The sequence below is a fragment of the Spermophilus citellus genome (assembly GCF_964194105.1).
Source record: "Spermophilus citellus genome assembly, chromosome: 9".
Taxonomy (NCBI): Eukaryota; Metazoa; Chordata; class Mammalia; order Rodentia; family Sciuridae; genus Spermophilus; species Spermophilus citellus.
In genome coordinates this window covers 104,458,584-104,511,005 of record NC_138191.1, presented here as the reverse complement: position 1 = coordinate 104,511,005, position 52,422 = coordinate 104,458,584, and the positions used below count along the sequence as shown (strand labels likewise).

At 37.6% G+C, this 52,422-nt stretch overlaps 2 protein-coding genes across 7 annotated transcripts; one reads left to right on the top strand and one right to left on the bottom strand.

The window, feature by feature from the left end:
* Positions 1-2,145: 2,145 nt before the first annotated feature.
* Positions 2,146-44,876, bottom strand: GPBP1L1 (GC-rich promoter binding protein 1 like 1). 4 transcript variants are annotated; one of them, XM_081307221.1, is made up of 12 exons: positions 44,737-44,876; positions 26,111-27,128; positions 25,426-25,540; positions 22,231-22,402; positions 21,460-21,746; positions 15,167-15,239; positions 13,482-13,675; positions 7,388-7,528; positions 6,776-6,934; positions 4,937-5,061; positions 4,121-4,223; positions 2,146-3,052 (listed from the first exon to the last, which is right to left on the bottom strand). In XM_081307221.1, the coding sequence occupies exons 3-12, from the start codon at positions 25,483-25,485 to the stop codon at positions 2,900-2,902; spliced, it is 1,467 nt and encodes a 488-aa protein (XP_081163347.1). In that variant the 5' UTR covers positions 25,486-25,540; positions 26,111-27,128; positions 44,737-44,876; the 3' UTR covers positions 2,146-2,899. The 4 variants fall into 4 exon arrangements, with proteins under 4 accessions (XP_081163347.1, XP_081163345.1, XP_081163346.1 ...); XM_081307219.1 differs by lacking the exon at positions 44,737-44,876 and adding an exon at positions 44,086-44,715; XM_081307220.1 differs by lacking the exon at positions 44,737-44,876 and adding an exon at positions 28,846-28,971.
* A 920-nt stretch (positions 44,877-45,796) lies between these two features.
* On the top strand, positions 45,797-51,179 carry TMEM69 (transmembrane protein 69). 3 transcript variants are annotated; one of them, XM_081307232.1, is made up of 5 exons: positions 45,797-45,932; positions 47,294-47,377; positions 48,637-48,774; positions 49,165-49,227; positions 50,108-51,179. In XM_081307232.1, the coding sequence occupies exon 5, from the start codon at positions 50,108-50,110 to the stop codon at positions 50,801-50,803; it is 696 nt and encodes a 231-aa protein (XP_081163358.1). In that variant the 5' UTR covers positions 45,797-45,932; positions 47,294-47,377; positions 48,637-48,774; positions 49,165-49,227; the 3' UTR covers positions 50,804-51,179. The 3 variants fall into 3 exon arrangements, with proteins under 3 accessions (XP_081163358.1, XP_081163357.1, XP_081163356.1); XM_081307231.1 differs by lacking the exon at positions 49,165-49,227 and having other exon boundaries at positions 48,640-48,774; XM_081307230.1 differs by lacking the exon at positions 49,165-49,227.
* Positions 51,180-52,422: the final 1,243 nt, after the last annotated feature.

The following is a 52,422-nucleotide window of genomic DNA, read 5'->3' as shown; positions in this document are numbered from 1 at the left end:
ATAGCCTCAGACATGCAAGTTTTTTTTTTTTTTTTTTGCACCGGGGATTGAACTCGGGGGCACTCGACCACTGAACCACATCCCCAGCCCTATTTTGTATTTTATTTATTTTTATTTAGAGAAAGGGTCTCACTGAGTTGCTTAGAGCCTCGCTTTTGCTGAGGCTGGCTTTGAACTGATGATCCTCGCGACCCGGCGTCTCAGCCTCCCAGAGCTGCTAGGATTACACCGCGCCAGGCACAAGTGTATCTTTTTAACGACTGCACTCCAATGTGGATATAATAGAAGTTAATTGCTATTCGTCAGTTCAGGGAACACCTTGGAGAGGTGGTGTTCTGTCAGGAAACCATCTTTTCCCTGAACTGAAAAGCTCTTCCTAGTAAAATGCCTTTCTGGAAGTAACTACAACTTTTGCACAACCAAATCACACCAGAGGCAGCACTCTGCCCCGCCCCCAACTCCCATCCTCAGATTCCCCTTCCACCCCCAGTTGTAGAAGGGAATATCAGCACAGTCCAAGCAATGGAAACTGCCAGAGAATGTAATAAATCAGATGAGAGAATCAAGTCCGGAAAGGAATCCCTTCACTCAAATGCTAAACAGGTTCTTTTCTGCTGGTCAAATTATCCTCCACAACCCGATCCTCCCCATCCCCACATTTCAAAAAAGCCCTTCTTTCTAAACAAGACAGGGACTTAAAGTATTTCCTCCTGCAGATTATGTTTCAAATATGTGATCTCAATTCAATTTTGGAGGGAGAATGGGAAATGGGGGGAAATTTAGATCTCTTAAGTCTTCTAAGATCTCTCACAGTAGGGCTTTTCAAACTTTAATGTACAATTATCCAAGGTTTTTTCTTTTTTTTAATGGTACTGGGGTACCAAAGCCAAAAATCTCAACCTTCTCTTCTCCAAGCATAGAATCTTTGCTACAATATATATTTTTTAGTTCATTTTATATTACTTCATTGATTTTTTAATTAAAATTTTTTTCTAGTTGTAGATGGACAGAATCTTTTATTTTTATGTGGTGCTTAGAATCAAACCCAGTGCCTCACACATGCTAGGCAAGTGCTCTGCTCTGTCACTGAGCTACAGCCCCAGCCCTATTTCACTGATTTTAAGACGCACTTTTTTTTTTTTTTCATATTACAACAGTGATGTCAAGATTCACAATTATAGATGCTAGGACTGGCAGTGTGGCTCTGTGGTAGAAAGCTTCCCTAGCACATGCAAAGCCCTGGGTTTGATCCACAGTAACATACACACACGCACTATTTTACATTCAATGGAACATGATAGCTAATAATTCTTATTGCTAGGGCTGGGGATGTGGCTCAAGCGGTAGCGCGCTCGCCTGACATGCGTGCAGCCCGGGTTCGATCCTCAGCACTACATACCAACAAAGATGTTGTGTCCGCCGAGAACTAAAAAATAAATATTAAAAATTCTCTCTCTCTCTCTCTCTTAAAAAAAATAATTCTTATTGCTCTATTTCAATTGCCTTTACCATATTTTGCATATGGATAATTCTACTTGCAGTAGGCAGTGTAATACACTAATAGATTGTACATCCTGCTGATCTCTCTGCATCTACCCTCTTTTGTCCTCTCTGGCCCAGAGCTTACTTTACAAGTTAATTATCTTTCTAATAGGCAATCAGGTGTGCTCTTGGTCCTCTGTATCTACTAGGGACAAAGTACTGTAGGTACAGCAAAGAGTGCCAGATGCTTATTCTTTTAACTTCTTTTTGTCTATCAAATATTGGCCTAAAATTTCATCTTTTCTAAAATAGCTGTTTATTCTCTTCCCTACAGGCCTAGGCACTCCTTGCAACCCTTGTCTTTCTTAACATCTGGGACATAAAACAGGGCTTGGAAAGTATCTGTTGAATGAAAAAACCAGCCAGCACTGGCTCGAGTCATTTCTGCCCCCCAAGTTCTTTAGTAGGAAAATTGAAGCAAGACCTTTCTTTAAAAAAGCCCAGTGGTAAATACATGGCACTGAAAATGAAATGGTTTCAGGGAAGAAAATTTGGTTTCTGACTTCATTAAACATGTGCATGAAAAAATATCTGCTAGGGTATGTCACTTAGTGGTAGAATGCTTGCTAATTTTAAAGAAAACATACTTCTTACACAAGACAATTTAAACTGATGCAAAATATTTATTCCAAGTTAGTTATTTTATGCAGTAGTTTTTCCCCTCAACAGACTTGTGATAACCACATCTTTTAAATCTGTAAATAATGTTATCAAAATAATCTTAATCTTTGAAATCTCACAAAAATTTATATTTTACAATCCACCCTGAATATCAAGGCTGCAAGAATAACACATTTCCTATATCCAAATATTTTACAGCTGTACCCAAAAAGGAAAAAAGAAAACAAAAACAAACAAACAAACAAAAGCCCACATATGCTTTGTTAAGGGCTAAAGTTACCCGAGCAGCCAAAAATAAAATAAAATATCCAAATTATTAGCATTAATTTAATACAATTATAACTTCAATAGTCACTTTGTCATTGACAATGATTGCTTGAGCACAGGGGTGAGTGCCCCAAGGGCTGGTAGTAGAAGCTGTTGCTGCAGACCAGTGTCTCCTCCTCTCTGCATCTCTGCACTGCCAGCTCCCACCTGTGCATCGCCCCATATGTACTGTGTGTTGTGTATTTAAAAAAATCTTTCCCACCACACAAACATCTATTAAGCAGATAACAGGGAAGAACAACAACAAAAGCTAAACAAGCCAACTGCTCTTTCTTTGGGATATGATTATTTCCCTTGTGCATGAAATATTCAACAACATAAGAAAAGGAAAAGAACAATTTCTTTTGTATATTCCCTAAACACACAAGCTGAGTTTACTGAGTCAGATTAACTGTGAGCCTTTATATGCCTACTTCCAGGCATCATCATCTGATGTTTCACTGCTACTTGTTTCTGTGTCTGAGTCCTCAAACTCTGCTTTACAAGTGCTTCTCCAAGGGGAGAATAGGCTGGAACCGCGGCTCTGTAAGAAGCCATTCTTTCCGAAGCCATTTCTTCTCAGCTGTGGTTAGCATGGGAGAGAAAGGAAAAAAATAATCCATCAATGACCACACTGGCTTGTGGGACATAGGAAAAGGCCAGGCCTCAATTTGATATGAGGGAAAATGGGAGATGGGGGAAAACTTAGATCTTCTAAGACCTCTCACAGTAGGGCTGTTTAAACTTTAATGTACAAATAATTATCCAAGGTTGGCTTTTTTTTTTTTTTTTTGGGGGGGGGAGTACTGGAGTACTAGTGATTGAACCCAGGGGTGCTTTTACAACTGAGCTTCATCTTCATTTTTTGAGACATGGTCTAAGTTGATTAGGGCTTAGCTAAGTTGCTGAGGCTGGCCTTGAAATCATAATCCTGCTGCCTCAGCCTCCCACAGGTGTGTGCCACCACGCCAAGCACCTGTGATTCATTTTGTCCGAGGTAGGATTTGAGATTTCCTATTTCTGAGTTCTGAGTGGTAAGGTCTTACGTCAGCCTGTAAATTTTCCTTCTGTGTCATTTATTCATCTGTCATTTATATGCCACCAGAATGTAAACTCAAGGAGGTTTACAGAAACTTCATTTATCTTGTTCATTGTTGTAAACCTTAGGATCTGGCAGGGTTTTCTTTGTTCTTGTTTTTTAAAATGCTGGGGATCAAATGCAGGGTGTCACCTATATAAGGCAAGAGATCTACCAGTGAGCCAAATCCTTACCCTTTGGCAGAGTTTTATTCAGAGAAAGTGGCCAAGCATTTGTTGAATGAATTCATGTAAGCCTTTTGGTTTCTTAGTTCTCGCCAGAGCAGCAGAAGGAACTCAGGGCTGAATATAGAGAAAGTTCTGGCTTCTTCCTAAACACAGAGCTCAGTCCTTTGGAACATAATCTTGGGGTTCTGATAAGGGGTTAGAGCTATGAGGATGAAGAATGTTACCTTCTGGAATCTGCTAGTCACTGGCCTGTTGGTATACCTACCACTGGAGATCCTTTTTATTCAGGCAGAGTTTGATGCTCCTTTATATTTCTACTATGGTAATTACTTTATACTTTCTTTCCTAGTGTTTAACTGGTCTCCAGGGAGGATTTATGACATACCTGCTCTGTCTTCATGTGGAACTCTTTTAGCTCATCCTCTGTGAGAGGAAGGCAATTCTCATCATTTTCAGGATATTCTTGCCATCCCATTGATTTCAATAACCTGGTGGAGGCAGAAAGACAAAGAAAATAGGACAACAGTAAGCCTAAGTGGGCAATCTACGGCTTTTCACAAGAAAATCTTAAGTTCTTTCAATTTCATGGCACTGTGGCCTCTCTCAGAACCTAATCCTACAATTCCCCTGGAATAGGAGATTTCTTTTAAGAAAGTACTCCCATACTTGGCAGGCTCCACAAGCTATCCAGTCGTGCCCAAGAAAGCTGGCTGCTTTATGTTCAAGGCCCTCATTTAAGCACCAGGGGTTTCAAGCATTCCAAGGCTCCTTTAAGGGGATTTTATGGTAACAGTTCATTTGGGACAGCACCACAGTCCCAGGAAACAGATTCTCATTTCTTTCCTTTTCGGACTGGAGCCATAAACTGAGTCTGAAATTCAATGACAAGAAAACTTTGGCGAGGAGATTGTGAAAAACTTGGCCAAGTCTGTGAGAGAATGCTAAGTAGCCAACAGGCCAACCTATGTTAACACTGAATAAGTTACAATGTTCATGGACTCTTCTCTCTGTATGCCCAATTCAGTTCTATCCAAGATGTCATAAGAATGTTTAAGATCCTCACCAACAAGTCACACATAGCATTCTTTTTTTTTTTTTTTTAAAGAGAGAGAGAATTGCGCCGCACGCATGCCAGGCAAACACACTACCGCTTGAGCCACATCCCCAGCCCAACATTCTTTATGATCTTGTCCTCTCTTACCTATGCTCTGCTTCCAGAGAGTGTGAAAGGACCTCCCCTTCTTCTACTACAGGGAGAGAAAGACCATTCTGAAGACAGCCTTCCTCCCCATTTTCCTTTGGTTCAGGTGTGCTGTTGTCCTCCAACTGCAATAAATAAAAGGAAGGACACACTTGATTTAATGATCCTTTTTTCCCTTTTGGTACCACGGATTGAAGCCAGAGGTGCTTAATCACTGAGCGAAATAAATCCCCAGACCCACCCCCTTTTAAAAATTTTGAGACAAAGTCTCATTAAATTGCTGAAGTTGGTCTCAAAATTTGTAATCCTCCTGCCTCAGCCTCCAGAGTCACTGGGATTACATTCATGCACCACCCACTTGGCTTATGATTCTTGTTGTAAGACAAGCAACCTACAAAATCATGGAGTCAGAACCCAGGAAAGTGCTTTCTGAAGAAAACCTCAGCCCACAGGTTTTTCCCACTTAAAAATGGGACCTGCTATATAAAAAACTGAATTTCAAAGTTTACATGGAATGGCAAAAGATCCGGAATAGCTAATATGATATTAAAAGAAAAGAACAAAGTTGGAGGACTGATGCTACCAGACATTAAGGCTTACTATAATAGCTAGAATAATCAACACAGTGTGGTTTTTGCAAAAGAATAGACAAACAGATCAATGGAACAGAATAGAGTCCAGAAATACATAGTCAACTGATCTTTGAAAAGGGAACAAAGGTGATAAAATGGAGAAGAGACAGTTTTTTTCAATAAAGGTATGGGAACAACTGGGCATCCATATACAAAAAAAAATGAATCTAGTTGAAGACTTTATACCCCTTCACAAAATTAACTCAAAATTACAGATCTAAATTTAAATACAAAACCATACGATATCTAAAAATAATATAGGAGGAAATACAGATGACCTTAAATGTCAATGACTATTCTAGATACAACATCAAAGGCATGATCCATAAAAACAACTGACAACCACATCAAGGGAGGAAATGTTTGCAAAATGGGTATCTGACAGGACTCTTATCCAAGATATACAAAGAACTTTAAAATTCAACAAGAAAACAACCTGATTTAAAAATAGGCAGAAGACCTAAACATAAGATATACATAGCAAATAGGCATATGAAAGGATGAGCCACATCTCATATCACCAGGGAAATGTAAATTAAAACATTCTCCTTCATTATTGGTAGTAATGTAAATGGTATAACTCCTTTGGAAGACAGTTTGGTGGTTTCTTTCAAAACTAAATATGCTACCAGGTACAGTGGACCATGCCTATAAATAATCACAACTACTTGTGAGGCTCAGGCAAGAGGACTGTCAAGTTCAAGGCCAGCCTTGACAATTTAGCAAAAGACAAAAGGGCTGAAGATGTGGCTCAGTTCTAAACTGCCCCGGGATCAACTCGCAGTACTAAAAACAAAAACAAACCACCTTCCTCTGCGAAACCCAAACCAAAAAAACCTCAACACGCTGTTACCTTATGATCTAGCCATCACAATGGCTAAAGGACCTGACAACTAATGGTCACAAAAACTTGCACACAGTTGTTTACAACAGCTTTATTTATAATTACTAGAACTTGGAAGCAATTAAGATACCCTTCAGTAAGTGAACCTAATGGTCAATAAAATAAATCCCAGTTTGAATCTCTGATGAACAATGAATTAAATTCACTTTACCAAAGGCTCTTACTTTTACAGATACTATGTACATTTTAAAATCTTGCCATTTCTTTCACCCTTAAGGAAAAAACAAATGAACAAACAAAAAACCCCCTACATATAACAAAGGAAAATATCTATATTGTCCCAGAGAACTCATATACTCTTACATCCTCCAGCTTGTCACAGTCTCTGTTCTCTGCAAAGTCTCCATTTCGGTCATCCTTCAAAGTCTTCAGGAATTCACTCTTCCTGTCAGTGGTTCGGCGGGTCAACTTGGTCAGACGAGAGGAGCTGATCTCAATTGGAGGGGTAATGCTGGAGGGACTCTAGGCAAATACCACAAATAGGTTTGCTCCTGATAGCAAAGGGCAAGCACTGAGATTCTCTGGATTACTTCTAAATGGCACAGATTTCCAGAATCTGGCAGCCTATTTAATACTCTCATCTTTTAACAAAAAAGGTAATCCTTTTTTTTAATGACTTATTTTTGCAGGTTTTCTATAGTTAAGACTTGCTGGCCTATATAGCATCTTCCTGATCCTTCTACAGACACCAGCAGTATGCTGGTGTAGGTCTATCACAGAACATTCACCCCACTCAGCTACTGTCCACTTTTGTATGCTCATAATGGGAGACAAAAGCAAAAAAAGAAATTCTCAGTTAAGCATAGTTAACAAAAGAAATGGCATTACAGCTACAGAGTCATGGTGGATATCTTAGTGTAAGTAAATAGGAAATGGCAACTTTGGAAAAGGCTGTCCTGCATTATCCTCACTCACCTCTTTGGGAGAGCTGAGAACTGCGCCACCAGCCAGTACCACTGGTTTGGTAACAGAAATTGGATTGGTAAATGATGACTCCCGGCTAGAGGAAAGGGATCCTGATTTGTGTTCCATTCTGCTAGATTTCCATGCATTGGGCTATATGGGAATAAATATATAAGTCAAAACAAGCATACAAATAGGAGCTCAGCTTGTAAAATCTTAAAGGAAAGAGTGAAATGTTATGTGGGAATGCAAGTCCCCAGAGCTTACCTGTCTCAACATGTTTGGGAGGTGTACAAACCCTTTCTGAGATTAGACATTGAAGGATAAAGGAAGATGGAAAGCAGAGGAGCCGTATGGGATGTTAACAGGTATTTATCAAAAGAGCTCTACTTCAATCAGCCTGAGAGGTGCTGGGGTGATCAAAGTTCAATGGTTCACATTACTGTGTTTAAGTGCACAGATAAATTTGACAAGATGTCCCATTTAACCCAATTTTTCAAAAATTTTCTTTTTTAGTTACAGATGGACATAACACTTTTATTATTTTATTATTTCTTTAATGCGGTGCTGAGAATCGAACCCAGGGTCTCACATGTGCTAGGCAAGCATTCTACCATTGAGTCACAACCCCAGACCCTCAATTTTTCTTTTATGACGTTATTAACTTCCACATAACACATCAAAAAAATGCTGTTTTCTAGAAACTTTGAAGGCAAGAAGCTACTTCAAGGCTACCTAGCGCCTCCTCCCCCTTTTGGTACCAGCAATCGAACCCAGGGACACTTAACTATATCCCCAGCCATTAATTTTTTTTTTTAATTTTAAGACAGGGTCTCGTTAAGTTGCTGAGGCTGGTTTTAAACTTGCAATCCTCCTGCCTCAGTCTACTGAGATGCTGGGATTACAGATGTGTATGCATCACTGTACCCAGCAGAGGCCCCTTTTTTTCTTAGTTTTGTGGAGTCTGGCCATGACCCCAACTCTGATGGCAGCACAGTATATCTGGAATGCTCTATTTTTTTGAGTCAATGACACTATCTGAGGAGACCAAGAAAGATGAGGCAAGTCAATGGGGCTGAAGCAAATGGAAAATTTTTACTTATTTTTGCAGACTGAAATATTATAATCAAGAGACTTAAAGTAGAAAGGGTTTGTGTGAAAATTATTCCTTTCTTGGGTACCCTCTTGGTTGAGGGTACAATAGATGACACAGTAACTTTACAAAAGGAATTAATTTTACTGCATATCTACCATGTACCAGGTGCTTGTCATATAGTTTTATTTTGTTCTTAAACACATCAGATACAATCAGTATTATTTTTGTGGGACTGGAGACTGAACTCCAGAGTGCTTTACCACTGAACTACATCCCAAGTGTTTTTTGAGATAGAGTCTCAAGAAGGCTGGCCTCAAACTTGTAACCCTCCTGTTTCAGCCTCCAGAGTCGTTGGGATTACAGGTATGTGCCACTGCCCAAAGTTTAGGTATAATTATTGTTATGTTGACTTTATTTTAGAGAGAACGACACTTAAGACAATAACGTTATGCAATTTGTTCAATGTCACTCAGCTAGTACATGATTTTGCTTTTCCACTATCCAATAAAACCTTTAAAAAGAATATACAATTAGATAAGGGAGACAACGGCCTAACCGAATGAAGATAAAACTTTTTTTTTTTTAGCTCTGGCACTGATGAAAATCAAAAGATGACTGCTTGTGTTAACATTAAAGATGATTTGTGGCTTCCTCAGTTATAAAATGTTACTAGAAGCCTTGTCTTTCTTTTAACGTTGTCACCTCATGGCACAAAAAACACTTTTGTGTTTCTGCCACAGTAGTACAAAAGGTTTACCAGATAGCTTTACATGTAATAGGATGCCTACATCGATGCTTAATTTTATTCCAACTTAATCTTTAGTAACTTAAAACACTATGGCATACTTTGTTCCCTGCAATACTTACTTCTATCTCCATTTTGTAAAACACCTCTTTTATAAATAACTAAAAAATCTCAACCTCACATTACAAAAGACAGCTTTCAAAAATATGTCTTCTTTGAGGAATGACATATTTATTGCTCATTGCCAAATTTTTCTAAACATCTCTCTTTCCCTTTCCCTGATGCTTCATTCTCTAGGTTCTGCTCTTACTTCCTGAATCCCTTTCAGTCTTTTCTATTGATGTAGGCATTCTATAGTTTTCTATGCTCACAACTCTTCTTCTGCTGTTATTTTTTCCTAGGTGAACTTCATTAGAAAAACTAGTTCTGTGGAATAAATCAGTTTAAAATAAAATTATGTAATAATATGTAAAACTGTATCTCTATCCCCAGCTTTTCCCCTAAGCTTTTTACAGGTCTACCTGAAGTCTTGTTCATCACTTCACTCATACTAGCCACACAGAATCACTTGCCTCCTCCCAAATATGGCATGTTCTGCCCCCATTTTGGGGTAATGGTTCCTTTTGCCTAAAATATCCCACCCACTTTATTTGCTCTTTAACAAACTCATACTTTTAAACTTTCATTTACTGAGTAATTAGGATGAGCTAGGAAATGTATTTCAAAATCTTTAAAACTTTAACTTCATTAAAGTTCATTTAACTTTATTCTTTCACTACAATTACGTGACAGATATAATTAACCCTTCAATTTTTTTGTTAAGGAGAATTAGCAAAATTAAATAACTTGCTCAAGATACTAGCCCTGGAGAGCGACACAAAGATTCTTAGTTAAGTTTAACTCTAAATTCTCAACTTCTCTCCTCTTCATCCTTCAAGATGGGAGGTATCCTGGAACAGCACAAACAGCACTGTTGTGAAATTAGATATGGTTTAAAAGTGTTGAATCCCCCCCCCACCTTTTTTTTATCTGGTATAGGGAACGGACCCAGAGGTACTTAACCATGTAGCCACATCCCCAGCCCTGGTATTTTCTATAGAGAAATGAGTTGCTTAGGACCCCACTAAATATCTGAGGCTGGCTTTGAACTCAGATCTTCCTGCCTCAGCCTCCCAAGGTGCTGGGATTATAGGTGTGCACCACTATGCCCAGCTAAGAGACCTCTTATTACTAAGGCCTAGCAAAGATCTTGGAACACAATAAAATGTCAACAAATGACAGTTCTCTTCCCTTTACCATGTATTTGAACACAGCTATAAAGACTTTTGAGGACCCTCCCCAGGCAGAGTATAATTTTAAAAAATCTCTTTCATTTTGTACATCTAGTGACACAATGCTTAATACTGGGGACTGAATACAGGGGTACTCTACCATTGAGCCACATTTCCAGCCTTCTTTTATTTTTTTAAAAAACATATTTTTTAGTTATAGATGGACACAGTGCCTTTGTTTTTATGTGGTGCTAAGGATCAAACCCAGTGCCTCACACATTAGGAAAGTGCTCTCTCTACCCACTGAGCTACAACTCCAGCCCCCGCCCCTTTTAATTTTTGAGACAGGGTTTCGATAAGTTGTCAGGGTTAACCTTGAAGTTGCTCCCGCCTTAGTCTCCTGAGTTGTTGGGATTATAGGTGTCTGTCACCAGGCCCTGATGAGTGTTCAATGTATAAATACTCAATTTTAGTATTAACTATTAGTCATCTCATTTCTTTCTTTCTCTAACATTTCACACTCAGGGTACCCCAAAACCACACTCCTCATGTTTCCTAAAAACTGATTTTTATAGTTATCCCAGTTTTCCAGGTAAGAATGCTCAGTGTACTCTGCTTTCTTTCTCTAATCATTATTCTCTCAGTGTATTCTGCTTTCCCATTATAAGTCACCTCTCTTCTCTGTCAACTGTCATCATCCTGTTCAAGCTTTATCTTTGAAAAGGATAGTAATGACAACCTTTACATAGTTTTCTCTTCATTTGCCCTTGACTCACAACAGGACTAAAGTCATGTTATACTGTGGATCATGATTTTTATCCTCACCAATTGTTCACTCTTAAAATCCTTGAAGACAAAATGACATTGTCTTTCCCATTTTTGTAGTTTCTATAGTCTTAACAGAATGCTTGCAGACATCTCAAATGAAATAACTTATGAAAACTGTTTACAGTTAATATCTATTTTATAAATGGAGAAACCGAAACCAAGAAGTTAAAAAACTTGCTTAAGGTCATACCACAAGAGCAAGATGGAACTTATTTACTTCAAAACTCTATTAACTTCCATTATAGAGTGTTTCTTTATAATATCTGCTCTCCTCACTTGAATTAACATTCCTTCTTTTTTTAACATCAGAGGAATAAGTATCCTAAACCTTTTAGAAGATAATTCATACAGTTTAGATTTTAAAAGTCCACTAAAGGGCTGGGGATGTGGCTCAAGCGGTAGCGCGCTCGCCTGGCATGCGTGCGGCCCGGGTTCGATCCTCAGAACCACATACCAACAAAGATGTTGTGTCCGCCGAGAACTAAAAAAAAAATAAATATTAAAAATTCTCTCTCTCTCTCCTCTCTCACTCTCTCTTTAAAAAAATAAAATAAAATAAAATAAAAAGTCCACTAAAGGTCATGTGTTGAATGATTGCTCCCCAGACCACGATGTTATTGAGAAGTAGTGAAATTTTTAGGCTTGGTGAAAGGAAGTTTAGCTCATTAGGGGTTTCCCCTTAAATGGAATATTGGGACCCAGGCCCTTTCCTGTCTATCTCTCTGGCCACCAAGAGGTGACTAGTCCTCCTGTGCCACACATTTCCATAAGTCATAATTGATGCTAGATTTCTTTGTATTTGTTTCTAAGCATCAAACACAGTGCTTTTGCACAATGGAAAGTGAATTAATGCTCAGTGTTTCTTTTTTTTTAAGAAACACTAACTTTTAATTGCTTCGTTAGGCTAAAATTTATTCAAGCAATTATGTGCTAATAAAGGAAACAGGGATATAAATATGAAGAGGATCTGAAGCCTGTCCTTAAGGAGGTTATACATAAGCAAATACAACAGATAAAATTTTATAGCTACTGTGGTAAGAGACAAGAGCACTATGTTCCCATAGAGATATAACAATTATTTAGATCTTTAGTTGTAATAGAAAAGGTTCATAAAGAGATTGGCATGACCTTAAAGAGAAAGAAGAGAAAAAAAGGGGCAGTAAATGAAGAAGATAGATAGCACTTAGGTTATGAAGAATTAATTGCACATGCGACTGCTAAGTAGTTTGAACACGGAATTATCAGATGAGAAATTGGTAACTACTGTCCATGGGCCTAATCTAGCTTGAAGTGTTTTTGTATGGCTCTTAAGCTAATTATTCTTACATGTTTAAAGGGATACAAAATAAGATGTAATACATAACAAAGACCATATGTAACCAGAATAGACTAAAATATTTATTATCTGGCTCTTCATTTAAAAAAAAAAAAAAAAAAAAAAAGGACCAATCCCTGCTATAAATGGTTTAGAAACACTGAAAGGATTTAGGAAGGGATATGATATATTCAGTTTTTCTTTTCTTTCCTTTCATTTTTTTCTGGGGGGGTGGGGGGGGTTGGGGGGTTGAGAAGGTGGTGGGGAGGATGGAGTCTATGTTGCCCAGGCTGGCCTCCAACTCCTGGGCTCAAGTGATCCTCCTGCCTCAGTCTCCTGAGTAGCTGGGACTATAGGTGCGTGCCACCGCGCCTGGCTGTATTCAACTGTTTTAGGATGATCATTCTGGCAGTTCTGTGGAAGATGAATATAGGAGAGATAAGAAAATAAAAGAGTACACTTCAACACTAAATGTGGGATGACAAGGTCCTAAACAAGAACAGCACAGTGGGAATAACTTAGAGGGGCTTTATAATTACTTGGCTGAAGGGAATGAGTGAGAAGGTTAAGGAGAAGAGGAAAGAAGCAGCCACGGTAGTCAGCAGAATGATCAAATTAATGTTAATGCTATTAGTGGAAAGGCAAACTAGGAGAAACAGGTTTATGAGATGAAGCTAATCCAGCAGGCAGCTGCAGAGTCTGGAGACATAGTACAAGCTACACATATAAGGTACTACTGAATGAATGTCTGATGAATGATGTTTGATAGGAACAAACAAATTTACTAAATGTTTTCTGATTTATTCCCAAACTTATGTTGTACAGGTTCTTACACTGATTCCAAATTATACCTTGGAAGGAGGTGGTGCAGGCTTAGGAACCAAGTTCTTATAGACACTTGGAACCATAGTTGATGATTTGTTCCCATTTGCATGGTGAGATCCTGGTGAGGTGAATGCAGCAGAGAAGGCAGCAGCAGGATCCTCTTTGGAAACTTTTTTGATAACTAGCATCTTGGAGGGTTGCTTGGCACTAGGTGGATTTTCTGTGAAATACAATAATGAAGACATAAAAGAATGTCACGCTTGTTGAATAACACAAAACACAATATTTTGTATCAAAGTCTCACCTTCAACAAATAAGGTGAGAGTAGAGACCAAGGAAGCAAACATTTCCTGTTGTGCACTTAACGGATATTCTTAAAAGCAACACTACTTGGGAATTATAGGACAAATGGTAGCATATGAAGCACTTGGTATTAAATTCAAACACCAGCCAGAAAGCACAAAGATGTTAGCAGTACTTTAGAGATACAATTTGTCTAATGTACAATGCTACCAGTCAGGCAAGGACCATACAAGAATATATCCAAAGGTAGCAGGCTCCTGATAGCAAGGAAATGGAGAAATGAGTTAACTGGGGAAAGAAATCTGCCATGGGATTCTGTGATGAGCAAAAACACGAGCAACATCATTAGCAAAAAGAGGTACAGCTATCACCCTTAATCCTATAATAATGGATTCAAATCCAGGCTTAGGTATGCCAAAGCCTTCCTAAATAATATACCCGGCTATGTACAGAACACATCTCATAAAGGGTCCAGGAGAGTTCAATTTGTAAATGTCAAAGATTATAATCATGTTTTGGGACACACTGATTTTTATTTCAATTTTTTATGTCTTCTTATTCCCAACAAATACAAATAAATATGTGCATTTATGTTTTCCCCTTGCCCTACACCATAGGCATCATTTATAACCCTACCACCACCACCAAAAATCAACAACTGGAATTCAGAGGAACAAAATTGTATATACCCAGGATGTAGTGTTATACAACCTTTTGAAAAATACTTCTTTTTAAGCTGTTAAGGATCAAACCCAAGGCCTCACTCTTGCCATTGAGCTATATCCCTAGCTATCAAAGAATACTTCTGAAGTGTCTATTTAGTAATATGGCAGAATGTTGAAGATTATACTGTTATGTATACTCGTTTATGAAACATTCATAACATAAATACAATAAAAAATATTAACTATTTTAAATGGATTAGCAATGCTAACTTCAAAATTACTTTTTTTTAAGAGAGAATTTTTTAATATATATATATATATATTTTTTTTTTTAGTTTTCGGCAGACACAACATCTTTGTTTTTATGTGGTGCTGAGGATCGAACCCAAACTGCATACATGCCAGGCAAGCACGCTACCTTTTGAGCCACATCCCCAGCCCCTCAAAATTACTTTTTAATGATTTTATATTAGTATCCCTTTACTTAAAATCTCCTTTCAAAATCAGGGATCTAAAAGCTTTCAATTATCTGTATTCTGAGGGAGGCAGAGTCATCTGCCATCCTTTTAGACACTTAAATTAGTGAAGAAATAATAGGTGTTAGTTACCAAGGGCAAATGGATGAAATGAGAAGCAAGAGATAAAGAAACAAGAAAAAGAATTTTGCTCCTCTCCCTGGTTTAAAAAAAAAAAAAAAAAAAAAAAATTCAAGTTGTGCCTTTAAAATGGCAAAATCTACCTACCCCACACTCCAGAAGGGGTCCCAATAGGTCTGCATGGCTGATTCTGTTTGCCAGCTTCTGGATTCAAAGAAGGCTAGGAAAAAAGGAATATGAACAGTTGATATAAAAAGCTTATCATCTGGGGACTTTTGCAAAGTAGCCATCACCATGGACCTACCAAATAATTACAAGTTATTAGCACTTACTAATTTAATGTTGTATTTAAAATTATAACAAAGAGAAAATGTTGAAATGCAAAACCAATAAATGTTATGTTGCATTTAGGCTTTCTTGAGTTCTACTTCCTCTGATGTAAGTGGGATTTCACATATTAACAGACTTAATGTCTTAAGTTCTCACCTTCCTATATGATATATACACCAAATAAGGAGGCAACAGAAAGCTGAACAAACAAGGATGTGGATCATTTTTTGTAGACTTAAGGAAGATAATCTGGTCAGTGAAATGAACAGTATTCAATGCACATCTAAGATTCCTTTAGAGTAAGCCCAACCATGTGCCAGGGACTGTTTTAGAAATAAAAGGCAAAGAAGGGCCTTTGTCAAACCTCACAGAGTTACCATATCACTACAAAGATACACTTGTAGACACGTAAGTACCATAAAAGGTTCCACAGACTGATAAAATTTTCCATTAGGGAAGGACTACTCAGAGAGGAAAGGATAATTCCATTTGAAAGAGAAATGTTGTCAGAAAAGGTTTTGTTATAAGTAATAACTAAGAAGAGTCAGTGAATTCCAAAACTGAAAAATGTGTGATTTAAGAACAGAAAGCTCAATGAATACTCTAAAATAGGAAAGCATGAAAAAGAACAGAATATTGAGAGATCAACAAATAGGTCAGCATGATTAGTGCTAGGGAAGAAAAGGAGGTCTTCTACAGGAAAAGAGATACCTTGCAAGATTGGCAACAGCTGGCTTGTGGAGGATCTTTTAGGGAGATTTAACTTTATTCTATAGTAATGGGGATCCATCCTCCAGCCATGGAATTAACATGATTAAATCATCAATTTACAAAAATCACTGTGGCAACAGCTTGAAAGATGCTGTAAGCATTTAGTTTAAGCATTAAGACCATTAGGAGACCAATTCCATAGTTCAGAAAAGTAATCAAAGCAACAAGAATGGAGGAAGCCATGGAGGGAAGACAGAAAGAATTAAGCGCAATAGACTGGATTGTATGTGGGTAGGAGGATGACACTGGTGTTCAAGCCCAAACTTTACAATCTGGTAACAGGGTAAGAAAACAGCTTTCCAACACAAATGCCTTTAGGACATTAAGCAAACAATAAAAAGACATGCAGAATCTAGTAGAAAGCATCTAAGTCAGACTCTCTAAAGGTGGGGGGGCTCAGCTAGCACATATTTCTCACTAAGTCAAGGTAAGAACCATTAGAATAGAAGAATAAGCAAATACATGTATCCATTTAACATGCCTGACCTAGGGAACATCACAGCTTAGCCTAGCCTACCTAAAAACACTGCTTACAACACTTAAATTAGCCTACTCCTACAAAATCGGGCAAAATCAACACAAAGTGTATTTTATAATAAAGTGTTAAATATCTCATATAACTTACTGAATACTATGTCAAAAGTGAAAAACAGAATGGTTGTATGGATATGCTTTTGTATTACTGTGAAGTTCAAAAGTTGTTAAGTTGAACCATTATAGTTGGGGACCATTTGAATTCAAACCTCATAATTTCTCTTTTAACCCTCATTTAGTCTTGATTCGACAATTAATCACTTTTTTCCTGTGCCGAGTGACGCTTGAACACAGGGCCCCACATAGACCACCACTGAGTTACACCTGCAGGTACTGACCATATATTAATATTTACCACCTTTTTTTTTTTTTTTGACACTGGGGATTGAACTCAGGGACACTCAACCATTGAGCCACATCCCCGGCTCTATTTTGTATTTTATTTAGAGACAAGGTCTCGCTGAGTTGCTTAGTGCCTTGACATTGCTGAGACTGGCTTTGAACTCACCATCCTCCTATCTCTTGAGCCTCTGGGATTACAGGCGTGCGCCACCAAACCTGGTCCACCTTGTTTTGATTGGTATCTTTCTGGTTAATTTGTCTGAAGCTTTTTCTCAAGAAAAGCAGAAGAATATCCTGAGTTTTTACACAATTATGTTTGTAATCTTTTTTTTAAAAAAATATTTTTTAGTTGTAGATGTACACAATACCTTTATTTTATAATTTATTTTTATGTGGAGCTGAGGATCAAACCCAGTGCCTCACACAGGTTAGGTGAGTACTACTGAGCTACAACCCCAGCCCCTACGTCTGTGATCTTTGTAACTGAGAAAGTTTGACAAATACAATCCTTTTTTCATATATTCTTAGTCTACTTACTTATTTTTTAAAATTTATATATATATATTTTTAGTTGTTGATGGACCTTTATTTTACACATTTATTTGTATTCAGTGCTGAGAATCGAACCCAATGCCTCACACATGCTAGGTAAGTGCTCTACCACTTTAGCCACAACCCCAGCCCACTCCATTTATTTTTGTTATAAAACTTTGCTGTTGAAGTATATTTTGATTTTCTTTCTCTTAAGTCACTCAATCTTTATGTCAGGATGTCCAAAGGATTTTTCTTTTCTTTTTTGTTCACATCTAATTAAAGACTACGTTTCAGTATTGGCTGCTATGGCTAGCCTTTTAATTTAAAGCTTTTTCATACAAATTTTCTTGTATTTCAATATATTTTTTGTTGAACTTTTCTTCAGTATTTAAGCTATTCCTTTTGTTTTGGTTTTCTTTAGGGACAGAGATGCTATTATGTTTATGTATATTGGACTTTTTTGTCTTACTTCTGTATTCACTTTTTTCCTCAGTTTTAATTTATCCATTTTTTCTTCATTTAAGATTTTTTTTGGTCTTCTAATTCTTGAAAAATGTGTTTTATTCTTTTGTATTCCTTCTTGTTTGGCCTTTTTTTCCTTAAATCTTTCATTACTTTTTTCCAGAGTTCTAGTACCATGAGCATTTCTGGATTATGTTTACCATTTTCTTAATATCATTTAGTTAATGTTTTAAGATAATAAATTATAGTTCATATCTGTTTTGTGGCGGTAGAAAGGAATTTGACCTTGATCCTTTCATGTTGCTCACTTATATATGATTACATTAGCTTCTGTTGATGGGTCTAGGTAGCTTTTCATGCTCTTGTTTTCAGTGTTCAAAAATATAATGACTTGGGCCTGGGTTCGATCCTCAGCACCACATACAAACAAAGATGTTGTGTCCGCCGAGAACTAAAAAATAAATATTTAATAAAAAAATAAAAAAAATATATATAGTGACTTATTTTTTTAATGCTGGATGTTCTGTCCCCCCCCCACCCACCTTTTATGTGAACTTTCCCTTTCCTTTGTCTATTATGTGTCTTTGTACAGCTCAGTCTGGACTATATTTCCAATAGTTGGAGACTTTGTTGTAAAAGAGAACATCAGCTAGTTGGTATAAACAATGAGAAGACCTGTGCTGGTTCTTGCAATTTACTGCTTCCAATTCCAAACTCATCTCTTCTATCTATTCTGTGAAAAATGTATCTGGCACTCTAAAATATCTGCAGCTGGAGTGTTAACTTTTGTTAATGCAAAGAGCTAAAAGAGTTTTGTTTCCTGTTCCAGTGTGCTTACTCTGTAGCCTCCTGCAGCACAGTTCCTCAAAGCCAAGTTCTGAAGTGCAAGTGAGACTTGAGTCCTGTAGCTTCCCTCAATACTCTAGGAGTAGTTATGAAGCAGAGTAACATCTCCCATGTATGGTTTTCCCAGGTACTCCATAGGGCAAACTTCTAGCACTTTCCCCCCAGAGAAGCATGTCAGCAACTGCTCTGCCATTCAGTGAGCCATAACTGAGTACTTACAAACAGGATCTGAACATTTAATAATAGCAGTAGTTACCATTAAAAAACAAAACAAAAAAACCCAACTATGTGTCATCAGGTATAGTGGCACATCCCTGTAATCCAACCAATTTAGTAGGCTGAGGCAGGAGAATGTCAAGTTTTAGGCAAGCCTGGGCAATTTAGCAAGATTCTGCCTCAATAAAATAAAAAGGACTAGGGATATAGCTGAGTGGCAAAGCATCTCTGGCTAATCCCTAGTACAAAATAAAAACAAAAAAACCCAACTATGTGTCATACATTATTTAACATACACCATAGTACAATGTAATAAGGTATGCATACATTACTATCTCTACTTAATAATTCCAGGACAATTACAACTATTTAACTTGCCCAAGGTAACTATATAAGACTATTTTAAAAATAAAAATAACTAAAAAAAAAAAAAATCTTTATTTATTCATTTATTTTTATGTGGTGCTGAGGATTGAACTCAGTGCTTCACACGTGAGGCAAGCGCTCTACCACTGAGCCACAGCCCCCCCAAAATAACTTTTAATTTAAAATAATAAAGTCAGCTCCAAACAATTCAGTCCCCAAACACCTTAAAACCTGTCAATGGTGCCCCTTCACCACAGGGATTGGAATGGATCACGGGGACATTCTACCACTGAATTATATCCCAACCCTTTTCATTTTTTGATTTTCAGGCAGGATCTTGCTAAATTGCCCAGAGTGACCTCAAACTTGCAATCCTCTTCCTTCAGGCTCCTGAGTAGCTAGGAATACAGACAGGTACCCATAGCAAAAGGCTAATCTGTAATTCATATATTACTTCTCTTTCTTGATATACCCTTTTCTTCTTTGGCTAATCACTCTCAGTCACCCTTATGGCTATTCCACAGGTTCTGCTCTGTGCCTCCTCCCCCTCTAACTAATATATTACTTTCTGTACTACTGGATATCTGGGTCATTCTGGATAAATACTCAAGAGTGTGTGAGGGAAACATAGATTTCCAAAGACTAAAGTTTTGAAGGACAGGAATTAATATATAACATTTACATCAAGGACCCTAGGACTTTTCTAGACTTGGGGAAGAGAGATTAATATCCAAATTTGATAGGGCTGGGTTTGTAGCTCAGTGGCAGAGTGTGTGCCTAGCATGTGTGAGGCACTGGGTTCGATCTTCAGCACCACATATAAATACATAAAAAATAAATTAAGTAAAGGTCTATTGACAACAACAACAAAAATCCAAACCCGACTCCTCTTTAGTTGATTTTTAAAATTCATCTCAGTGTTGAAGATTGAACACAAGGCCTCGTGCTTGACAAACAGTACTCTCCTGTCATTGAGCTATAGTTCCAACTCCTTTAGTTGACTTTATTAATATGCTGTTTAAGTGGCTATAAACAGAAGTTTCTGGTTACAACTGTAATCCCAGCTACTAAAGACACTAAGGCAGGAAGATTTCAAGTCTGAGGCAAGCCTCAGCAACTCAGTGAAACCCAGTGTGCATGCCTGTAAATTCAGTGGCTCAAGAGGCTGAGACATAAGGATCACAAGTTCAAATCCAGCCTCAGCAATGGTGAGGCACTAAGCAACTCAGTAAGACCCTGTCTCTAGATAAAATGTAAAACAGGGCTGGGGATGTGGTTCTGTGGTTGCGTGCCCCCTCCCGCCCAAACAACAAAAACCTTGTCACAACATAAAAAATAAAAAGGGTTGGAGATGTAGTTCAGTGGTAGAATGCCCCAAAATAACTAGAGTTGCACTATTTAAATAACTATAGAGTTGCTACATGTAGTCATTAAGTACTAAAATGTACTATGCTGAGATGTGCTATAAGTACAGGAAACACAGTGAAGACAGAATATAAAAATAATGTACATTATCTCACTAATAATTTAAGCATAGAGTATATGTTAAAGTAATAATATTCAGGATATATTTGGTCAAATAAAATATTTTGTTAATTTTAAAACTGAACTCTAAAAATTCCACTTTTCATTAGATACAATTCAATAAAACAGCATAAAATCTTGCTGAACATACATGCAGCTTAAACACTCAAAATTGCATATTCCTAACTTATTACAACAATTTTATGAGAGTAATATTAAAAGGGAAAAAACCTCTTATGATAATTTATGAAATTATATTTAGATACTAAACCTTAGAAAACTTCAGGAAAAATTACAATTTTTCTTTTAAACTCCAAAGGTGTAACGAAGAAAAATGTACTAAGATTTGCTGTAAGTTACATAGGAACTTTGATCATCATTTTCAAACTAACCAAATGAACTCCTTTCCTTTAAAAATAAACCTAAACTTAAGCCTCCCTTTTCTGTAATAGTACTAATAGGGTCTGTATTTAAGACCTAATTTGTTAACTACACATCTAGAGCTTCGTACTTACAAAGTCTTCCTCTTCAAACTGCAACTTTTCCACCTTGTCTTCTTTCTTTTCTTCCCTAATCTCCGTAGGTGGCTTTTCTTGAAAGGCACAGCCTTTCCGGGAATGAAAACTGCCATTCCAGTGTCGATGGTTCCCTGTGCCACCTCCACTACGCTGGTTTATGCCATCATGACCTCGGGAAGAACTATGCCAACTAGATAGGTTCCCTGTGATTCCAGCATATGCTCCCTTAGAGACACCAGAGTCCACAGAATCATGGCGGAAGAGGGAGGGCTGGTGCCAGGAATCTAGAATGGTAAGGAAAAGTGTTAACAGGTCAGATTGTCCACTTCCTGGAAATTCAGAAATGACTGGGGCTAGATGCTTCCTGATCTGGTTTATGGTACTGTCAAAAGGCCTTCAGGAGACTTGTTCAGTAAGAAGTTCACACAAAGAACCACTAAATAAATCTTTTTTTTTTTTTTTTTTTTTTTTAGTTGCTAATGGACATTTATTTATTTATATGCATTGCTGAGAATCAAACTCAGTGCCTCACACATGCCAGGCAAGTGCTCTACCACTAAGCCACAACCTCAGCCCTAAATAAATCTTTTGGCAGACAAGTTTTAAATGAATTTTTGAATTAAAAAAAAAAATTCATGAGAACATAAAAATGTTAGACCTAGAAAGCCAATGTAGTTGAGTAATGACTACTAGAGGACCTAATCAAGAACTATGTTTATAAAGAATCCTATTTTTTAGATATGGACATGCACAAAAGCCTCGGCTTACTTGTCGTTAAGTATGTAGTCATGTAAGCTGGACATGGCTCACCTCCTGTAGTTCGTAGGGGCCCATTGTTAAAAAAGCCATCAGAGGAATTGTGTCGACGACGGCTCACTCCAAATCTACCTTCTCCTCGGGGCAGGTGCTCTCCGTGTTTTTCAAAGGTGGATGTAGGTGACTAAGATGATAAAGTACAGAGAGGCAAATAGGTAAGTAGAATCAGTCTCTTTCAATATTTTAATAGGTTTTTTCCCAAACAGGTGTTCAAAAGACAAGTAAACGGTGGCAGAAACCTGCATTATGAGCATATAAATCGTAAGAGTACCACAGGACTCAAAATTAATGTAGAGAAGAGCTAGGTTACACAATTATTAACTCACTTCCTTCATCCCAAAAGGGAAAAAAAGGTGATGACCTCACTTATTTGCCTAAGGTGGGGGGAGTCATCAATATCCCTAAATAGCCCCCAAATTTTATACTTAAAAATATTAATCTTGCAACAGAGGTTGAGAAAAAGATGCTTGCCTTAAAAATCATTCTGCACAGTTTTATTATTTCTATAAAATTATTCTAGAATTAGAGAAAAAGCAATGGTTCAAGTGTCACCTTGGTAACGATGTATAACTACAAAGTTTTATCTGCAAAGATTACTTGAACAATAATAATTTTGCATTAAAACCCATTTTACATGTGAGAAAAGTCAGGGAGATTGTCTTTGAATTTATATAATTCAAAGAAAGCAGTTTCTGACAAACATTATGAATTAACATATTCATTCATTTTTCAATAAATTTCATTCTGTGGGTTTTTTTTTTAAGTTGTAAAGGATAGAGTCTGTGATGATCAATCTTTCTTTTAACCTTTATTTATTTTTATGTGGTGCTGAGGATCAAACCCAGTGCCTCACACTTGCCAGGCAAGTGCTCTATCACTAAGCCACAACCCCAGCCATGTGATGGCCAATCTTAGTTATCAACTTATGAAGAGATGCCTAGATCCGTAAATCATACTTCTAGTTGTGTCTGTAAGGATATTTCCAGACAAGATTGGTGTTTTGGTCAGGGAACTAAGTAGGAAAGACCCACCCTGAATACGGGTTGCACTATTCAATGGGCTGGGGACTTAGATAGAATACAGAAGCAGAATAGGGAAGCTCTCACTCACACTTCTTGCAGGTGTGGTTTTCTGCTAATACTGCTGTTGCTTCTAATTTTGTGGCCTTCTGCTTCTTGGAACAGCTACCAGTTTTCTTGGCTCTTTAGGAGGCAGATGGCCATTATGGAACTACTGAGCTTCTCAATGTGAGCCAACTAACTTCTTCTAACCATACTTTCTGTTGCTTTTATTTTTCTGAGGAACTCTTGACTAATACACAGACCAGAGGCTATTTAGCCACGAAAAGTATGGGTATGTTTGATAAGGACTTACAGAAAAATTATAGGCAGAAGCACATTCATCTATTTTCTTACTATCAATATCCTTAACAATACTTGATATGTCAGTCTTGTTTACCCATTCCAGTGGGTTACAAAGATCTTCTCCTATGCTTTTTTCCTAAAAGTTTTACTGCGCTAGCATCTTAAACTTAGGTTATGATCCATTTCTTTTTTTTTTTTTAAGAGAGAGTGAGAGAGGAGAGAGAGAGAGAGAGAGAGAGAGAGAGAGAAAGAGAGAGAGAGAGAGAGAGAGAGAGAGAGAGAATTTTTAATATTTATTTTATTTTTTTTTTAGTTCTCGGCGGACACAACATCTTTGTTGGTATGTGGTGCTGAGGATCGAACCTGGGCCGCACGCATGCCAGGCAAGCGCGCTACCGCTTGAGCCACATCCTCAGCCCCGGTTATGATCCATTTCAAGTTAATTTTTGTGTAGATAGAGGTTGAAGTGTTCTACCTCATCCAATTATTCCAGGACCATTTGTTAAAACAAACAAAAAATCAAGCAAAAACAAAACTTATCACTTCCCTTTTGGATTTTTACCTTGGTAATTAAGTCAAAAGTCAACTAACATTTTATATATACAGGCCTATTTTTGAACTCTCTATTCCATTTCATTACTTTTTATGTCTATCCTATGCCCAAACTATGTAACTTTACTATTATACCTTTACTGGAAAGGTTGAAATAATATATTTTAATTCTCTCATTTAGTTCATTGTTCTAAAACAATTATTTGCTTTTTTTAAGCGTTTTCCTGGATCCAACATCCATCCCCCTCAAGGACTTCAGACTAGACCAATTATGAGATTTTGAGGAATTTTAAGAAGACAATTCAAAATGAAGTTCAGAGCATAAGGTTTTATGTCTACACGAGACCAGAAATACCTTCCCAAAAATTTACATTCTTAAAAAATATGGAAAGTGGGCCATTTTAATTTTTATTTGTTCTAATTAGTTATACATGATAGCAGAATGCATTTTGATTCATTGTACAAAATGGAGCACAACTTATCATTTCTCTGATTGTACGTGATGTAGAAGTGCACTACATTTAGTCATACGTGGGAAAGCAGGCCATTTTAAAAATACCACTAATTTTTTTCTCCTTTATTAATTGACAAAAATGGGAAGCACTTTTAATTTTACTAGTTTTAGAATGGTTTCCTTTATGAACACCCCAGGATTTCTTCTGTGCTCTGTGAGTTGGTCTGCTTTAATCACATGAACTGGTTGTTCCATTTGTCTTTACCCCCAAACAACACACATTTCCTCCCAAATCATTAAGTAATGCCTCTAAAAATTTTTTCTAGGATTTAATATAAGAACCACTTAATAGCTGAACAATCAATATCTATGTCCTTTCTTCCTCTTTATCTATTATCATAGTTTAAAGTGCATTCATGCCAAAGTTCTATTTTCCCAAGGATCATTTCCCTTTCAGTGAAAGGCCTCTTTGTCAGTCAATAGGTTAGGAGGTATATAATCTATAAAGTGTGCTGCAGCTAATACAGAAAGGCTGAAGGGTGCCATGTAAAAGAAAGGTAATGAGTCTATGAAAACATTTTTTCAATCTTTAGGCAAGGCAGAATACGTATTAAAAAAACAATCTATGTTTTACAAATTATATCCTAATAAAATATTAGGGGGGATAAAATCTAAAACCAAAAACAACCCAAGTCTGTAAAACAGAGGCCACAGGCCAGGAAGGGAAGAAAAAGTAACTGGTATTTGGGTATTTACTAGAGGGATGGAGATGAGTACCTTAGCTGACTGTGGTGTTGAGAAATTTAGCCAAGCAGGAACAAAGTCATGCTGCGCCATTTAGGTCCAGTGTCTCTTTTCAGCAAGGTGAGGCATCCAACCTCATGGCCAGGATCTGAAAGTGAGACAACTCAAATCACTTATGCTTTTAAGAATCGAATAGTCTGTGATTAACCTATGATCCCTCTTCACAGAGTATCTGTCCTGAGACTTTCTATAGATATTTCTAAGGGTCCAAATCTCATAGAAGTTATAAACAAAAGCAATGGTCTGTAAATATGTGATTATGAAAAAAACATAAACAGAAAAATATGACACAAGTCTAGAAGGTCATGTCAAAGAATCTAATGCATTCTTGAGTTACAAGAGAAGAAGCTGAAGAATAAAATAGATACTTATGGAAACAGAACAGTTTGACTCAGTCAGGTACTTGGGTAACTTCTGGCCAAAGGAGTAGAAAAGCTTTTCCTACAGAAGGAATATATAACCTCTCAAGAACTTTTCCACTCAGTTCACATTAATTTCCTCAAACACTAACTAGTACCAGTTTTCCTGAGATTTGTTGGTATTTTCAAATCTTCCTATCAATATTCTCCAAAATTAAAATACTGCAGAAAGCAGCAGATAATTTTCATAGCACATAAACAGCTTTGCTCCAAAATTAAGATGTACAAAGAATATTTACCCCAGAGTGTAACCTCTGTGGTCCTGTTTTTCGAACTCCTTGAGGCTATCAGCTGGCTCTCTCACGAGGTCTTCTTGTTAAAAAGGTGCTTAAGCAGTCTGGCCAGCAGCACGCCTTGTGATGAAGCACAAAGAAGCCTGGCTCTGGGTGGCTCACTTTCTGAGTCCCTTTAATTGATCATCCTAAACTACCTAGTTCCTGACTCGCTTCCAAAGGGGGAAGGGGAAAGGGGAAGGGGGAAGGGGAACATAAAAAGTATTTGTTACATTTAAAAAAGGGGTAAGGGGAAAGAGCTATGTCTATGTTCACCTCATTCAACTTCCTTGAGTAATGGCACTATGATGTTGCTTAAATAGGTAATACATGGACATTTGCACAGTGAGTGCAAACTGTTCATAACAAGGTCATAGCTACACAGACAGGTGGCCTCATGTGTGGGCAAGTAATGTCATCAAGGTGATAGACAAAAAATATAATATTAAAGCACTATAAAAGATCTTCTGAGTAGTCAACTCCAGTGGCAAACAACCACATGACAAAGCCCTTAAAACATAAATGTCATTATTCTTACACAACTGCTAAAAATAGTGTGCAGATATGTATTTATATTTTCTTAAACTCTAAACATATATGAAATCTTGTTAAAAAAAAAAAATCAGACAGGAACTTGATACACTTTTCCCTCCACAGAACAGCAGCTTTCAAGGCAAATTTCTTGGTATAAAGCTCCTATATGTATATTCTATTTCTTTGGTCTTCAATATTTATAAATTCAGAACAAAATTAAAACAAGTAGAAAGAGGGGGTTAGGAATAGTCAAGCAGAAAGTTCCAAAATGAGGTTTTCTTCTCTTCAGTTTTCTGTATTTCACTTGTTTTGCATCTTCTTCAAAAATGAATTCAGCTAATAGAAGGTGATATGAAGAATCTTCTACTGCTTTGGTAGAGAAGCCACTTTTTATTTTGGATCCATTTCCATCATTGCTCAATCATTAACAAGGCCACATGAATCTACCAATCTGTAAATGAAAAAACAAAATGACACATAACAATCTCAAGAGACAAAATCACTGTCATATACAGTTGCTGAAGTGAGATACGAATGGATAAGGGGGGGCAGAGGGACAAGGCCAAGCAGACTGAGGGGCTTACATGCAGCAAGATGCTGTGTACAGACTTTGCAACCTAGGTACGGGGAAATGAGAATCCACGCAAGAGAGGTGGTGGTAATTGGAGACTGATTACATACTGGGAACTGATGAAAAACAGTATTAAGGAAAAATGGGAGCCATATTCCTTAGTGTAGGAGAAAGGAGGCAACGATCATGAAAATTTGAACATGGAATCACAAAGAACAAAATAAGTAAATCCAAAAAATGACAAAGCAGTACTTAATTGACCTAAAGCATTCTTATCAATAAAATGGGGGGAAAAAAGCAATAAAGCAAATCTAAAGAGAGGAAAGGGGGGGAAAAAGGTAGCAAAAATGGAGACAATAATAAAGATTATTTTAAAAAAGATAAACAGGGCTGGGAATAGTGGCGTACACTATTAATCCCAGCGGCTTGGGAGGCTGAGGCGGCAGAAGGATCACAACAAGTTCAAAGCCAGCCTCAGCAAGTGCAAGGTGCTAAGCAACTCAGTGTCTCTGCATAGGGTGTAGCTCAGTGGTTGAATGCCCTGGAGTTCAATCCCTAGTACTCCCGCCAAAACAAGATAAATAGAAGGTAAGCTGGTAAAATGCTTAAGGAAAAAAAAAAAAAAAAAAAAAAGACAGCAAGAGGAAGAAATAAAACAACAGATTAAGAAATAGTGTAAGTGGCCGGGCGCAGCCTATAATCCTAGTGGCTTGGAAGGCTGAAGCTGGAGGATTGGGAGTTCAAAACCAGACTCAGCAATGGCAAGGTACTAAGCAACTTGGTGAGACCCTGTCTCTAAATAAAAATACAAAAAAATAGGGCTGGGAATGTGGCTTAGTGGTTGAGTAACCCTGAGTTCAATCCCAGGTACCCCATCACACCAAAAAAGAAAAAAAATCATAAGCAAAGATTATGAACAACCAAAAATTAAACAAATTTGAAAATCTTAAATAAATCTCTATGAAATATCAAAAACTGGCCCAACAATATAAAACCTAATATCAAACCTGAATAAACCTTATATGTTAAGGACACTTAAGAAAAACCCTCCTCCCCAAAGGGTTCCAAGGTGAAAAAGAGAAGCTGAATGTCTACCCTATGGTTTGCCAAGTGAGTGACTGAGTTGAGACAGGGAAGGTTTATACAGTAACCCACAACTGGAGTTCTGGGTTACCCTACAGAAATAACAGCTATTAATTCTTTAATATAGGTTCTGTGGTCCAGCCTACAGATTTTTATCAGAATTTATTGTTAAAATGACCTCTGCATAAAATCAAATTTTAATATAAACAGATTTTTAAAGTCAATTCATAAAATATTCAGCAAAAAGTAAAACCAACAGGACTTGCTAACAGATGAGATACTGCTAACAGATTCTAGTTTTCAGCTTGTTCAACTAGGTTACAGTGCTCAGTGATAGGGAATAAACACAGACTAGTTACTGTTTCTTCAGTATATTCAGAGATGTTCTTATGAAGGTCTACACCTATTATTCCCAATAAGAAATGATAATACTGTCACCATAATTAATTATTTTGGAAAAATATCAATAAAATCAAGATTTCTAATGGGAAAGACATAATTAACTGTTACATACTTTTTGTCATTAAGAACTCTGGTTGAGGGCTGGGGATGTGGCTCAGGCGGTGGCGCGCTCGCCTGGCATGCGTGCGGCTCGGGGTTTGATTCTCAGCACCACATACAAACAAAGATGTTGTGTCTGCTGATAACTAAAAATAAATAAATATTAAAAAAATTAAAAAAAAAAAAAAAAAAAAGAACTCTGGTTGAGCCAGGCGTGGTGGCACATGCTATTCCCAGCGGCTCAGGAGGCTGAGACAGGAGGATCTCAAGTTCAAAAGCAGCCTCAACAATTTAGTCTCCCGAATAGCTGAGATTAGAGGTATGTGCAACCACACCTGATAATTAAAGTTCTTTTGGGGATGTGGTTATTTTTATACAGTGACTAAGTGAAGAGTTTATTTTTTTTTAAAAAAATGGTGCCATTTTTTAAATATATTTGTTTATTTATTTATTTTTATGTGGTGCTGGGGAACAAATCCAGCGCCTTCCGCATGCTAGGCAAGTGCTCTACCACTGAGCCACAACTCCAGCCCAAGTTTATGTTTATTACTGAAATTTTTTGAGTAAAAAAATTTAAAACTAAACTATCTTAGAACCTTAAAAAAAAAAAACACGAAAGACTAGACAGGAGGGGTGATCAAGATTCCTTTTTTTTTTTTAAAACATTTAAAAAATGATGTCAAGCATGTGCTCTGGAGCTCAAAGGAGAAGTCTGTTTTAAAGATATAGTTTGGGGAATTTCCAGTATTTGGAAGACAATAAGGCAGGAGAAGAGATGAGATCTGGGAAGACTATTAAAAGAAAAAATTCTCAAGCCTGTTTCATTAATTTTCCATGTCTATTTACCACTTTCCTATTTCCAATGACACTCCAAAAAATTGACACTCTTAAAAAAAATCTAGTTCTTTAGGCACTAATAGCCTCTTCCACCATCTACCTCAGCATATCCCCATCAGCTGACATTCTCTGTTTCTAAATTCAGGATCAAATTATATCCTTACACTGCTCAGTAATGTCTGGTTTTCCACCAGCAATAAAATAAAATTTAACTTCCTCAACATGAGACAAGAAATAAACTTTTACCCACCTCTCAAGAATAAACTAAAAGTCATGTCTAAAATTCCAGTGACTCAGGAGATAGAGGCAGGATGGCAAGTTTGAGGTCAGTCTCAACAACTGAAACCTTGGCTCAAAATAAAAAATAAAAAGGGCCAGGGAGAGGCTGGGGATATAACTGTTAGTAGAGTGCTTGCCTCACATGCAAAAGGTCCTGGGGTTCAATCCCCAGCACCCCCCCTCCAACACACACACACACACACACACACACACACACACACACACACACAAGGAGCCAGGGATGCAGCTCAGTGCTAAAGTGTCCCTGGGGTTCCATCTCCAGCACCAAAAACAAAAACAAAAAACAAGAATAAGAAGCCTAGTCTCCTTAATTCTCTTTGTAGAAGATATCTCCCTCTCTGAAATCCTAAAAGTACTATAATTATGCCTTCTAGGGCATAAACTCTTGCTCCTTCTAGGGCATTATAAATGTTTATTTAAGCTACAAGTAAGCCAAAAACTTCTAAGAATTCTTCCCTTGACCTTCTTTGAAATGTACACAGCCTATTAACTACTGTGGTACTTTATATATGTCCACCAACAGATGAACAGATCTCTCTCTCACACCCCCCCCAAAAAAACATACAATAGACTAACTATAAAAATAAAGTACTGATTCATGCTACAACATGAAACCTGAAAACATTATTCAGAGTGAAAGAAGCCATACACAAAATGTTATATACGATTTCATTTGTAAAAAATATTTAATCAATAAACTAGAGACAGAAAACAGATCAGTGGTTACCAGGAGCTGGGGGGCAGGGGAGAGGGTATAGGGGCTTAATACTTAAGAGGTTTCACTTTGGGGTAATAAAAAAGTTCTGGAACTAGACAGTCGGTGATGTCATACAACACTGAATGTACTTCATGCTCTACACTTTTCAAAATGGTTATAATGGTAAGCCTTATATGCATTTTTTTCATAATTAAAAAAAATGTTATTACTAGAGATTAAACTCAGAATGCTCTTCACTTGAGTCACATTCCCAGCCCACTAAATGTTTTTAATAAGATAGTTATCATTAAATAGAATTGATATTTTTCAATATTTTTTTTCGTTGTAGCTGGACACAATACCTTTATTTATTTATTTTTATGTGGTGCTGAGGATCAAACCCAGGGCCTCCCACATGCTAGGCAAACTCTACTGCTGAGCCACAGCCCCAGCCCAGAATCAATATTTTAAAATATAAACAATGTAATACATCATCCATTCTTTTTAGGTTTCATATAAGTGCTTTTGATCCCTCCCTATGATGTGCATATAGAATCACTTGTACCTAAATATTTGATCTATCCATAGATATTTGTCAGCAAACAAAAGATTTACACTTGTTGCTTTTTTTTGTGTGTGGTACCAGAGATTAAATCCAGGGGAGCTTAACCACTGAGTTACATTCCCATCCCTTTTTAAATATTTTATTTAGAAACAGAGTCTCAATGAGTTGTTTAGGGCCTCAGTAAATTGATGAGGCTGGCTTTGAATTCCCAATCCTCCAGCCTCAGCCTCTCAAGCAGCTGGGATTATAGGTGTGTGCCACCGTACCTCGGCCACTAAAATGCATCTTTTTTTTTTTTTCTCTTTTAATATTTATTTTTTTAGTTGTAATTGGACATAATACCTTTACCATTCATTTATAAAATGCACTCTTAAAAAAAAAAAACACAGAATTACAAATGTTTCTGAAAGGCAATCCAGGATGCAATGTGCTGTCCTTGAAACAACAAATGGAAAAACAAAACAAAAAAACCTTTAATTCTTCCTTGTAGATAAGCCATTTTGTCAAAAGCATAATTTTAAGTACATCTTCAATCATAAAATAAAATTTCTATTCTATATATGCTATATAAAATAATTGAGAAGTGTTGTCTCTGTAACGCTAGTGCACTATGGCTGGAATATAGGGATTTTCCTTTTAATATTCTATAGGAAAATAAAAAATTGCAATATCTGACTTTTAATCAGGCTTGTTTAACTTTGGCTCCACAAAAAGTGCTTTTAAGTACAAGACTAATAGATACAATTTGGTCATTTGATAAGATTTCTTTGATACAGGCTTTTGGGTATACCCCACGAAATCGACAAAGTTAATAATAAATCATTTCATCAATCACATAGTGTACAATCTGTATATCCCACAGAATTGAAAAAGGATATTATCTAGTTCTCAACTAAGAGATTATCAAATAATTTTCACAATGGTTCATGATGTATTTGTCAATAAAAGGATTCAAAGAATTGTATGGCACATGAAAAGAGTAAAATAAAAAGATAGCCCACGAAGAAGGGGGAAGATATGTCTAATAGATAATCAAAGATAAAAAAAATTAATAACATTAAAACACATTAATAAAAGTTTCTTTCTCTCTTTCTCTTTTTTTTTTTAGAGAGAGAGAGAGAGAGAAATTTTTTAATATTTATTTTTTAGTTCTTCGGCGGACACAACATCTTTATATTTTTGTATGTGGTGCTGAGTGGTGCGCATGCCAGGACAGCCAGGCCAGCAAGCTACCACTTGAGCCAGATCCTCAACCCCTTGCATTTCTTTTTATTTGCAAAATATCTATTGTTACCTTTTACCATTCTTCTGTTGTTGATCTTTCTTTCTTATCTGACATAATACAATACATACTGATCCTTTGATTATCTGTTAGAAGCATCTTTACCCTTCTTCATGGGCTATCTTTTATTTTTTATTGTATCTTTTGATGAACAAAAGTTCTTAGTCAAAGCTGTACATACCCCTTATGATTTACATTTCTGTGCCTTAAAGTCAAAACATTTACCTATATAGCCTCATTGTCCTCTTGATTTTATAGTTTTGCTTTTCACATTTAAGAGTTAAAACACTTGGAACTGATTCCTATATAGTTTGAAATCTGTGTGAAATTTCATTTCTTTTTCAGTGTCAGAGATTGAACCCAGGGGCACTTAACCCTGATCCACAAATCCCTAGGGCTTTTTACTTTGAGACAGGGTCTCACTAAGTTGATTACGACCATGCTAAGTTGTGGAGGTTGGCTTTGAAAGTTTTAATTCTCCTGCCTAAGCCTCCTGAGCTGTTAGGATGACACGTGTACACCACCATGCCCTCATGGCATTCTTTCTCTATTTACAAAGCCAGCTCCATCATAAATTATTTCTACATATGTATGGGTCTAATTTTCAGGTTTCTGCTTCACTGGTCTTTTAATCGGTTCCTCCACTACTACCATGTGTCTTATCTACCTTGGCTTTATAATTAATATCTTGTTATAGAGATATTTCACATTAATATACCTTTATTAAAGGCCTCAGCTATTGGATTTCTCATAAATTTTAAAATATTAATATCAAGTTTAAGAGGGGAAAATCTGTTAAGACATTTCTTAGAACAGTAATGAATCTAGATCAATATGAGAGAATAAATAATAATAAATCCTCCAAAGTATATGCATGGGGTAAGTCTTTTATTATAATCTCTTTACCATTTTATATAAAATTTCCCCATAAAGATCTTGCATACCTTTAAAAATGATTTATTCTTATCTTCTTGTTTTAAAAAAGGCCTATGTATTATTATTATTTTTTTAACCTGTTTTAACTCAAAAAATTTTTTTCCCTGAGGTGGTAGGGATTGAACCTAGGATTTGCACATGCTAATCAAGTACTCTCCATTCAACTACTACTCCCCTGATGCAAAAATGACTCTTTATGGGCTGGGCTATAGTTCAGTTGGTAGAGTGCTTGCCTTGCTTGCACAAGGCCCTGGATTCAATCCCCAGCACCACCAAAAAAAAAAAAAAAAAGATTCTTTATTTGATTGTTGATGAAGATGGTATAAACAAGGAATTCTCACACATTGTCAAAAACATAATTTTAAGTATATCTTCAATCATAAAATTTCTATTCTACATATGCTATATAAAACAATTGAGAAGTGTTGTCTCTGTAATGCTAGTGCACTATGGCTGGAATATAGGGATTTTCCTTTTAATATTCTATAGGAAAATAAAAAATATGCAATGTCTGACTTTTAATCATGCTTGTTTAATTTTGGCTCCTAGTGGAAGTTTTAAATGGTACATGACCACTTTGGAAAACAGTTTGGCAAAAAAAAAAAAAAAGCTAAAGTTGTGAAATTTCTGTGACCAACTGTTTTAGTCTATTTTGTTCTACAATACAACAAAATACCCGAGTCTGGGTAAGTTATAAAGAACAGAGACTATTTCTCATAGTTCTGGAGAAATCTTAGAAGTTTGAAAGACTGACATCTGGAGAGAACTTGCTGCAGTGTCCCATGGTAAAAAGAAAAGAACATGGAAGAGAGGGAGAGGAAAAAGAGGCTTGAACTTATCAAAACAACTAATGTACTCCAAACATAAGAGCACTAATCCATTCATAAAGACAAAGCCCTCATGACCTAGCTTCTTAAAGGTCCCACCTCTCAACACTGCTGCCTTGGGAATTAATTTTCAACAATTTCAAACTTTGGGGGACACATTTAAACAATAGCACTCACCAATCCTAATCATAAGATTACAATAAGTACTGATGCATACTACAACATAGATGAACCTTGAAAATATTAGGTTATATGAAAGAAGCCAGATGCAAAGACCACAAAGTATATGCTTCTGAACAGATGAAATACAATACAGTACAAAGAGACAAAAGAAAGTAGATTCACAGTTGCCTAGGGCTGGAGAAAAATGGGAGATAACTGCTAATAGCTATGAGATTTCTTTCTGGGCATAAAAGTTTTAAATTAGTGGTAATCATTGCACAATTTTGTAAATATCCTAGAAACCATGAAATTGTACACTTTAAATGGGTGTGTTTAAAAAAATTTGTAGTTGTAGATAGACAGTATGCCTTTCTTTTGTTTCATTTTTATGTGATGCTAAGGATCGAACCTAGTGCCTCACACATGCTAAGCAATTGTCACTGAGCTACAGCCAGCCTTGGGGGTGTTTTGTTACATAAACCACAACTCTATATAATTTATAAATATTCATATAAATTATATTGTCATATAGAACTGCCCCCAATCACACCAATGACAAGTGATTGGGAACTGTTTTAGTGCCAATGTAACATAACACAAATTAAGATATTTGCTGCAAGGGAGAAAGACTGTTTAATATGTAGATCAGACTACCATCACCTTAACCAAGAATCAATCCTAGCATTACTAAAGTTGGTCAACCAGGAATTATGTTTTATTATATGAGTAAAAAGAGGCATGGTATATTCTAGCCAAAAATGTTCATAACTACATCAAGCTTTTTTTTTTTTTTAGAGAGAGAGAGTGAGACAGGAGAGAGTGAGAGAGGATTTTTACTATTTATTTATTTTTTTTAGTTCTCGGCAGACACAACATCTTTGTTGGTATGTGGTGCTGAGGATCGAACCCGGGCCACATGCATGCCAGGCCAGCGTGCTACCACTTGAGCCACATCCCCTGCCCTACATCAAGCTTTTTAACTGTCAACTTTAATCCCCCACCCCCCACCCCCCCACCTACTAGAGACTGAATCTAGGTATACTCTACCACTGAGCTACATCTTTATCCTTTTTTTAACTTTTTATTTTGAAGCAAATCTCAATAAACTGCCAAGACTGAATCTGTCAATCCTCTTGTGTTAGCCTCCGAAGTGGCTGGGACTACAGGCATGTGCCACCATACCCTGATAACCTATAAACTTAAGTTTAGAGAAAAATACAGGAATGTACAAGGAACAACCACAAAACCATTCTTGGAACAACTGGCCCAGAGAAAGTCAGTGTTAGTGAAAAATAAGGATTATGATAAATTAAAGAGACATAAGGAAATTAAAACATTTATTTACATGGAAAGTGGGCATAACTTTCTATAATAGCAAGCTGATCTCATTAGTAAAATAGAAATAGAAACCTACACTGTGCTTAGAAAATGATCTGGAAAAAATGCAAAGTGTAGTAATTTCTGGTAATGGGAATATTAGTGTTCACCTTTGCATATTTATACATTCTAACATCACATACTACATATATGCTGCTTGCAATACAAAGTAATAAAGTAGGAGCTTTATTAATATTGATGCTCAAGCCTACTTCAAATTTTAAAAGGTTGAGAACTATTGCTTTAAGAATTGGGGTCAGGGATGGGGTTGTAGCTCAGTGGTAGAGCACTGCCTAGCACATGTGAGACACTGGGTGATCCTCAGCACTACACAAAATAAATAAAATAAAGTTACTGCATCTGTCTACAACTAAAAAAAGAATTGGGATGAGACAGGCACAGTGGTGCTTTCCTATTAATTCCAGCCACTTGGGAGGCTGAAGCAGGAACATCCCGAGTTTGAGCTCAATCTTGACAATTCAATGAGACCATGTTACCATAAGATAAATAAAATGGGTTCAGTTTTAGTTCATGGTAGAGAGCCCCTGGATTCAATCCTTAGTAACACACACATACACTCGTGCAAAATGGGGATGGACAAAAGAAAATTTATTATCTTTTCAGGAACAGCAAAATCAGAGAGAAACATACAAATGAAAAGAGGCTTAAAAGATTGCCAGCTAATTGCAGTATGTGGGACCTGGATCCTAACTCAAAAAGTCAACAACCAGATTCCTTGGTTGAAAATAAACCATATTTAGGTAGCCTAACAAGAAAAGGAATTTATCAAAGCACCCACTGAGATTCAAAGAATGAATGAGAGGTTCCTTGACTTGGCAAATATGCAAAAATCCAAGGGAAGTGAAACACTCAAAACTAATGCCAAAGCCACAACACAAGAAGAGCCTGCTCAGGAAACTGGCCCAGCTAGCACTGCCACCATCAACTGGAATGAATTCCAAACTGTCATTCCTTTGCATCTTACTCCAGATGCACATCCCCAGTGAAGTGCATTCAACTGGCACAACTTGGGTCACACAACCCAACTTTAGCTATCAGGGGTTCTATATATTAGGTACATGTGTGTACACAGTTTTTCCAGCTCCTCTCCCACAAACACTCAAAAAGGAAATAAAGGAAGGGGGTTAAAATGATAAAACAAAAGATGCAAAAAGATAATTTTAAAGCCCAATTAGTACACAGGAATTCTGCCCATCTTGCCATTAATAATAAACTTTAATCATTATGCCTTCTTATGCTTTACTGTACCAAGCAAGAATCATTTCCTGAAAAGTAATTCCAGAAGGAAGTAAATAGTAATACTTACGCCTTTTCCAGGTAATCTAATTTCTGATATTCTGTAATTCAAAGGTCACAAGCACACACCAAAACTAAAAACTCATTATCCCACCACATTAAAAAAAAAAAGGGGGGGGGCTAGGCATGCTAAAATAAGACCAAGATAAGGTTAATTCTATCACAGCCCAAGCTATTAAACACAAAACAGAAGCATATTTATCACCTGATGCAATCTGACACATTAAATTCTGGATATAAGATTCAGAAAACTAAACAAATTACATTTATACAAAATTCTGAAAACATAGGCTTTGTTTATTTTGCAGTACTGAAGATTGAACCCAGTGGAACTCTCACATTCCAACCCCTTTTTATTCTGAGATAGGTCTAAATTGCTGAGACTGGTCTTGAACTTCTGATCCTCTTGCTCAGCCTCCTACATGGCTGGGATTATAGCACATGTCACTGTACCTGGCTAATTATGAAGTTTTTAAAACTAGCAAAAACATTTTGATGGCATTTGCTCTGAAGTCACTACATCAAGCACACTACAAACAAGTGTTTCAGTAAAGATAATTTTTATCAAATAGTTTCAACTGCACTGATCCTGAAAGGGGTGTTTTGTATGAATACAACTAAATAGTGACTAAATAGTGATAACTAAATGGTGACATTTACAAAACCGCACAGTTTTTATAACTGATTTAACAGGAGTGACTACTATGGACTTGGGAGGCTGGGGCAGGAGGATCACAAGTTCAAGGTCAGCCTTAGCAACTTAGCAGGGCTCTGAGTAACTCAGCAAAACCCAGTCCCAAAATAAAAAAAGGGATGGAAAGGTAGCTCAGTGGTAAAGTGCCTCAGGGTTCTTTTGGGGGGGGGGGGGGGCGCTGGGTTTAATTCCCTGTGTGTATGTGTGTGTGTGTGTGTGTGGTATTTCCTCCCCTACAGTTTTATCCTCTAGCTATTAGCAGTTTACCATCTGGGAGTACTATACCACTGAGCTATATCTCCAGTTCTTTGTATTTTTTATTTTGAGACAGTATCTAGCTAAATTGCCCAGGATGGCCTGGAACTTTGGGATTCTCCTTCCTCAACTTCCTGAGTTGCAGGAATTACAGACATGCAGCACTACACCAGGCTCAAAAAATCCAATTTAAGAGAAAGTTTTAGACCAAATTGGTTGAGAAAACTGATTGGTAGCCAAAACCAGTGAATAAAGCCACGGTGAACCCACTATATTTTGGCTCAATTTTATAATATACAACTAGGAAAAGAAAAAGAAAAAAAAGGTAGGAAACAAACTAGCTGGAAAAGTTAATACTGAATTGGGCAGCAAAGCAAAAGCAAACCAAACACTCCACTTTACACAGCATGTCTGAGGGCAAATGACCAATACAATTACTCTATGCTGTTCAATAGTATACAACTGCAGGGAAATTATATAGATGAGAACCACTGAATAAACTAGGAAAAAAAAATTCACAGAATCATCTACACTCCTCCCCAACCCCACATCAAATTGCAATCTAAGTCTTTGTATCAACTACCAATTTACAGAGAATCAGGAAAATCTAGAATATGAGAAACTTTGCAAAACAAACGACCTAGTTTCTTTTTAACAAAATGCAAGGGAAAAAATGAAGGGGAAACTAATGAAAAGAGGCTCAAAGGATGTTAGCCAATTGCAGTTATGTGGGAACCTGGATCCTGAATCAAATTAGAAAAGTCAACTGAAAAGTAACATCTAATAAGGGAAACTACTCTGTGTGCCAAGATATCATTGAATTTCATTAGAATGGTATGTAAGAGATTCATTAATGTCAATATCATCAAACAAATCACAAAGTGATTATTATGAGACAACATTTTAAGAACTCTACAAATATTATTTATTTATCACAACAACCCTAGAATAAGGTACTATTATCCCTACTTAACAGATGAAATATGCATAGAATTTCATCTGAGTAACTCTCCTAAGGTCACAAGGTGTACATGGTGAAGCTGACATTTAATCCAGGTTGTTTCTCTACAAAGCTGGTGCCCTTTACTACCATATTATCCCATCTCTCTATATGAGTGGTGAAAACTGTCCTTTTGAATCACAGAGAAAACTGTCTGAATCCTCATTTCTTACCATGTTACCAGATTAATTACCTTCTGGAAAACTGTATACAAATCTGGAGAAGCGTTAATATAATCTATTTTAAACAAGTGTTGAAAGGAAACGAGATTATATACTGGAATTATTTTACAGCATCCAACATGATACCCACAATAAATGATTCCCACTGCTCTTCCTACCATACCAAAGTAATTAATAAAGTGCATGAAAAGTAGAATAGCTGTAATATTTGTGTGCATGTATGGTGCTGGGATTGAACCCAAGAGGTCCTAAACGCTAAAGCAGTGCTCTACCCCCAAGCCAGAGTTTTAATTAATCAACTGAAAAGCCCCAAACCAACTTTTCTGTATACTTATAAACTTCAAGGACAGCAATTACTCAGAAGTTTTTATATACTAAAATTTAAACCTACAAGAAGCCAAAAAAGGGTTTGCAAGCTAAATTTAAAATAGACACTTTTTTGGTACTGAGGACTGAACACAGGGATACTTTACCACTGAGCTACATCCCCAGTTTTTTTTTTTTTTTTTTTTTTGAGAGAGAGGGTCTTGCTAAGTTCCTGAGAGCCTAAATTTCTGCGCCAAGTCTTGAACTTATGTTCCTTATATCTCAGCCTTCCCAGCCATTGGGTTACAGGTGTGCAACACCATGCCTGGCAAGATACAATCTTAAATGAGTTTTCTGGAGAAAAAAATTTTTACTCCACTAATAAAACTACTGTCCAATTTTTTTTTTTGAGGGGGGGAGTTACTGGGGTTTGAACCCATGGACACTATACCATTGAGGTACACCCCTAATCCTTTTTATTTTGAGAAAGGGTCTCACTAAGTTGCTGAGGCGGGTCTCAAACTTGCAATCCTCCTGTCTCAGCCTCCTGAGTAGTTGGAATTGTAGGGCTGTGTCACTGTGGCCAACTGTCCAACTTTCTTCATAGTGGTATTTCTCTAGAGAATTATAGATTAACATGAGGCAATGAGCACTTAATGAGAATATTAAAATTACTTCTGTAAGAAAAGACGGGGACTGGGGTTGTTGCTCAGTGGCAGAGTGCTTGCCTTGCACATGTGAGGCACTGGGTTCAATCCTCAGCATCACATAAAAATGAATAAGTGAAATAAAGATATTACATCCATCTATAACTAAAAAATATATATATATAAAAAGAAAGAAAAGACAGGTAGGCTGAGCATGTGCCTAAAATGTGCAACGCCCTATGTTTGATTTCCAGCAACACAAAAAAGAAAGACCAAAAGCTATGTTGTTATCCTGCAAGTATTTTTATGCTTAATATGTTAAACTGTAAAATTCTTTGGTGTCAGAAATGTTTTATGAAATCATCCAAATATTCCCAGCTCCTAGTACACCAAAACTATCATGATAGTACAGCTTCCAGTGTTTCTTAAAAGAATGATTGATCTCTTTTGCTGAAAAGTGAAATATGCCCAATAGAGCAATTAAAGGCTGATTATTTACTTTAGCAAAGGAAGCAACTAACAGACATCTTTAAATACTTCCCTAGTATATTTGAAATTGCCTATAAAGATTTAATTTACATTATATTAGGTATATATGTTGCTTATTAGTTAAGGGATACCTATGGACAAAAAAAAATAAATTAAGAGGAATTGAACTTCTTAAGTTTAAATACTGGCAATTTTGTTTGGAGCAGACTTTAGTGGGAAATAAAAATTACTGATTCAGAAATAACTCGAGGCATAAGGTCTCCAACAGCATAACCACATACTAAATTACAGACACAACCAACTATAGCAACTTCTGAGACAGCAAGCATGTTATCTATACATTACCTAGATTCTAACAGACCCTCATCTGTCTGAAATGACACAAACCAAAATTTGCCTTTTTTATGAACTACTTTTTAATTTGGGATTCCTTAAAAGGTTTTGTTTTGCTTCTCATTTTTCCAAGTCTTACTTTCATGTATAAAGGCAGCAGTCATAGGGTCAAGCACAATAACTTAGAGGTTTCTGGACTGGCAACTGTAGCTCAGAGGTAGATGGCACTGTCCTGGGTTTGATACCCAGCACCAAAAAAGGAGAAACAGAAGGAAAAAACAAAAAAACAAACAAACAACAACAAAAACCCCCACATTTCTTAGACTCAAATACTGTCTTCTACCTACTAGCTGAATTAATCTCTGTCTCATTCTTCTCAACTCTAAAATGGGAGAATAAAACAGTACTGCCAGGTGTGGTAGCTACCCTGCCTGTAATCTCAGTGGTTCAGGATCCTCAAAACTTCAAAGCCAGCCTCATCAAAATTGAGGTGCTAAGCAACTCTGTGAGACCCTGTCTCTAAATAAAATACAAAATAGGGCTGGGGATATGGCTCAGTGGTCAAGTGCCCCTGAGTTCAATCCTCAGTTCCAAACAACAACAACAACAACAACAACTACACACAAAAAAACAGTATCTAAGAATTCTGAGCAACAGGCAGTCCCTGGTACATTAGACTAAAACCATAAAACCAAGATATACAATCTACTGAAATATGATTCAGAGGGCTGGGGCTGTAGCTCAGTGGCAGAACACTTGCCCAGCATGTGTGAGGCACTGGGTTGGATCCTCAGCACCACATAAAAATAAATAAATAAAATAAAGTCATGCTGTCCATCAAAAACTATTTTTAAAAAAAGTACTCCCACATTTCTCATTATTCCATATTTATTAAAATGGTCAAATGTGCTTTTCTCAGCTAAGGTTTTAAAACAGCCACTGGTAAGAAAACTGTTGAATTCATTCAAAATAATGGCTTCCCATCTCCCCCATCACCCCAAGTTAAAAGCTCTGAAAACAAACTATCCAGAATGAACTGAAAGAATGTTTTTTTAGAATTACAGTAGAGGGGGTAGAGAGAGAAGAGGGGAGGGGAGGGGAGGGGAGGGGAGGGGGGATAGTAGAGGATAGGAAAGGCAGCAGAATACAACAGACATGAGTATGTCAATAAGTAAATCAGTGGAAGTGTAACTGATGTGACTCTGCAATCTGTATACGGGGTAAAAATGGGAGTTCATAACCCACTTGAATCAAAGTGTGAAATATGATATATCAAGAACTATGTAATGTTTTGAACAACCAATAAAAAAAAAAAGAATGTTTTTTATCAACATGTACAGTTTGGGGTACCCTGTTAAAGTTTCACCCAAGTACAGTAAACAACAATGTCAAAACACAAAGCAAATAGTCATTTTTATAAAGAACTTGAAATGATTTTGTTGTAAAACCACCAAGGTAAGTACAGAAAAATTCCTAGGGGAATTGACAAAATAAGTTTATGTGTTTGAAAGAATGTAGAAAGACATATGCTAAGGAAGAGAACTATTTGTTTTACTAGTAACTTCGAAGATTTTTTTCACAATAGCATTTTAACTATTTTATCTTTTAAAGGGAAACCTGAAACTCAAGTTCCTTTCCAAATACTGTAAATTTACTGTTTCTGGTTTCTAATCTATGAAGTTTTGTTTGCAGTTAAAACTTCTGAATCTATTTTTTGTTGGTTTTTAAGAAGTAAACAAAATGACAGTCTTTGTTTAAAAAGGCACAACAATCAGGTGCCACATATCTAAACTGTTTTCATTTGCTGAATTATCTCACACCATTGTAAATGTCCCTAGTTTAACAGCACCCGATTTCCTTTCAAGTACAGATATAAAAAATCTTAGAAAAGATAATCCAAAATATCACTCATTTCATTTTTGGATGTTAACTTATAGAGTAAAGAAAAGAACATCCTGTTATTAAACTAAAACACAAACCACCATTAACTTTGCGTCTTCCTGGTAAGCAATATATTAATATCAAAGTTAAAAGCAACAATTTCAATAAATAACAAGCCAACCTCAGAGCACAACGATGGCAGATAAAACTGACACCACAGCACAATTCGAGCTATAAGCAACTACCATCAAAAAACAAAAACCGCACCCATTCTTAAGTAAACTTTTGGAGTAAGCAAACTTTCAGAACCCTACCTTTGTTTCCACCTAACAAAAGAAGTCTTCAATACACCAATAATAAAAAATAAAAACAACTAAAAGAACAAAAGATCCAGTTAATGTTTTATAGCGAAAAACTATCAAAAATGTTATGACATGTTAACGAATTTAAGTTATCCAAGAACAAGGTACTTCCCCTAGCTACAGCCATTTTAGATTCAGCTTTTCTTTTGGATTCCACGAATTGGGGAATAGAGTTAAAACGGGGGGGGGGGGGGAATAGAGTTAAAACGGGGGGGGGGATACTGGCTGGAAGACTTCAAGATCACCAGCTTTCTCTCCCCAGGAGAGGAGGCCTGGTTGACATTGGAAAAGACAATCTAAGTGAAAACACCCTGCTCCCACGAAGAACCGGGACAGCGGACGTGAAAGTTCCTCTTTTTCCCCTCAGCTATCCCACTTCTGACTTACACGACTTTTTCCTCCTAGGTTTTCCTAATAAAAGCCTTTGGTTCTCATTCTAAGGGAAGAAAAAGAAACATGTAAACCGAGCCACTTCACCACCTTGCAGCCGTAACGCCTCGAGAGGAAGAAGCCAGAGAGCCGCAGGTGAGCGTTCCGACCCAAGACTAAAGTGAAGTAGGCGCGCTCTGGCGGCGACACTCGTGTGCAAAGCTCCACGCGCGAGGGGGAGGGGGTGCCTCGTCCGAACTACAGGACCCGTGGGTTCCGCTCACCCATCCCACGGCGGACCTGTGCTCAACCACCTGTGTAAAACCTTCCTCCAACTAGTTTTAACACACGGCCGGTGAGGCACCGGGCGGAGCCCCGCGCTGAGCCAAGGCGCCAGGGTCCCCTACCGCTCCGCAGTCCGGAACTCCCACTCACCAAGCAGCGGCGGGGCTACAGCCAAGGACAAGACGCGGCGTCTAAGGACGCGTCCCCAGTTTCTTGGCCCGGCAAAGGTGACTAGCCCACAACCATAACAAAGCTCTTCCCAAAATGGCTGCCCGGCCCACAAGGCCCAGGAGGGGCAGAGTGGGTGGAGGAGGAGCGAAGAACCAGCCGGCCATCTCCCACCCCCGACCCCGCCTCATACACGCCCACCCGCAAGAGCGCATGCGCAAGGCACTGCTCCGATGACACCGCTGGGGGCCGCCGCGTTTCAGACTGTCAACGTTCGGCCGAGGGAATGGCGGTTATTCCCTGCCCCGCCCCCAGCTCCCTTTGGCGTGGCTCAAGGTGGTGGACGGTCGCTCTTGCCCCAGTGCAGAGTAGAATCCCTTTCCTTTCCTTGTGCTGAACGGCAAAGACCAGCTGAGTTTAGTAGTTTTCCTTCATATCCTCCAGGCCAAACACTCGGGCCTGGGCGCGGGTGAATGAGTGGGTGGAAATGTATTTGGGTACCCGGTCTTCCCCGCCCATTCTTTCTTCAGCCTCCCACACTCCGCCTCTGGGCTACCTCGCATCGCGGAACTACTTCAACCAAAACTAGCAAATCGGTATCGGAAGGATCAGTGTTTCCCGACCCCTGCCCACCTTCCGCTCCTTCACACGTGCGCGTCCTTGAGACTCCAGCCCCCAGCGGGCCTCAGGGCTCTGCTCCACAGGCCTGTGAGGGTCGGCGCGGCGCGTTACCCGCCGGGAGCCGTAGTTCCTGGGCACCGCAGGCGTCGCGCCCCCGCCCCAACGTAGGGCGGGTTTCTCACCGGGCCTGCGCCTTTGGTAAGGCGAGAAGCTGTTTCTCCTACCCGACGTCTCATTGGGTATCGCAGGACGGGAAGGGGCGGCGCTACTATGCCAGAGAAGGAAATAAAGTGAAAGCCCAAAGACTTTAAAGAGTTACTATTATGTAGAGTTTACTGAGGTCCTATTCTGCAGCCGTATCAGAATGATGGTAACCAGAAAAGTAGACAAGCTGAATCCGGAGGAATGGGGGGAAGTGCCCGGCGTGGGCACCTAGACAAATGAGCTCTTCAAATTGTCTTCGGCTTTATCCTTAAAGACGGAAAGATGCTCAGATTACCTGGTATAATTTCCTTTGACAAGAGACCCAAAGAAGAGAAGGGACTTGCCCAAGGTCACAGAAACAAGAAATAAATTCAAGCCGAGGGTGGCTGAAGGAATCATCTCCCAAACCCAAGGTTCTTAACGCTAACCTTGCTTCATAGAAGTGAAGATCCTGCTTCTTTGTGCTCTTTATTCCTTAAAAAAAGTTTGTAGGTCCTAGGAAAGAGAATGAAGTAAGAACATTCCCTTCCCAACAGTAGTAAAGAACAATAACACGGAATAAGATGTGTCCGGTCAATCCAACTCCGTTGTTTTGCAAAGTAAAATGAGCTCCGGAGATGGCAATTTGGCCAAGTCACACTTGACCTAGACTCCAAGTCGTCTACTTTCCTCCTTTACCATCACTGAGATTGTTTCAGTTGTTGCACTCTACCTTCCCGAAGCTGCAGGCAGATTCTGTTAGCTTGGAATCCTGGAAGAGAGACCGTTCAGGTACCCTGTTCAACAGTCGACTTCAACTAGAATTGAGATTTTTTTAGAAGAATGACGTCAAGACGGAAAACCAGGCGTGGGAACGTTTGCGCCAAGTCAGGTTCCCACCCGGACTCATTTTTTCGGGTTCCAGGATGTGAGGAGTGTATAACTCCATTTTCCGGAACTGTGCCTTTCCGCGAATCCCTGTCCTTGAAGTTTAGCTTGCCTTTTTACTGGCGCGACGCTGGCAAGTAAGTTAAGTATCTGGGCCACAAAGGTGCATGTTCGGAACGCGGTCATCAAGAGATTGGTAGTAATAGAAGAAGCGAGTACTTTTTGCCAAGATTTTCCGAAGATCCTTGCGTCAAAACCCTTTCCCTTTCATAAAATGTCGGCTTGAGCCTTGCAATTTGCACTCGTTCCATTGAGGAAATGGGAACATTTGAAAGTTTTTATACGAATTGGAACCCGACGTGGTAGCGCACGCTAGCGACTCGGGAGGCTGAGGCAAGAGGATTACAAGATTGAGACCAGCCTCAGCAATTTACTGAGGCTCTAAGCAACTTAGCAAGCCCCTGTCTCAAATAATAAAAAGGGCTACAGACGTTCAATCCTGGGACCAAAAAAAAAAAAAAAAAAGAGTCACCTGAAATGGGTAGATTAGCCCTGGGGTCTTTGTCCTTTATCTCCGTGGTGTCATCGATTCGTCGTCTTTAGGCTGTCAGTCTTTGCTTTAATACTCACGTGTCACAGTGGTTAGGGAGTCCCTGATGAAGGTAGGGGGAAGGTTGAGATTTTAAATGGTATGATTTGGAAAGCCCTAAGAAATTGATTTTGATCAAAAGTGGAGGTGTGGGGTGTCAGGGTTTAGGTGTTATCCAAAGTACTTGGAAGCCCACAGATAACTGGCACTTGCTATCCTCCTGCCTCAGCCTCCCCAGTTACCGGGAGTACAGGCCTGTGACTCCAAACCTGGCTAAGTTTTGTTTTTTGAAACATCCAGTTTCTCAAGAATGGGAATATCAGGGGCTGGTATCGAAGCTCAGAGGTAGAGCATTTACCTAGCATGTGTGAGGGATTGGTTTTGATACTTAGCACCACATAAAAAATAAAATAAATGTGTTACAACAAAAACCACATTGTATCATTAAAAAAAAAAGAGAGAGAGAGAATGGGACTGACAGATTTAGATTCACAATTTCACTCATTTCCATTAACTTGGTTGCTTAAGTTAATCAGGTTCTTTACCAGTCCCTCCAGAGTAAGACAAGAATAACTGTTTTGTTTTGTTTTTGTATTGGGGATTGAACCTAGAGGTGTTTAACCACTGAGCCACATTTCCAGGCCTTTTTTATGTTTTTAAGAGACAAGGTCTTGCTGAGTTGCTTAGGGCATTACTAAATTGCTGAGGCTGGGTTTGGACTTGAGATCCTCCTGCCTCAGCCTCCTGAGCCACTGGGATAACAGGCATAGGCCACCACACCTAGTTTAAGAATAACTGTTAATGTTGAGTGCTTGCTTTGTGTTAGGGACAGTTCTCAGCTATTACATTTAACTAAACTTTTACAACCACCTGTGAAGAAGCTGTTACTACTCTTACTTGTTTTTGTAGTGCCAAGGATTGAACCCAGGGATCCCTGTGTCCTAGACAGTCACTCTGCTTCGGATCTATACTCCCAGGCCCTTTATTTAAAAGGTGAGTGAACTGCACCATAACAATGTTAAGTAATTTATCCACAGCTAGTAAGGGGTGGAGTCAGGGTTCCAACCCAGATTGTTTGACACCAAAGTGTTCACTCTAATAGGTCAGTCTGTCTCAGTATCCAGTTACTAAGGTTATTGTGAGCAGTAAAGTTAATGCATATAAAACATGTAGTTTTGGTGCCTGGCTCATAACTAAATTGTATTTGTTGCTGCTGTGATTATTTTGAGCTGTAAACTCTTAAGCTCCAAAGTAGATAATTAAGGTGGATAAATAATTAAAAGAAACAGAGAGGCTATGACCTTCAGTTTTAAAGCTGGGACTCAAGGAAAAACTGTGCCCAATATCACACAGCTAGGGAAGTGGTAGAGGCATTTGTAAAATTCAGATCTTCTATGTCTCTGTGCATTACTATTGCTGTTAAACCAAACAGCCAAAGCTAAAAGGACAGTACAGGTGAGAAAAATATATATTTCCTTTATGTGTTACTGATTCTTTAAAAATGTTTGTGATTCTTTTCAAAGGAAATTCTGTTGTATGGAAAAAATTCTCATGAGTTATTACTTTTTAAAAATTAATGTGTTAAATGGAGTAGGATGGTACATACCTATAATTCCTGTACTGTGGAGGCTGAGGCTGGAGGGTACAAGTTCAAGGCCAGCCTCAGCAACTTAGCAAGATCCTATCTCAAAAATTAAAGGACTGGAAAATTGTGGTGTATATGTGTATTAAGAATTGTAATGCAAAAAACAAAAAAGGACTGGGAGGGCTGGAGCTATAGCTCAGGGGCTGAGCACTTGCTTCGCATGTGTGAGACACTAGGTTCGGTCCTTAACACCACATAAAAATAAAATAAAGGCATTCTGTCCATCTACAACTACAAAATTTTTTTTAAAAAATTAAAGGAATGGGGGCTGGGATTGTGGCTCAGCGGTAGAGCACTCGCCTAGCATGGGCGGGATCTGGATTCAATCCTCAGCACCACATAAAAATAAAGACATTGTGTTGTGTTCATCTACACCTAAAAAATAAATGTTTTTAAAAAAATTAAAGGACTAGGAGTATAGCTCAGTGATAGAGTGCTTACCTACTGTGCAAGGCCCTGGGTCAATCCCCAGCACCACATACACATAAAATAAAAATTAAAAAGGGTTGGGGGATATTAGCATCCACACGTCCCTGGATTCTACCCCAAGTACTGGGAAAAATGTATAAAATGAGGAAAATTAAATGATATCTTGTTTTATATACAGCAGCATGCTTCTGATGTAAAGCCTCCACTTAGATGTAAAAATACAGTAATCAGAACTGCTTGACATCTTCCTGAACAAGACTTAATAGGGGCCAGTATGCTTCACTTCATCCAGAGGTTTTCTCAAGCATCTTCAAAGGTTGGTTTATTCAGCAAATATTAAGCACTGTTTGCCAAGAACTGCTGTGGCTGGGGCAGTACAGTAAAAATGACACAAATTTTTATTTTTATGTATTCAAGTGGGGGAAGGAGAATTGGATAAAATACAAAGTAGAATATTTAGTAATTCAAGTAGTAAGTATTGTGGAGAACTATATAGTGAGAAAAGGGAATAAGGAATATCAAGAATAGTGTTTCATATAGCGGGGTCAGAAATGAGGGACTGGACCATACAGATAGCTGGAAGAAGAGCATTCCAAATGGAGACAAAAGGGGGAAAAGTTTTGGGATCATTCCTAGCATGTTTGAAGAATCATCAAGATTCTTACATAACTGTTAACACTTTTTGTTTCATCCAACACTTTTTTAGATTATTGTTCTGCTTAGTTGAAGTCTAGCATCTGCTTACTAAAGCATTGTATAAGAAGAAAAGGTAATTACTCTGGCTGTGTACCTTTAAAGGCAGTGAAAATATATGGTCCTAGCTCTTGAGTCTACTAAAACAATGACAGTTAACACATAGTTTTAATTCACTGTGAGAAGAATTATGGAAGTTTGCATAGGATATTCATACAGGAGCCTAAAGTCAGACTGGAGAGAGATTCAGGAAAGCTTAAAGACAAATTTTAAGAAAAAATGTAAATAGTAGGAGCTAGAACTCTAGGCAGAGACATGTATAAAGGCAAAGAGCTATGGAAAGTATGCAGTGTTCATAAAGCTAAATTGGAATGTAGATTTAAAATAGCCTTCCTACAGTAAGTAATCACTTCTTCTTTTGTACTTTATAAATAGAAGAGATAAACAATTAATAGACAGATAGATAGAAGAGACAGTTTAAAAGGGCTAGTGCTAAAGACCTTGTGATAACCTGCTCTTCATAAAGATATTTCTTCATGGCATAAAATTAGTGGTAGGTCAAAATAGATCACTAGTTCTATTTGCTAGTTTCTTTTGCATGTTGTATAGCAATTTCTGTGTTTCAGTAAGTTTAATAATTCACATATTTTTTATTTTTAATTGACAGGAATTACACATGTTTATGGGATATAGTGTATACTTATTTAATACAAACAGGAGGCTGAGGCAGGAGGATTGCAAAAAATACTAACAACAATAACATTACTGTGGCAATGTCATGAGGGAAATCTCTTGTCAGTTCAACCCATCTGTAAAGTTTGATGTGCTAATAGAAAGGGTGATGGTGGTGTTGTGTTTACCTTTTTGTTGTTTGTTTTCAGATTGGAATTAACTAAAAATCTAGTGGGTTTCATTTTGTTTGTTTTAATTTTGTTTTCTGGCTGTTTTCTTTATAGATGCTGAAGTACCCATTCACAATGAGCGTGGGAACCAGAAGGAGAATAGATATACTTTCTCTGAAATCATCTCTTCATCAGAACGTATTCCTTTTGTTTCCTACATCTTGTGTTTTCCCATCATTTCCAGTATGTATGAGCAAGACACGATGGTATCATACATCCCCATGCAGCTTTAAGAAGAAGCAGAAGCAAGTAGTACTTCCAGCCAGGCCACCGAGCACCATCACTTACCTGCCTGACAGTCCAAAGCCAGCATTATATATAACTTTGGCAGGGCTAATCCCTTTCATTGCTCCACCATTGATCATGGTCATGACCAAGACTTATATCCCTGAATTAGCTTTTACTCAGATGGCTTATGGAGCCAGTTTCCTGTCATTCTTGGGAGGAGTAAGATGGGGTTTTGCTCTGCCAGAAGGTAGTCCAGCTAAACCAGACTACCTTAATTTAGCTAATAGTGCAACTCCTGTTGTGTTTTCATGGTTTGCCATCCTTTTTTCTGAAGGACTCAGTGAAGCCATAGTCTTAGTAATAATAGGTTTGGGGATAGCATTACATGTTGAACTTTTTCTCTTGCCACATTATCCCAACTGGTTCAAGGCTCTAAGAATACTTGTCACTTTAGTGGCTTTTTTTTCATTTGTAGTCACATTACTACTTGAAGATATTTATCCAGAGAAAGGACCCAAGTAGAATAAATATAAAACTATTTGGTCAAGTAGAATAAATATAAAACTATTTTGTAAAGTTGCATTTTGGCATGACCTTTTATCTCTGTTTGGCTTTTTCCCCTTCACTAGCAGTGGTAGTTCTTTATGTGTTGTTTTTCATTTCTAAAAATTATTTCATAGTAATTGCTTGAGAAAGAACAGGAAAATTCCTAACAGGTCTTTGTCATGCCATATTAGGTTGATTTACATTCAGTCTTTTTATGAATGATATGTCATCCACTTAAACATTTCAATGTTTGATCTTAAAAAATGTAAAATAAAAAAGCAAGACCCTGGGTTTGATCCTCAGTACCACATAGAAAAATAAGTAAATAAAATAAAGTTTTTTTTAAATCCTGTTAGAGCCTTATAATCATTAAAACAAACACATATGCAACTGTAATGCACTAATAAAAATATTAAAAAGAAATTCAATGGCTCCCCATGATATAGAATAATCAAAACCAGGAAATGGGGCACTGGGGATTTTATACATAGGCGTAAACATAAGGTTGAAAAAGGAAATGAGTGATCTAAAACGTGCTATAATGGTTTCCTATTGGAGGTTGGGGAAGACCCCTGTAAGATACAGGACATGAATTGCCTGTCATTAATGATGAACTGCTTCTGGGCCAGGACAGTAGATGTGTGGGTGTCATTTTATTGACTTTGAACTATATGTTTACATTTTCATACATTTCTGGGCAGCCAAATTTCCCAGTTTAAAAAGAAATTGGGGGCTGGTTCTGGGGCTCAGTGGTAGAGCATACGCCTAGCATGTGTGAGGCAGTGGGTTCGATCCTCAGCACCACATAAAGTAAAATAAAGACGCTGTGTCCACCTCTAACTAAAGAAATTTAGAAAAAAAGAAAAGAAATTCGGAAAAAAGAAACATAACACACACATTCTCCCACTTTACAAAGAAAATATGCATCTGTGAATGCCTGAAAATAATTGGTTATATGGAGTTTCACTGCAGTTCCTCGTGGGTATTTTATTTTACCTGGTATAACTTAGTTTTATGGGCTTAAAGGATTTGTGGCTCTAGAATCAACAGGGAACAATATCATGAGAGAAAGCTATAAAATATGAGAGAAGAAATGGAGACATAGTATTTATGAGGCTATTTGGCATGATATATATAGATACAGCTTTACCTCCAACACCAAACAAAGTAAAAAATAAAATCACTATTACATATAAATGATAAAACTCAAATAGAACCATCTTTATATTCTAATGAACCAGCCTATCTAGTTCTGTCTATTAATTCATAGAGAAGCTTAAAAAAAAAAAAAGCAAAAGCAATCACTTGGATTTTAACTTGAAAACCTAGTCTCTAGAATTTCTAGTTTCACAAAAAATTTAGGTGGTATTAAGTACAAATCAATAAATCATATCACTTGGAGTGTGCTGTCTTTGTACAATATAAGAAATTGTCAGTTAACAAATTTTACAAATTATAAGATTAATGTTCCAGTAATTCCTACTGTGAAGAGCAATAATTTTGTTTACTTTCTTATGGGTTGAATTGTGTGTTAAAATCTTCCTAATCCCTTTAGCATGTGACTTTACTCAGAGATAGGGCTTTTACATAGGGAA

What these genes read in the sequence shown, in the direction of transcription:
- GPBP1L1 (XM_081307221.1), bottom strand. Translation starts at nt 25,485, where the DNA reads ATGGCGCAGCATGACTTTGTTCCTGCTTGGCTAAATTTCTCAACACCA. An exon ending in CAACACCACAGTCAGCTAAG is followed by an intron (nt 22,403 to 25,425) that starts GTACTCATCTCC and finishes TTATCATCTTAG; the next exon opens with TCACCTACATCCACCTTTGA. An exon ending in GACCCCTTCTGGAGTGTGGG is followed by an intron (nt 13,676 to 15,166) that starts GTAGGTAGATTT and finishes TGTATTTCACAG; the next exon opens with AAAATCCACCTAGTGCCAAG.
- TMEM69 (XM_081307231.1), top strand. Translation starts at nt 48,733, where the DNA reads ATGCTTCACTTCATCCAGAGGTTTTCTCAAGCATCTTCAAAG. An exon ending in TTTCTCAAGCATCTTCAAAG is followed by an intron (nt 48,775 to 50,107) that starts GTTGGTTTATTC and finishes TTTTCTTTATAG; the next exon opens with ATGCTGAAGTACCCATTCAC.